The 72,089-nt window shown below is 41.2% G+C and overlaps 1 long non-coding RNA gene across 1 annotated transcript; it reads right to left on the reverse strand.

Moving 5' to 3' along the window:
- Positions 1-5,707: 5,707 nt before the first annotated feature.
- LOC138818863 (uncharacterized) lies at positions 5,708-29,590 on the reverse strand. Its single transcript, XR_011369243.1, has 3 exons — positions 29,344-29,590; positions 7,226-7,342; positions 5,708-5,732 (listed from the first exon to the last, which is right to left on the reverse strand). It is a non-coding gene; the product is annotated as an uncharacterized lncRNA (long non-coding RNA).
- Between the last annotated feature and the right edge of the window lie 42,499 nt (positions 29,591-72,089).

The following is a 72,089-nucleotide window of genomic DNA, read 5'->3' on the forward strand; positions in this document are numbered from 1 at the left end:
TGAGACCATAAAATATGAGAGAATGTACTGTAATTCAAACTTTCAAATTACAGATGACAAGCCCATTTGAGTGAACAAAATCACAAATGTCACAAGATTATTTTTAATACCCCTCTCCTAATGATTAATGAAAGATTTCAGCCCAGCAAAAGTAGGCCAAAAAATACTTCCTGGAATGGTAGATCCATAATTGGTCTAACAAAGCTAGGAAATCTTGACTTAGAGGTCAAATATAATTTAGAAAAACTTTAATTGAGAAGATCCTTAGTGCTTCAAAAACCTGTTACTTCAGTAAAACTTGGTTCTGTCGTATAAAAATATTGTTATTCTCAAACCAATGATAACCTACATTTAATCTTCTGAAGTATATTCCTTTTCAAATAAACTTTTAAAAATCGCATTCGCCAAAATAACACTGACAAGTAGATGATAGTGACATTACAAGTTTTTCAATGTAGGGGGCAAATTACAGTAGAATTGATTTATTTACCCAGCACTAATCCCAAACAAGTTCAACAATTCATTAAGGTGTAGAAATGTTACCTCCCCACACCATTGGCGTTGTTCAGTAGGTGCTTTCCCGAAATGTGTTAGACAGAACAGCATCCCATATTTCAAACCCAAATATTAGCTAATAAAGTAAACTTCATCACATAAGAAGGTACATTTTAAAATGTCACTAATAGTTGCCTTATCATGTGTTGTTTTATGTTTTCCTTGTCTAACATAGTAAGAAATACGACTTTAAGTCTTGAATATGGGTACTCATCAGAGATGTGACAAACATAAAATCTGTCTTCCATTTCTATCATATTCCTCTATAGTAGTAAATCTTAGTTTTCTTCTTTTTTCAAAACTTATACATAGTAGAAAATATTATCCCATGTAAAATAAAATAATCACACCATTTTACAAAGCCATTTATAAAAACTGGTAGGAATAAATTCTAAGCCATTTTTAAACTATCTTGTTGACTAAAGATTAATCTTCCAAATGGTTGAGAATAAAATCATGTCTAGGTGCTTCACATCTCCAGTCTTGCAAATGAATTATAGAAATATAAGCTTACATCAGTTCATGTATATGCGGCATTGAAACTGCATGGAATATATACAAACCTTTCAAAATATTAACAGAAAGTTTAACAGAATGACTATCAGGAAATTGAAACCTGAGAGGAATAATAGTAAAGACATAGAATGAATGAAAAATGGAACAACGGGCAAGTATATCTAGAATACTCAATATACACATGTAATAAATGAAGTGGTAAATCTGAAATAAATCTTGGAGAAGGGATTGGTTGAGAATGATATAAGGAGTGACTCTGATCCTGGAGCACTTGACAATTAGATGGACATATTTAATTGTAACATATTTGCACAACCTTTTGTAATTCAGTTAAAACACAAAACAAACAAAAATCACAACCAAACATCAATCTCTAGAGAGTATGAATATGACCTATCAAAATTTTAAGCAGTTAATGAAGGGCAGACTTGGGAAAAGCAAACAAAGCTGTTCAAAGAGGGCAGTTTGGGGTATGGGAGAATTTAGAACAGATTAAGTAGGTTGTCAAAGGTTATAAATGACCTACACCTACTGCAAATATTTTCATCTGCGAGTGCTCTTTGTTTATACTGGACACTCCAGTCATGAGGCACACTTAATAGCTTGTGAAGATAGAATGGAAGAAACAAGATCAAGAACGCATTACTCCACTGGAAAGAAAACATTTCTCTATGTTTTCTCTCATCTGTCTTCATTACTCTTTTTTCATACTTTTAATAAACTCAATTGATTTTGAATTATACCTTTCCTTCTTTGTTCTGGCAAAGTAATTGTTCAAAATATTTCACTAAATTTTATTTCACATTATTTTCTATCATACTGTTTACTTGTCCAAGTGAGTCCATTAAACTTCCCTTTTGCATTTGGTTGCCAAGAAAACTCAACATCTATGTTAATGAGGATAAACTGTAATGCAAAACTTTGTGTCCAAAAAACCAGTCCAAGAACCTGTAATCACAAATGTTTAGCTATATTTTTTTCTTTTTTCTTTTACCTTGAAAATCTTCTCTTGTCTAAGGGGCCCTCAAAAATAAATACTTTACCTTGAGAGCATTGGCACCCACTTAGGGGTGTCTAGACAGGGAACAGACCTAAGAAAGGAGACCTCCAGTTTCAAAGGTGAATCATCTGGGGTTGAGGAACACCAGAGAACTCTTCATTTGTTTGTTTAGCTTTACTTGATATTGTAACCCAGTTCTTGCACGGCAGTAGATTAGAATAAGTTTAGGGCATTAAATATTAAAAATAAAACAAAAATAAATACTCCACCACTTTTTGCTTCAATCACTTCTAACCTCAAAGATATATATATTTTCTAACAAGATGCTTAGAAGAAACTGAAGAATACTCCACTTCTATCTTCTCCCTTAAGACTCTCTTTAGATTCCATATCGAGAACAGTGAAGTTATTCTTTGCAGAATTATTTCAATAGATTATTTTTCTCATGGTCTTGCATTTGCTCAACAAGATGTATGAAGAAGAATAGAGTTAAATCACACATTCCTTGGATTACAGTGTCTGTTACAAAGTCAATACTTTTATGTCCTACTTCTCAGTTCCCCTCTTAGCTCTTGAGTGATTTCCAATTAATCATAGCTTCTTGGGTTCAGGTCTGGTAAAGCTGAAGGACTATAAGGCCTCCCGCACTGCTATATCTTCATGGTTTCTCTTTCAAAACTCTTTTATTTGGATGTGGAATTTATTTTCATGTCTTCAATTTGTTCTGCAATACACTGAACCAAATAGACTCTAAAATCACTTTAGGTAGCAACAACATTAAGACAATCTATATCAAAAAGTTTTGGCCTCCCACCACTGCAGAAGCCAATATGCTTAGCTAGGGCTTCTAAGAACGCGTTTGCTTACCTTTTCAATTTTCCCAATTCTTTTCTGATCTCAAAAGTTTTTGGCTTATGTAATTAGATAGGTCTTCACTATCTCATGTTAATAAGGATATTATATTTTTGAGCTACTTAGAAATGAGAAATAATTGGTTTGATGTATCCAATCAGATTTTTTTCTGTGTTCCACTGCTTCACGAGGAAAGACATTGTGGAAAGTATTACAAACAGAAAAGTGTAAACCCAATACCTTCTATCATTGTGGAGGACATTCTCTCCCTAAATAATTTGAACCAAATTATCTTTTTCAGGAAATTACTGTTTGGTAATTGAAGTCAATTCACAAATTTTAATTTCTTATTTTTTTTAAAAAACTTTGAGTGTAAATACCACTACAACCTTGTTTTTACACAGTAAGAGTATTTTTCCTGGTTAAGGACAATTCTCAAGGGAACCTACATGATTTACAGCAAGGTTTGTGAGGTTTGTGAAGAGCCATCTTCACTCACATTGCTCCTTCTCAGCTAAGTCTCTATAGATTTCTTTACATGAAACACTATTTTTCCAGGTAATTTAAAATTTTCTTAATAGGCTTAGTTGTGAAAAAGTTTGAACAATTAAAATTTACCTGTCATAAATTTTTAAACTTTTTTGAAATTCCTTTATCAGAATCGCGAATTCACCAATCCTAATTCCAAATTTACCATAAAAACAGTTAATATGTTTTTTCCTGATATGCTGTCCATGAATCTATCATTTTCCAGTGGATTCGTTATGCATGTATATGATCATATGAGCGGATGTTGAGCAAAATGAACTCCAAGCTATGGAAACAGAGTTATTTATTAGCAGTTGTGGTTTCTAATGTACAATGTGATTTCTATTTTCTTTGGGATTTTCCTCTATGGTTTATCCCTTGCTGTATTTGATTTTGGTACCCTGTCAATTGTGCATACATTTACCTTAATTAGGGAAGGGAACAGGAACAACAAAATGGCGAGACAGAGGACAAAGGGCAAACCAATGCAATAGCAATACTCACAAGACAATAAGTTGGAAATGTACATTACAACTTGTGAGGCGTATTGGGGTGAAGTAAAACTGAGAGAAAAATGAGAGAGGGGGTAACAAGTTTGAAAAGTTGTGTATTCACTAGCTTACAATTGCTGTAACCCCACTGAACATCACTTTGACATTAAAATTAAATTTAAAAAATAAGCTGCATGAAATAAAATTTCACTGTATTGGTATAGTAAATATTATTATTTATGTAGTAACTTTTAAAAAATCAGTACTATTTGACATCTAATTTGAATTAATTACCCATTTTTAATCACAGGGCCAGCCACTTGAATGTTGTCCAACTAGACAATATTTTCACAATATACTTGCCAATATTTGGAAAAAAAATAAATTTAGTACTTTCTCATACTAAAACAGAAAACACGTTAATTTTACAGAAACCCAGAAGTTTTAAAAGTAAATAAGTTGTTAAGAGGACAGAATATATGTGGTCTTCAACATTCCTCTGACTAATAACTACTCATTTTGAAATAATGAACATTCCATACCTGAGAGATTCAAAATAGTATTTTTTTGCATGTTATGAAATCCTGCTATAGGTACATTTTCCAATGGGGTGTTACAGATAGAGAAATCAACAGAAAAATTGCCACATTCTGGTATAGTATAAAACTTTGAAACATCAGTTATAATTAATTCTTCAAGAGTAAGCAATTGTTTATCAGAATTAAGCTATTACTTCTATGACCATCAATCCCAAGGTTTATGCAATAAAGTCATCCTAGACCAACGGTTTCCAACTTGTAGGGTGCACCTCGAAATTCCCTTAATTCACGTCATGAATAGCTTATCTCCATTGTGAAAAAATACTACACCTCTGCTAATGTGATGCCCTACGTGTTCTGGAAAAAGCACCACAAAAAACTGGGTTGCATCATTTTTCCTCCACTGGTATTCTTGCAAATATTATTTATATTTATACTTTTATAACTATCATAGATAAACAGGATTCTAATATCAGAAGATTACATTTCAAAGCCCACCTAGGCAGGAAGGTTCCCTAGATTCTTATCTCCAATAAACTTCTCAGCAAAAGCCAGACACAAGTGGTAGTGATGTTGAAGTGGTAGGGCACAAGCCTTGAGCATAAACAGCCTCAGAGACCGTGTCCAGGCCCAGATTTCAACTCCTAGGACAAACCAATAAAACAAAAACAAAAACAAACCCCAAACCTAGCATTTTTCTCATTGTATACAGAGACATGTAATTAAGGAAATTGCTTCCTGTATTACATACAGGTAGAAGAAAGAAATCACATAATTATTCTCTTCATACAATGTGATACCAAAGCCTCAAAAAATTGCTCTTTTTCTAAATTTATAAATTAATATCATCCATTGTTGGCAACTCTGTCTACATTATTCACATCATTTTATAAATAAACTGTTTGAAATATCTATTAACAGAGTTCTAAATATAGATCCCTTGAAAGTATATTCTAGGCAAATAGAATGCAGGAAACATTTGTAAATTTGTCAATTAAACCCTCTACTTAAAATGAATTTTGTAGTATCCTATAGAATATGAAATTACAAACAAAACCAAAATATATATTTTAAATCTAAACTTTAATTTAGCAAGATCTATAAAGTCCTACATTAGACGAAGTTTGCTATATCGCTAGGCTTAAGCTTTTGTAATCCTTCATCCTTTCCTTGGAATCTAACAGAATGAAGATTACTTACTTTTTCAAATTTTGGATGGAAATCATGAGCCATTTTGCATCTAGGAGTGTTCTGTAATGAAGAGAGCATTTAAAAGCACAACTGAGGATTATATATGAGTTGCATTTCAATAGGAAACGACTTCTCAACACATAATGACAAAATTAGCCCAAACTACCAATTGCGTATTTCTTTCTTGTTTCGTTTCTTTTATTGAGACAAAATTATACTGCCTGGTCCAGCGAAGGTATCACTATGTAATTCCAGTTTCTAATGTCCTGTCAGTCTGAGTGCTAGAATTCTAGGCTTGTATCACATTGACCCGCCATATTTTCTTGGTTTATTTAATCTAGATACAGACTAGCAATTCTGAACTTCTCCAGTCATATCATCCACTAGACTGCTCAGACTGCTCATGTACTATTTTAAAAGGTGTTCTAACATTTCACAGAGGATATGATCATTTTCAGATACACCTGTGGGGTCTCTGACTCATTCCTCCATGGATCCGATCCCTTTCATAATGATTACTTGACTCTCTTACTGTCTCCGGTCCCTATCTATGTAATTTTCTTAAACTTTTTTGAAGAAAATTCACTTGAGAACTTTCTAACATTAAAAATTATCACTTGATTCTAGTCTTACTGAGGACATATTATCTATTGTTTCCTAACTTTTCTACATATTCTGAGAATTGCTTCATTTTTATATTTGTGTGTGCACATATAAGTGCCTCTGTGTTTATGTGTATGTTTGTACGTATGTATGCAAAAGCCTCAAGCTCTTATTCAGCCATCTTGCTCATGACTGGTATTCCATCACTTGAGCCATTCTTCTAATACAGCTTTTGGCTCATTAAATATAAATAGTATCTCAAAGACTGTTCTGCCCAGGCTGGATACTAACCTGAGCTGAATAGCAGAGGGACAGAGCCCAGGACCAGAGTTCAAGTGCCAAGACAACTACCAACAAAAAATATATAAGTAAAGGAAAGAAAACAAATGTGATCTTATCCACCAGTTCATGGCTCGTATAATCCCTGCTCTCTCAAGATGGACTTTTTTTCCAGTTAAGTCCATGCTCTTATATCTGACTTGCATTGTAAACAGAATTATTCTTCCATTCTACTTTCTACAAATTTGCGTGATTAACAAGCGTGATTTAGAAAGAGAGTGGCCTCATACTTCGTGTTCCACGTAGGAGTAATGATTTCCCTATATCACTTTCATAAGTCTACATACTAGACTTGGCTTTATTGTTTCAATATTGTCTTATTTGTACAGTCTTCTATAGCGTAATGAACCCTTAAACTTAAACACAGAACTTCTCTTTTTCCTATTATTGCTATTGATTCCCCTACTGTTAACTCATGTACACTTGGGAAATAATGTGCAGCACATACACTCATTAAAAAAATGATCAGAGAACCTTCTCCCCATTTAAAATTCGCCTTAATTTACAGAGGACTTACAAAGTTTGAACTCAATATACTCATGGATAATGTATTTATAAGCAATATAAATGTTATTTTCTCTTTACCAAGTTGTCTCTGAAACACGTGTTACCTCAGGTCCAAAGGTGTCCTTGTGTTATTTCGGTGAAGCTAGAAAACATTCATTATACCTCAAGCATCACCATCGATTGTTCCTGGAAGTAACTGTTACTGGATGTGGAAACTGATCCTAGGAGGTGAATGGAATACAGAGGATTGACAAAGTTCAAGTTAACTTGTGATTTCCTTTTTACTGTATGAGAAAAGCACAAAGATGGCGACAAGGCAGTAGGGAAATACCAAAGCTCTCCCCAACCAAAAAGAGAGTTTGAGTTCCAATGCTTAATCTCCCTAAGAGACCGACAACAACAAAAAGACAAACACTCAGAGAAAAACAGGAGGTGGAAAATAATAAAAAGACAGAGAGGAAAATAAGAATTTCAGAACAGAGAAAAGCGAAGACCCCTCCCCCAACATTCACTGGCCACAAGGCAGCTTGCCAAGCCATGGCCAGCCGGCCCGGAGGGGGCTGCTGGAGTCACAGAGACACAGGGGGCTGCCTGCAGATCACCCGTGCAGAAGCTTCCTGAGGTACCAGTTCACAGACCCTCTGATCACCACAAATAGAGAAACCTACCAGCTGGGAGTCTCCACGATGATCCCACCCCCACCCCTCACTCTCCATCCAAGCAAAGAAGCTCCATCCCACCAAAGCTGCCTGGCACCAGCAGTGCAACAAAGGGAGCTGTCTGCAGATAGCACAGAAGCCACCTGAGGTACTGGTGTCAGACCCGCTGATTGCGATGACCCAGTGGGGGCCACCGGGGTCCCAGAGACACAGAGGGTTGCCTGCAGATCACTCATGCAGAAGATGCCTGAGGTACCGATGTCAGACCCGCCGATTGGGACAACCTGGCAGGGGCTGCCAGGGTCCCAGAGACACAGGGAGCTGCATGCACATAACTCGAGCAGAAGCCGCCTGAGTGTGGACACTGTGGATCCGACAGCTTCGAAAGAAGCAGAGACAAAAGAGCCACCACCGCCCAGCCTAGCCCGCAACCACCCCAACTGAACTCAGATTGTAACAACGACTGACAACCTACACCACACTGAAACAACTAGCTCCAGGGTGAATACCCCAAAGGGGACAGTGTATCCCTCAAGGAGACCAGAGCTGAAGGGAATCCCCAGGCCCTGACCCAGACTCCCTACCCCAACACCCTGACCACAGGACCCAATAAAATTGGGAACTGTTCGACAGCTCCACTGGCCCTTGGAGCACATTCTGCTGGCCAGGCTAGAGCAAGATCACCACTGGAAGGGAGCTTAAACACCCAAGCCAGGAACAGCACCCCTGGGTCAAGACAATCAACTGTAGAAGAAATGTAAACTGTGTACCCCAGGCTGCATAAACTAGGTGGTATACACAGCAGCACAGGCCTAACCAGCATGCACCAGGTGGGGGGCCAGAACCAGGCCTGGCAATCCGGTACCTGAACAACACAACCAATACCTCCCAACTGAGCATATGCCTCAGCAGAGGGATGAAAAACAGGGAACTGCACCCCTTGGGAAGCACACCTGTGACAACAAAAGACCTGGAGACTCAGCACAAGAGAAGCCAAAACCCCACCAAAACCCAACTCATATACTCTAGGCTGGGATTGGGCAACACAGGCCACCAGCACCTGATAGTAGGCAGGAGCTCAGGCTGGTAAGGTGGCTCAGCATTAGAGTGATAGTCTTGGGCGCATGAGACCCTGGATCCGATTCCTCAGCATCACATGAGCAGAAAAGGTCAGAAGTGGTGCTGTGGTACAAATGGTAGGGTGCCAGCCTTGAGATGAAGTGCTGAAGGACAGCAACCAAACCTATAGTTCAAGCCCACAACCGGCCCCCCAAAAAACCAACCAACCAAACAAACAAAAACATCAGGAGCCCATAGCCGAATCCAGCATCTGGGAGAGTGCATCCAGAGCATCCGATCTTGCCAAGAGCACACGTAGGAACAAACAGAAGCAGTCTAGGGTGCTCATCCCTTCCAAAGGTGGGAATTGCCAGCGATCTAAAGCAGAGAGCTGAGAATCCTATGTAGGTCAGACCCTATGGAGGTACCTATGGAGGTACGCCCCCAACAGAACCCAGACCAGGTACAGACTCTATCTACCAATGCAGAATCAGCAACCAAGCAAAGACAGACACACCAAAATAAAATTGCAGATTAGTCTCCAATAATCCTTGAACCCCATGAGAAAATCACCGAGAAAAATTACAAGGTTTATCACTACCCAGGATAGCAAGCTATCCTCAATAGCCAGCAGCCACGCAGGGAGAGCCCCAGTGGGAGCAAAACAGGAATTTAAGAAAAAAACTACATCCAAGGTATGCTGGAGGCTATGACTCAAGAAATAAAGCGAGAAATAGACCAGTAATTGAAAGAGCACAAGGATGAGCTATCAAAAGACATACAAGATCTCAAACAGGAGTTGCATGCAAAAATAGAGGCTGCACAAACCTCAGTAAGAAGTGAGATAAATGCCAAATTATAGGTAGTACATACCTCATTAAGAGGTGAGATCAATAGTTTGAGAACCAACATCGAATCCATAAAGGAATCCATTTCCTCCATACAAACCACAATAGAAGCCACGATCAGCAGAGTGAATGAAATGGAATGTAGAGTGTCAGATACAGAAAACAGAATACACCAACTGGAACAAAAAGTGACAGATATGGAAAAATCACTCAAATTAAGCAAAAGGGAAATTCAAGAGAAAGAAAATAATGCCAAGAAATTTAACCTTCATATAATTGGAGTGGACGAAGGTGAGGAATTTCAGAGCAAGGGAATGCAACACCTATTCAACAAGATTATTGGTGAAAAATGTCCCCACCTCAAAAAAGAACATCTTACCTACATAACAGAAGCATATAGAACACCCAACAAGCAAGATCCCAGGAGAAACATTTCTAGACACATTATAGTAAAAATGATAGATCTGAATAATAAGGAAACAATCTTTCATGCAGCAAAAATGAAGAAGGAGCTATACAACAATGGGGAAAAAATTAGAATCATTGCAGATCTCTCCACACAAACACTGAATGCAAGAAAGGCCTGGGAAAGTACCATACGAGCCCTGAATGCCAATAACTGCCAACCCATACTGATATACCTGGCAAAGCTAGCATTCAAATTCGCTGGAGAACTGAAAATTTTTAATAGCAAAGAAAAACTAAATGAAAACATAAACATTAAGCCAGGATTACAAAGAATACTAAGAGTGGAGACACAACCTGAAGAAAGAAACCAGGAACTGGGACCTGCACCCAGACAGGCATTAATCAGTCTAACTGAGCAAGCACAGGAGGAAAGAAAAGAAGAAAAACTCAGGAAAACAGGGAATGACAGGTACAACAATGCATCTCTTTATACTTTCTCTTAATATTAATGGGCTTAATTCACCACTCAAAAGAAAAAGAACTGCAGACTGGATCAGAAAACATGACCCATCGATCTGTTGCCTTCAGGAGACCCACTTCTCAGCCAAACATACAAACAAATTCAGAGTAAAGGGTTGGAAAAGGATCTACCTATTAAATGCCCCCAGGAAGAAAGCAGGTGTAGCTATCCTGATATATGACAAAATAGACTTTTCCTTAAAATCAGTTCAGAAAGATAAGGACGGACACTCCATATTAATACCGAGAACAATCCAAGAGGAGGTATTACCATCATCAACTTATATGCCCCAAATATTGGTGCACACAGATATGTTAAACAAATACTCTCAAACTTACAGAATAAAATAGATCCCAATACGATAATACTAGGAGACTTTAACACACCAATCTCACCAAAGGACAGGTCTACCAACCAGAGGATTTGCAAAGAAGCTACTGAATTAATTGAGGCCGTACTTCAAGCAGAATTAACTGACATCTACCGAGTATTTCACCCTAAAACAACACAGTACACATTCTTCTCAGCAGCTCATGGAACTTTCTCCAAAATAGACCATATCATAGTTCATGCAAGGAACTTAAGCAAATACAACGGGATCAAAATAATACCCTGTATCCTATCAGACCACATTGAAATCAAGCTAGTTCTCAATAACAAAGCATACTGCAGAAATTTCTCTAATACATGGAAATTGAACAGTACACTCCTTAGCAATGCCTGGGTAATGGAAGAGATCAGAGAAGAAATAAAACATTTCCTACAACTCAATGAAAACACTTCACAAAGAAACTTGTGGGACAGAGCAAAAGCAGCCCTGAGAGGCAAATTTATTGCCCTCAGTGCCCACATCAAGAGAATGGAGACAGACCAAGTAAATAATCTCATGTTGCAATTAAAACAGCTAGAAATACAAGAAAAAATAGAACCTAAAGTTAATATACGGAGCCAGATAACCAAATTAAGAGCAGAGCTTAACCAATTACAAAATCAGAAAATTATAGCCAAAATTAACCAAACAAAAAGCTGGTTCTTTGAAAAATAAACAAAATTGATGGACCGTTGGCAAGATTAATTAAAACAAGAAGAGAGCAAACCTATATTAACAGGATTAAGGATTCCACGGGAAAAATCACAATACGTAACCAAGATATCCAAACAATCCTAACAGACTACTTTCAAAAGTTATAATCCCTAAAGGAAGAAAACCTGGCAGAAATGGAAGCATTTTTAGAGAAATACAAGTTGCCCAAACTGAGCAAAGAAGAAATAAACCAGTTAAATAAGCCAATATCCTACAACAAATACAGGAAGCTATCAAAAGTCTTCCAACAAAAGAAGCCCAGGGCCAGATGGATTCACAGCAGAATTCTATAAGACCTTTAAAGAAGAACTAATACCCATACTCCTCAAGCTCTTCAGAGAAACAGAGAAGGAGGGAGCTGTCCCAAACTCATCCCCAAACCAGGCAAAGACCCAAACAAAAAGAGAATTACAGGCCAATTTCCTTGATGAACACAGATGCAAAGACCCTTAAGATTCTAGATAACAGAATCCAGAAACACATAAAAAAAACATACACTATGACCAGGTAGGCTTCATCCCAGACATGCATGGATGGTTTAACATATGTAAGTCAATAAATGTAATCCAACACATCAACAGAGCCAAGGTAAAGAATCACATGATTATCGCCACAGATGCAGAAAATGCCTTTCGTAAAATTCAACATTCATTCATGCTAAAAGCTCGGGAGAAAATAGGAATAGGAGAAACATTTCTTAAAACAATAAAAGCCATTTATGACGGACCAATACCCAATATTATACTTAATGTGGAAAAGCTACAACCAATTCTCCTAAAATCAGGAACAAGACAAGGATGCCCACTGTCTCCACTCCTATTCAATATAGTCCTGGAACCCTTAGCCAGGGCAATAAGGCAAGAAAAATACATTAAAGGGTTCAGCATAGGGAAAGAAGTTAAACTATCCCTTTTTGCAGACGACATGATACTATACCTTCAGGATCCCAAAAACTCCATCCCCAAAATCTTAGAAAACATAAATCACTTCTGCAAAGTAGCAGGATAAAAATCAAACCCACAAAAATCAGTTGCCTTCCTGTACACTGACAATGTACAAGAAGAGAGGGAAGTAAAGGGAGCAATCCCATTCACAATAACCGCCCAAAAAATAAAATATTTAGGAATTAATCTAACCAAAGATGTAAAAGAACTATTTAATGAAAACTATAAAAAGTTAAAGAACAAAATTGCAGAAGACACTAGGAAATAGAAAGACCTCCCATGCTCTTGGAAAGGCAGACAATATAGTGAAAATGGCAATACTGCTCAAATTAATATACAAATTCAATGCAATTCCTATTAAAATCCCAATGATGTACATCTCTGAAATACAGGAAACAGTCCAAAAATTCATATGGAACCACAAAATACCTAGAATAGCCAAAACAATTCTAGGGAATAAAGACAACAAGGGAGGGATGTCCATGCTTTACTTCAAACTCTACTATAGAGCCATAATAACAAAGACAGCATAGTACTGGCACAAAAACAGACCCAAAGATCAATAGAATAGAAGATCCAGAAATAAATCCACATGCCTATAGTCAGTTGACATTTGACAAAGGAACAAAAGACATACAATGGAAGAAACACAGCCTTTTGAACCATTGGAGCTGGGAAAACTGGGTGGCCACATGCAGAAAACTAAAAGTGGACCCCAGCCTATCACCATGCACCAACATCAACTCAAAATAGATTAAAGACCTTAACATTAATCCTGAATCTCTAAAACCACTGCAGGACACTGCAGAGACACTTGAACTAATAGGCACAGGAAGGACTTTCCTGAACAGAGTCCCAGGGACACAAAAAATTGGAGAGAGACTCGACAAATGGGACTACCTTAAAATAAAAAGCTTCTGCACAGCTAAATCTATCGCAACCAAGCTAGAAAGACAACCAACTAATTGGGAAAAAATATTTACCAGCAACATATCAGTCAAGGGGCTAACATCCATTATATACAGGGAAACTAATCCCTCCCAAGCCTAACAAACCAATTACTAAATGGGCAAGGGAACTACAGAGAGACTTCTCAGATGAAGAAATAAAAATGGCAAAGAAGCACATGAGGAAATGTTCATCATCCCTGGTGCTGAAGGAAATGCAAATAAAGACAATGCTGAGATACCACCTTACCCCAGTCAGAATGTCTCACATCCACAAATCAGCCAACAACAAATGCTGGAGGGGATGTGGAGGAAGAGGAACCCTATACACTGCTGGTGGGAATGTACACTTATATAACCACTTTGGAAAGCAGTCTGGAAGGTCCTTAGAAAACTAAAATTGAACCTCCCTTACGACGCAGTCATACCACTTCTAGGCATCTACCCTGAACAACAGGAACCAATATACAAGGACACGTGCACCTCCATGTTCATTGCAGCACTGATCTCAATAGCTAGGATATGGAAACCACCCAGATGACCCATCACAGATGAATGGATCCAAAAATTGTGGTATCTATAAACAAAGCAATATTATGCAGCCATTAGAAAATGAAAAATAATGACATTTGGAGGGAAATGGATGGAGCTAGAAGGAATCATGTTGAGCGAGGTAAGCCAAGAGCATAGAGACAAACGGTATATGGTCTCCCTGATAAGTTGATGCGAAATTCAAAATGTTAGTTGGTACAACAAAATTAACAGGACTTAAGAAACAAAGAACTCCCACTCATCTGGTCGAACCACTACTAAAAATCCCGATGCTGCTGATCATATGTATGGTGTATAGTGTACACTGTTATATATTATAGACTGTGATAGACAATTCGCTCCAGGAAAGTTAAAATGAAATTGTGATTTTAAATGAGCATCAATAGTCCACTATATGGTGAAATTATGTAATCACTTAACCACAATTTAAAAAAAAAAGAACTTCAGGGAACCTAGGGAGTGAAGGGATGGTAGGGGGAAAACAATGCAAAGGGTAACAATACTCAATATGAAGTGTACTCATTACCTTGCTCATCTAACTGTAACCTCTGTATAGTATCTTTACAATAAAAAATAAAAAAAGAAATGAATCCAAAGGCTTGAAGGAAACTCTTTCCCTGACTTTTTCTAGTGTGTTTGACTCATACATGACTTTTCTGTAAATTCTAGTTGAGAGTATTACAGAAAGTAATAATTTACCGGGAAGTTCCTGGAAGATGGTGGAGGAGAAGCGAGAAGCTGAAGGCTAAACAAGCTCTCACATAGAAAGCAGATTTAGAGTTCCAGTGAACAGTCCTAAGCCAGAGAATCACACCAAGTTTGCCATCAGAGGACAAAGAGTTAGGCCAGAGAGGGAAAATCCAGGCAAAAAGACAGATCAGAGCACTTGCCAGGAGATGCCACTGCTGCAGAAGCTGTGGCAGCGGCAGCCGTACCCACCATACCTGAAACAGAGAGGCTGGGACGAAGGAGCCAGACGCGGTGGGCAAGCAGATTCTACTCAACACCAGCAAGAACTGACAAAGAGCAGACATCGTCATCCTGTAGTTCGCATACCAGAGATGACCCAGGGACCAAGACACTGCATGAGTAGAGGCCTAATATCCTCACTCCTTCTCAGCAAGCAGAGGAGGGAAGGCCACCCCCCCCCCCCAGTACTGGAGATATCCATCTTGGATACTGACAAAGCTTGGTGGAGCTGCTAGCTTCAACTCAGGCATTGGAAGAAAACTAGAGACTTTTAGCAGGTCACAAGAACCTAAAGTGACCTGCCAGACTCAACTCCAACCAGAGAAAAGTCACCCAGCACAGGTGCCAGCCCAAGGAATGGCTTTCTTCACTGGATAATTGGAGCCAGAGGCTGCCCCTCCCTTTAGCAGCCTTGACAATCAATTGAAATTTAGTAAACATAAACCCTGAGAGTGGCTACCGGCTGGGCTCTGTGAGTTTCTCACAAACTAACCCCTGGGAAAAGCTACTATTTGCTGAAAGGCCTCAACCCTACACAGAACCTAGCCTCATCACAGCATCTCCAAACTTGAGGAAAAAGCCATCTCCCTCTTTTGTGACACTCAAGCAGATCTCCCTCCCATTGGACAAGCCTGGGAAGAAGATCACAAAATCCTGGGTTAAGCAGAGCATTTTTCTGCCTGTTAAAAAAACTGACTTAAGAAACCAACCAAGCCATAGGAAATTCAAACACCACAAGCAGACCAAAGAATGCAAAAAGAGGTTGGCTACGGAAACAAGGGAGATACAGGATTTTCCCCACCCCTCCCAAAGAAAATAAAAAAAAAAATTTCAATTTTTTTGCACCTTTTATAAAAATTTTTTTTCCTCCTTCATAGCAGAGCTCACAACAATTCTTCTCCAACTCTTCAATGAAATTGAAAGAGAAAGTTCACTACCAAACACATTTTATGAAGACATCATAACATTCATCCCAAAACCAGACAGGGACTCAACAAAGAAAGAGTACTAAAGACCCATTTCTTTGATGAATATTGATGCAAAACTTCTCAACAAAATTTTGGCCAATCAAATTCAACAATTCATCCAAAAAATCATACACCACGATCAAACAAGATTCATTTCAGGGATGCAAAGCTGGTTCAATACACGCAAATCAATTAATATTATTCATTACAACAGGAGCAAGGATAAGAACCACATGGTTATCTCAATAGATGCAGAAAAAGCATTCGAGAAGATGCAACACCAATTATGATGAAGATTTTGGAAAAATGAGGAATCCATGGAACATTCCTCAATACAATACAGGCTGTATATGACAAACCTAGAGCCAGCATTATACTTCATGGTGAAAAACTGAAGCCATTTCCTCTTAACTCAGGAACAAGACAAGGATGTCCACTCTATCCACTTCTCTTCAATCTAGTATATTAGAATGCCTAGCTACAGCAATAAGAAAAGATGTAAACATAAAGGGGATCCAAATGGGGAAAGAAGAAGGAAAACTCTCCCTCATTGCAGATGACATGATCATGTATTTAAAGAATCCCATAGACTCCACTCCCAAATTACTCAAGCTGATTCAAAACTTTGGCAAAGTAGCAAGGTATAAAATTCATGCCCAAAAATCAATGGCTTTTCTGTATGCCAACAATTAGAATGTGTGGCTGAAATTAGGAAAGCAACTCCATTTGTAATAGCTCCCCCCAAAAATGAAATACCTAGGAATTAACATAACCAAAGAAGTGAAGGACCACTATGATGAAAACTTTAAAATCTTGAAAAAGGAAATCAAAACAGAACTTAGAAAATGGCAAAACCTCCCATGCTCCTGGATGGAAAGATTAACATCGTGAAAATGGCAATACTTCCCAAGGCTATTTACAAATTCAATGCCATACCTATCAAAATTCCAAACGTCATTCTTCAAGGATATAGAAGAGGCAATCGAAAAATTCATATGGAAAAATAAAAGTCCCTGAATAGCAAAAACGCTCCTCAATGGTAAGAATGCTGCTGGAGGAATATCAATACCAAATTTCAAACTCTACTATAAAGCCATAGTAATCAAAACAGCTTGGTACTGGCACAAGAACAGACCTCAGGACCAATGGAATAGAACTGAAAACCCAGAAATGAACCTACAGACCTATAGCCATCTAATATTCGATAAGGGAGCTAAAACAATAGAATGGAACAAAGACAGCCTCTTCAATAAATGTTGCTGGCAAAATTAGTTAACTACTTGTAGAAAACTAAACCTAGATCCTTATAAAACACCTTGCAACAGAATCAAGTCCAAATGGATCAGAGACCTTGAAGTCAAAGCAGAATCTCTTAAAATATTACAGGATGGAATAGGAGAAACCCTAGGTCTCCTTGGCGCAGGCCGAAATTTTCTTAATAAAAACATGGAAAAACAAGAAATCAAAGAAAGGTTGGACAAATGGGATTGCATGAAGTTGCACAGCTTCTGCATGACAAAGGACATAGCTAGCAATATCAATAGAAAGCCCACGTATTCGGAGATCTTCACTACCCATAAAACGGACAAGGGTGTTATTCTAAAATATACTTGGAACCCAAAAAATTAAATCCCCCAACAACAAATCCTCAAAGAGGCAAATGCCCTATAAATAAGTGGGCCAAAGGTTTAAAGAGAAACTTCTCTGAAGAAGAAAGAAGGATGTCCAATAGACACATGAAGAAATGCTCAACCTCTCTAGCCATAAAAGAAATGCAAATCAAAACAACATTGAGATACCATCTCAACCCAGTTAGAATGGCAAAAATCAAGAACTGTAAAAACAACAGATGCTCAGGGGATGTGGACAGAAGGGAACCTTACTTCATTTTTGGTGGGAGTGTAAACTTGTTCAACCATTTTGGAAAGCAATATGGATGTTTCTCAAAAGAATTCACATAGAGCTCCCCTATGACCCATCAATCCTACTTTTGGGCATTTACCCAAATATTTACAAACACGACCACACTAAAGCTACCACACAACTTTGTTTATTGCAGCATTATTTATCATAGCCAAGTTATGGAACCAACCCAGATGCCGCTCAGTAGATGAATGGATCAAGAAAATGTGGTATATATACAAAATGGAATTCTATGCCTCCATCAGAAAGAATGACATTGCCCCATTTGTTAGGAAATGAAAAGTCTTGGAAAAATTTATATTAGGTGAAGTAAGCCAAGCCCAAATTAACATAGATCTCATGGTTTCCCTTATTTGCAATATCAAGTATATGTATGAGTCAAGCAGAAAAGGTCAGATAATTGATGTTAGGAAAATGAACCCTTAGATATGTATTTAAATGTTTTTTTCCTTTAATGCATTCGTTTCTAAGGCATTTATAAGATTATTAACCGTTGATTTGTATGTCCTTGCCACACAGTATAACCCCAACTTTCACTATATTTGATGTCGGTATAGTTTGTGGAGGAGAAAGTGAAAAACAAGTTGTTTAAGGATACAGGTGGTCTCATTTTAACAATGAGAAGTACAAGCTGTCATATCGAAAACGAACTTTACTATTTTGTTTGCGTGGGGAGGATTGGATGAAGGGGGCGAGGGGAGGCTGGGAAGGGATGTGAAGGGTAAAGAAAAGAAGAGAGTGCAATGGTTGATAAGAAATGTACTCATTGTCTTGCCCATGTAATTGTAACCCCTCTGTACAGTATGTTCCCGGACCCCATTTTTTCTAAATCTTTTTTAAATTTTTATTATTACCTTTTTTCAAAAAAAAAGTTTTCTAGTAAATTTTTTTCTGTTATAATTTTTATTTTAGCTGTATGTATGTGTGTGCGCGCGTTTTTCTTTCATTCTTTCTTTCTATTTTTTTAAATTACCTTTTGTTTTTGTTTAGCTCTACTGAACTTCTGATCTTTTTTCTTTCTTTCTTATCCTTTTCACATTTTCTTCTCCTTGGTTCTTCTTTATGTTACTTAATTGTTGTTCTGCACATCCTCAGACAAACCTGTAGTGGATTATTAGGCCTTATCACCCATTGTGTACACACTTAATCCACAAATTTATTACTCAATTCAAAACCTCTTAGACTTAAGTTCCTTAATAGCAATACTACTTCTTTATACCTATATAATATTTTAAGTAAGTTTATATTTAAATTTTTCACATCTCCTTTATTTCCCTCCCCTTCTCTCATATTCATGTTTTTCTCTTAATAGATTGTTTCTGTTTCTGCATAATATATTTAATTTTTACTGTTCTATTTTTTCTGTTCTCTTTTTTCCTTTCTCTTTCTTCTTTTTCTCTCTCTGTACTTTCATCCTATCCAGCCTATTTCCTGCTTTGAGATTAGGACTTAAGTTAACTCACCCTGTGCCTTCCCACATCACTCTATTCCTATTTTTTACCCACATCTCTCCCTAAACCTAATAATTTCTAGCTTACCAAATTCTTTTTGCGGTTTGTAGCCCATTAATATATAGTTGTTTGATGTTGAATAGATGTATCTGTTGAACTAGATTGTATCTGCAGACTATTGACTGTGCAAATAGGGACTTTGGTTGATGCTTGTCTTAAGTTAGTGTTCCAGCACAAAACTGGTGTTATTTTCATCCCAAATGGGCAGAATAGGCAGAAAACCACAAGAAAAATGGCAAGTCCGGGTATCTCCACTCCCACTCATGATAACCAGGGACAGAACAGATAATGAATAATCCAGAGGAGAGTTACCAAATAGCTCTACAAACACTGCTGGCAAACATAATTAATGAAAATATTGAAAACATACAAAGGACTCTGTATGAATGTGATAGGGAGAGACAGGAGGCAAACAAAAGGTAAATGGAGACAAACAAAAGGTCAATGCAAGAAAAGATTGAAAACACACAAAAGACTCTGTATAAGCGTGATAGGGAGAGAGAGGAGGCAATCCAAAGGTTTATACAGGAAAATCATGAGCATGAGGAAGCTACACAAAAACTGATACAAAATTTGCGTGAGCAGCTTGAGCATACTCAAAGAAAAAGGCAGGAATGGCGTGAACAGGATGAGAACACTCAAAGAAAACTACAGGAATGGCAAGAACGTGAGGAAACCAATCCAAGAGTAATACAGGAATTGAGAGGGCAGGATGAAAATACACAAAGATCATTGAAAGCGTTCATGGGATCCATTAACAAAGAGCTGAAGAAAGTCAGGAAGACCACAAAGGGAATGCTGAATGGAATACAACAGAATGAATGGGAGTCCTAGGAACCAATAACCAGTCAACTAAGTGATTTGAAAATAAACACAGAACACCAAACTAAGGAAGAAGTTCATACAAGATCTAAAAAAAAATTTCAACAAAGAATTTGAAGCCATCAAATCTGACCAATTAGAAGGAAAAGAAATACAAAACGAAGTAGAAATTCTTGACAGCAGTTTAGACCATGCAGAAGATCGAATCTCGGGATTGAAGACAGCCTAGATATTACAGAGAAAGAGCATACAACCATCCAAGACAAGTCCAAGAAATATGGTAGATCTATCCAACACTTGGAAGACACCATCAGAAGGCCTAATCTAAGGATAATGGGTGTAGAGGAGCACCTAGAAAGAGAAGTTAATGGTCTAGGAAATTTGTTTAACAGGATCCTAGCAGAGCACTTCCCAAACATGGAAAAAGATAGGGCTCTTCAGTTACAAGAAGCTTTTAGAACCCCAAATAGACAAGACCAGAATAGTACATCCCACTGTCACATTATAATCCACACAGGATCAACTCAGAACAAGGAAAAGATTCTTAAAGCTGTCAAGGAGAAATGATTAATCACCTATAAAGGGAAAGCAATTAGAATCATCTCAGATTTCTCAGCAGAGAAAATAAAAGCAAAAAGAGCGTGGAATGATGTATGCCATGCCCTAAAAACAAACAACTATCAACCAAGAATACTGTACCCAGCTAAAATCTCCTTCATAACTGAAGGCCAAATAAAAAACTTCCATAGCAAAGAAAAATTGAAAGAATAACTTTCCACCGAACCAGCCCTACAAAAAATTCTTAAAGATGTCCTACACATAGAAAACCAACAAGACCACAGTTAAGGCCAAGAAACTGCACCCAAAATGAGAATCCAAGAACCATAGAAAGAACCCAGTTTTCGCAGAACCCAAGAAGGTGGATAACATGGCAGGAACTTCCAAGTAACTCTCAGTCCTATCTCTCAACATTAACGGACTTCACTCTCCAATTAAGCGACATAGACTGTAAAATTGGATTTAAAAAATAAGATCCTTCTATCTGCTGCCTGCAGGAGTCATATCTTGCCATAAAAACAAACACATTTTTAATGTTAAAGGATGGAACAAAATCTACCAAGCAAACAGACCCCATAAACAGACAGAGTTGCAAACCTTAGAGCAGATAAAATAGACTTCAAATTAAAATTAGTGAGAAGAGATAAAGAAGGTGTCTACATACTAATTAAGGGATCTCTCCTTCAGGTGGATATTATAATTCTAAATATTTATTCGCCAAACAAAGCATCACACAAATTTATCCAAAGAAACATTACATTCCCTAAAATCCCACAGAGATCCAAAGACATTAATTGTTGGGGATTTTAAAACACCACATTCCCCACTAGATGAATCAACTCGGTAAAAACTCAACAAAGAAACCACAGATCTAAACAGCTGCATAGATCAACTAGATTTAACAGACATCTACCGAAGCATCAGAATACACGGTTTTCTCAGCAACACATTAAACATTTTCTAAAATAGACCACATTTTAGGCCACAAAGAAAACTGGTCCAAACTCAGAAACATTGAAGTTATTCCTTGCATTCTCTCTGACCACAAGGGAATAAAATTAGAACTCAACACCAAAAGCCACCAAAGAAATTCCTGTAACAAATGGCTGCTCAACAACACTCGGCTGAATCACGAGTGGGTCATAGAAGAGATAAGGAAGGAAATTCAAATGTTCATGCTATTCAAAAAAAATGAGCACACAAATTACCAGCTCCTCTAGGACAGAGCAAAGGCAGAACTCAGAGGCAAGTTTATAGCTCTGAGTTCCTACATAAACAAATTGAAGAGATCTGAAACTAACAATTCAATGAGACATCTGTACGTCCTTGAAAAAGAGCAGCCAGATAAATGCCAATCCAACAGACAGAAAGAATTAATTAAAATTAAATCAAAATTAAATGAATTAGAATCCAAAAAAACTATAGAATAAATCAACAAAACAAAGAGTTGGTTCTTAGAAAAAATTAACAAAATTGAGAGACCCTTAGCAAATCTTATCAGAAAAAGAAGAGAACACACCCAAATAAATAAACTCAGAGATTAGAATGGAAACATCACCACAGAAACCACCAAGATTTAGAATACTATAAGGGAAAACTTCTCAAAATTTTATGCTAATAAGTTTGAGAACTTGGCAGAAATGGCTCTTTTCCTAGCAATTATTGACATGCCAAATCTAAATCAAGATGAATCAAACCATCCTAACAGGCCCATATCAAGCACTGAAATTGAAACAGCAATAAGAGACTTCCAAGCTAAGGAAAGTCCAGGACCAGAGGGTTTTAGAGCAGAATTATACAAGGCCTTCAAAGCAGAGCTCACACTAATACTCCTCCAAACTTCAATGAAATTGAAAGAGAAAGTTCACTACTGAACACATTCTATGAAGCCATCATAACCCTCATCCCAAAACCAGGCAGGGACTCATCAAAGAAAGAGCACTAAAGACCCATTTCTTTGATGAACATTGATTCAAAACTTCTCAACAAAATTTTGGTCAATCGACTTCAAGAATTCATCCAAAAAATTATATAACTCCTTCAAGCAGGATTTATTTCAGGGATGCAAAAGTGGTTCAATATACGCAAATCAATTAATATTATTCATCACATCAACAGGAGGAAGGATAAGAACCACATGGTTATCTCAATAGATGCAGAAAAAGCATTCGAGAAGATCCAACACCCCTTTATAATGAAGATTTGGAACAATTAGGAATCATGGAACATTCCTCAATACAATAAAGGCTGTATATGACAAACCTACAGCCAGCATTATACTTCATGGTGAAAAACTGAAGCCATTTCCTCTCAACTCAGGAACAAGACAAGGATGTCCACTCTCTCCACTTCTCTTCAATCTAGTATATTAGAATGCATAGCTACAGCAATAAGACAAGATAGAGACATAAAGGGAATCTAAATAGGGAAAGAAGAAATAAAACTCTCCCTCTTTGCAGATTGCATGATCTTGTATTTAAAGAATCCCATAGACTCCACTCCCAAATTACTCAAGCTGATTCAAAACTTTGGCAATGTAGCAAGGTAAAAAATTAACCCCCCAAAATCAATGGCTTTCCTGTATGCCAACAATGAGAAAAGTGTGGCTGAAATTAAGAAAGCAACTCCATTTATAATAGCCCCACAAAAAATAAAATACCTATGAATTAACATAACCAAAGTAGTGTAGGACCGCTATGATGAAAACTTTAAAAACTTGAAAACAGAAATCAAACAGAACCTAGAAAATGGCATAAACTTTCATGCCCTTGGATTGGAAAGCTTAACATCATGAAAATGGCAAAACTTCCCAAGGCTCTCTACAAATTTAATGAGATACCTCTCAAAATTCCACCCTCATTCTTCAAGGATATAGAAGAGGCAATTCAAAAATTCATATGGAACAATAAAAGACCCCGAATAGCAAAAACGCCACTCAACGGTAAGAATGCTGCTGGAGGAATATCAATACCAAATTTCAAACTCTACTATAAAGCCATAGTAATCAAAACAGCTTGGTACTGGCATAAGAACAGACCTCAGCACTAATGGAATAGAACTGAAAACCCAGAAATGAACCTACAGACCTATAGCCATCTAATCTTTGATAAGGAGCTAAAAAAATAGAATGGAAGAAAGACAGCCTCTTCAGTAAATGGTGCTGGCAATATTGGTTAACTACTTGTAGAAAACTAAAGCTAGAACCTTATATATCACCCTGCACCAGAATCAACTTCCAATGGATTAAAGACCTCGGAGTCAAAGCAGACACTCTGAAAACATTACATGATGGAATAGGAGAAAACCTAGGTCTCCTTGGTCCAGGCAGAAATTTTCTTAATAGAGACCAAGAATCACAAGAAACCAAAGAAAGGTTGGACAAATGGGATTGCATGAAGTTTCAGAGCTTCTGCATGGCAAAGGACATAGTTAGCAATATCAATAGAAAGCCCACGTATTGGGAGAAGATCTTCACTAGCCATAAAACGGCCAAGGATCTCTTATCTAAAATATACTTGCAACTCAAAAAATTAAGTCTGCCAACAACCAATCCTCAAAGAAACATCTGCCATATGATTAAGTAGGCGAAAGACTTAAAGAGAAACTTTTCTGAAGAAGAAAAAAAGATGGTCAGTAACCTCATGAAGAAATGCTCAACCTCCCTAGCCATAAAAGAAATGCAAATCAAAACAACATTGAGATACCACCTCACCCCTGTTAGAATGGCTATAATCAAGAACTCTAATAACAAGAGATGCTGGAGGGGATGTGGACAGATGGGAACCTTACTTTATTTTTTCTGGGAGTGAAAACTTGTTCAACCACTTTGGAAAGCAGTATGGAAGTTCCTTAATAAACTCCACATAAAGCTCCCCTATGACCCAACAATCCCACTTTTGGGCATTTACCCAAATATTTACAAACAAGACCACACTAAAGCCACCAGCACAACTTTGTTTATTGCAGCTTTATTTACTATAGCTAAGATATGGAACCAACCCAGTTGCCCTTAAATAGATGAAAGGATCAAGAACATGTTGAATATATACAAAATGGAATTCTATGCCTCTATCAGAAAGAATGACATTGCCCCATTTGGTAGGAAATGGAAAGTCTTGAAAACAATTATGTTAAGTGAAGTAAGCCAACCCCAAAGAAACCTAAGTCCCATGGTTTCCATTATTTGCAATATCTAGTATATGTACGAGTCAAGCAGAAAAGGTTAGATAATGTGAAGTTAGGAAAATGAAACATCAGATATGTATTTAAATGTTTTTTTTCTTTCATGCATTTGTTTCTAACGCATTTATAAGATTATTTCTTTGTTGCTTTGTATGTCCCTCCCCCACAGTATAAATCCTGCTTTCACTGTATTTGATGTCGGTATAATTTGTGGAGGTGAAAGGGAAAAAAGTCGTTTAAATAAGGATACAGGTGGACCCAATTCAACAATGAGAAATACAATTTGTCATGTCGAAAACGAACTTTACAACTTTGATTCGGGAGCGGGGAGGATTAGGTGGGGGTTGGGGGGAGACTGGGAAGTGATAGGAAGGGGAACAAAGGAGGAGGCTACAATGCTTGATAAGAAATGTAGTCATTATCTTGCCCAAGTAATTTTAACCCCTCTGTACAATATTTTCACCACAAAAAATAAATTAAAAAAAGAAATAATGTGCCATTTGAAGGCCAGCATAGAACAAAAGGAAATAACGTTGTTTTAAACATGTTCTACTCCAGGGACTGGCAAGGCGGCTCAGTGGTCGAGAGCTTGCCTTGCATGCACGAGGCCCGGGTTCGATTCCTCAGCACCACGTAAGCAAAAATAAGCCAGAAGTGGTGCTGTGGCTCAATTGTTAGAGGGCTAGCCTTGAGTTGAAGAGCTGAGGGACAGTGCCCAGGCCCAGAATTCAGGCCCATGACTCAAACCCCCCCCCAAAAAAAAAAGTTCTACTGCAAAGAAACAAAGACATGGAGGTTTCAAAGTCTTATCGATGTATATTTCACCCCTGAGATGTTTATCTTCTTGCAGGAGTCATTTATCAATTCCTTTAATTAAGTTCTGAGTTCTCCAGAGCAAGAAGGATTTCAAAGAAGCATCCAGTGAGTATAATCGGGAAAAAGAGCCTCTTCTCAGATCAGTACTTCTTTAAGAGGGTTCCAATGAAATATGGGGTTTTTTTATTTGCTTGTTTGCTAAGTGTGTGTTGGTTCTCTGGCTTGAACCCAGAGGCTGGACCCTGTCCGTGAACAGTTTTCTTTCCTGCCCACCAGCCCCCAAATCTAGTATTCTACTGCTTGAACCAAAACTCCACTTCTGGCTTTTTGCTGTGTAATTACAGATAAGAGTTTGACAGACTCTCTTGCCTGGGTTGGCTTTGAAGTAAGATAATAAGAAAGCCAAGTGACATCAACTGTATAGACTTCTCTTTCCAACGTGAAATATTAGATGAAGTTTATTTTAAAGCTAATATTTGACAATTTTTTTCTTTTTTTATTGTGAGCATACCGTTCAGAGGAGTTACAATTACATTGGCAAGATAACAAGTACATCTCTAATCAAGCATTGTTTCCTCCTCTTTTTTTCCCCATCCCATCCCTTCCCATACTACCCCCTCCCCCCTCCTGGTCCTCCCTCCCCCCCACCAAAGTTGTAAAGTTCTTTTTTCGACGTTAGAACTTGTACATCTCATTGTTTCAATGGGTCCACCTGTATCCCTAGTTAAATGATTTGTTTTTAGAGAATATGTCCAGCAAATAATCCATAACATTACTCAGCAAAATTAGGTGCACTGAATAATTTTGGAATTATTTGTATTGCTTGGGAAGATTATTGATCTTTTCGTTCCTTTTGCGGAAAGTTAAAAGTCATATTTCACCTTTTTTATTGGTTGTGGCGCTTAAACTCTGATCCTGGGCGCTGTCTCTCAGCTCTTTAGTTCAACTTGAGTGCACTACCACTTTAGTTACAGCACCACTTCTGGGTTTCTGGTGGTAAACTGAAGATTAGTATCTCATGGACTTTACTGATCAGGCTTATTTGAACCACAATCCTCTGGTTTCAACGTCCTGAGTGTCTAGGATTACAGGTGAAAACAAGAAGCACCTGGCAGATATTTGCATTTATGTGCACTGAATAAAACTATGTTGACAATGAATGGAAATTTTAACCAAATGATGACATTGCAGCTTTTCAGAAAAATTGACATAGCAATAAATATGTCCTCTATTTCCATTTTGTTACATTAATGACTCATGAGCTATGGGACCCTTACATTAGCATCCTCTGACATCTGTATAGGTCAATTTAGTATCAGATAATGTTCATAGAGAAATATAGAAAGACTGTGATTTTTAGAAAGCAAAGGAGATCACCTATGAAACAACAGCATAGAAGGAGATACATTTTATCACACAGAGATTAAGAACTAGCCTAAGAGATTTAGAATGCTATAGACAATGAGGTAAAGCCTAGTTGACAACAAGTTCTTCAATAACCAAAAATGGTTCTCTAGAACAGTTTCTGGTATACCTTAGTTACTATCATTTATTCCTTACATCTGCAGTTATTCTTTATCTTCTGTCACAACACTTAATTACCCTCTGCCTTTTTGGTGCCATAACTGACCAAAAGGTTTCAAAATCACACTTAGACTACCCTTCTCTTTGTGATTAGCAGTGACGATACCAAATGCTGGAATCGTTGAATTTCCAGAATTAATCTTCACCTGACATCTAAGCACATTCGTGGCTTTAATAGCTATGACTTAATGAACAAAACTTTTTTTCAACACAGTTTCCTAATATAAGTACATGAATTAGGGACTATTGCCAAGTGTCAATATGGAAGGAGCAATTATATATTACAAGTATGGGTTCTTTATTTTGCATTTACTAACTAAATGTTTTTGTTTTTGTTTTTGTTTTGCCAGTCCAGGGGCTTAAACTCAGGGATAGGGAATTATTCCTGAGGTTTTTTCTTCTTTTTTTTTTGCTCAAAGCTAGCACTCTACCACTTGAGGCACAGCACCACTTCCAGAATTTTTCTTTTTATGTGTTACTGAGGAATTGAACCCAGGGTTTCATGCATGATAGGCAATCACTGTACCATGAAGCCCCATTTCCAGAGCCCTAAATGACTTTCTTAAGATGGCATTACATTTTTATTCAGTAACTATGTATCATAATTTTGGCCAGGTGCTAGAAATGATGTGGAAAGCAACACAATACAATAAATCCAGTAAGGCTGGATGGATAATGAAGAACTGTCATGGTCTAGCCAGGGCACAGAGGGGCTTATCTCATGGAGCTGTTTCAACAGGCTGAGCAAGACAGCACCTGAACTACAGCCCACCTCCAGAATGAGAGGGCAACCTTGGGTTCTAGCCACATGTGGATGCCGAACCCCCTCTTCCAGCACCCATTCAACCATTTCTTGTGAAAGAGGGAGAGAAAAAAGTCACAATTACAATTAAGAAGGTTGCTGGTGGCTTAGAACTCTAATCCTAACTACACAGGAAGCTGAGATACAAGAATCATGGTTCATAGCCAGCCCCGGCAGGAACGTCTGTGAGACTCTTATATCCAAAAAAACACCAGAAAACCAGAAATGGTGCTGTGGGATTAAGTGGGAGAGTGCTAGCCTTTTGCTGAGGAGCTCGGGAACAGTGCCCAGACCCAGAGTTCAAGCCCCACGACTGACAAGAAGTGGACTTCCTACCACCAGAAGTCTACTGAATAACAACCATTGTCTTAGGGAGCATCGTAGCAAAGTTAGGCTGAGCTTCCTGTGAAGTTGAAGTCCTAAGTAGGTCACCAGGCTTCTGTGTGCCTCGGTTTCCCCAGCTGCAAAACTCCACAGAATGAAGGATCCCCTTCCATATGGGGATAGGTTAATGATGAAAGAGAGCCATGTTTTGTTTCATAATCCCACATCTGTTGCATGATTAATAAAAGACCTCATCTGAGCCCTTTCCAGGTATCTTCTTGTCATTTGCTCACAGAACTGCAGAGAACCTTATCTGTAGGCTGCTCCCTCTGTGCCTAGCCATGTTCCACAGATCCCTCTGTATAAATCCCTTGTTTCCTAACAACTGTCCTGTGAGGAAAATGAGGTCTGGTGGTTGCGGCCCTACCCAGAGCTTTACCTATGGTCAAGAATCGGCTGCTGTGGAATAAAAGTTGGGGATAAGCCATCTAAATTGATGACTGCGCATGTTGCGACCTGTCTACCAACCCAACTACAGAGGACCAGGCCTGGAAGAGCATACCTGTCACAGATAGGAGAACCTCGATCCAGCCCAGCCAGACCATATATTGAGTCTCTGTTTTAGAAATGCCCAAGACAGAAAGTTGGTTCCTCAGAGCCAGGGAGAGGAAACAAGCAGGGGTCATGGTGCCTCCAAGGGTGTTCTGACCTCAGCAGGGGTGGTTTGGGGGCGGCCACTCACCTGTGCTGCTGGGAGAAGCTGCTGGAGGCTGCTCCAGGTGGGGCCAGCAGTGATGGCAGTGGTTTTGTGGACAAATGGGCCCAAAGTAGAGAACCAGGTCCAGGGATCAGGTTGGGGCTTTAATCGGGCTGGCAGTGAGACATTGCCTGATATTTGAAATCTCAAAACTTGGGAAAGGGGGAAAGCAGCTGGGGCACCGGCAGGCTTCTCAATTTCCTACTATACTCCGAAGTCGCCTTGAGTCTCTTCCTCACCACTCAAACACCTCACCTTCCTCAACTGCTCGTAGTGGTGTAAACTAACATTGGGAATCCCGGTGCTACCAGGCAGCATGGAATGTGGGCGTGGCCACCATTCTTATATCCCATTGGTCAGAAAGAACCATGAAAGAATGGGGGTGTGGCCGGAATCCAGTGATGCAAGCACATTGGCAGAGTCAAGAAGTTAGCATCTCCCCAGCCCGTTTTCAGGGAAGAATGTCAGTTCAGTTGGAGACAAGAGGGTGACCAGCTTTAACTGGATGGTTGCACAAATTATTGTGTATTTCTGTTTGTTGCCAGTCCTGGACCTTGAACTCAGGATCTGGGCACAGTCTGTGAGCTACTTTTGCTCAAGGCTGGCCCTCCAAACTGGAGCCACAGTGCTTCTGGCTTTGTTGTCACTGAAGTTGGAAAGGGGTCTCAAGGACTTTCCTGCATAGGATGACTTCAACCATGATCCTCCAATCACAGCCTTGTAAGTATCAAGGAGAACTGCTGAGAGCCAATGGTGCCTACTTAATCATTGGTCTTGCTGATGTTCTTGGACAAACAGGTGAGTTCCCTATCCTTGGGTTTAAGTGGTGGGAGCTGTAGCCCACAGTTTGTATCCTGGTCCTGCCACCTCCAAATGGCAGGAGATCCAAAAAACTTACTCCTATCCATAAGATTACACGGAATGTGATGTGTGTCATGATTGAATGAGCAGTTCTTGAATGATTCCAGTATAAAATTATACACAATTATATTATAGGACACTGATCGATGTTAGTTAATATTTTATTGAGAATTTAAACAATCACATTAATAAAATGGAGGCATAATGAAATAACTAAGAATTGGGTCACACATACTATAAAGGTGCCATTTTTATGCCAGGACTGGTTTTGGAACTCATGGTCTTGTTAACTCTGATGCACTATTTGGGAAGGAAAAGCTGGTTTCCTTGAAGTCAAGAAATTCAAGTCTGTTCCTTAGGCCTGAAATAAATCCCCACCACTAGAAAACATCCTGTTCATGTACAGTTTACATATATGATTTATATTTATAAATATATTTGACTATATTTCATTCAGTGCAGTTATTTAATTTTTTGTTTTATTCATGCATTGAACATTTATTTTATTGAATATTATGTCACATAAAACATTGATTACATGGGCCTGGGAAGGTAGCTCAGTGGTAGAATGCTTAGCTTGCAGGCATGAGGCCCTGAGTTCGATTCCTCATAAGCAAAAGAAAAAAGTCAGAAGTGGCCCTCTGGCTCAAGTGGTAGAGTGCTGGCCTTGAGTTGAAGAGCTGAGGGACAGCGCCCATGCCCAGAATTCCGGTCCCATGACCAAAGCCCCCCCAAAAAAGCATTTATTACATTAATTACATAGGATATATGTCTGCATATGTATTCCACTTCATACCTGACACCCAGGACTTTCACAGAAAAGGAAAACATGTGGCACCATCAGCTTCTTACTCCACAATTCATTTTTTGGCAGTGTTGGCATCTGAACTCATGGCCTACAAGCCTACAAGGCCCAATTCATGAATGGGTGAGTGTCAACACTCCATCCTGGGGCAAATTGAGCTGACAGGCTGTTCCCAGGACGTGATATCAAGCCACAGATGTTAACAAAATAATAACATTGATATGCAGATGGCAGTACGTTAATAGATATGTATCTTTTCGAGTGTAAGAGATATCTGTACATTATTCAGTTATATAGATTACATTCCTACCAATTCCTGGGTTTTAATTATGCATCCATGTAATTAATATTATTGTTTTCATCCTTAATGAAATCAGTTTCCTGAAATTATTGTGTTTCTGTAAGTAATAATATTCTTTTCATGCTTCATAAATATTAAATAAAGTCTATCAGCCTCCTGAAATGATGCGGTCTAATTTTATAGGAACATCATTCACAATCAACTCATTCAACCATGACATTGAAAACATTCCATTGTTAGTCCTATGGATGGGGGACCATTTTCTTAGTATCTCCTGCCATTGGTTGGAGTCAGGACGGGGACTCGAAATCAGGGAGTATGTTGCCACGTGGGCCTAAGGCCTCCCCAATAGTCTGGCAGCCTTCAGCAATGCAAGATGAAGTACCCTTTGCAACAGTGTCATTCAGACCCATGAGGGTCACCGTGCAAACGAAGAAAACATAAAAAGGCCACAATTTTTCTGTGCATTGCTTTCCCTGCAAGGCCTGGGGGTCTAGGATCCCAGGAGCAGGTATAGGTCTAGTGGCTGCACCCCAGCTTAGGGTGATCGAAGCTGAGGCAGACTTGTTACAACCTGAGTTCAAGCCCCATATTAAGAAAAGTAATTTTTTTAAAAAAGCTTCCTGGCTTGCAATTCATGCCATTTACTCTTCTAGGCTTTGGATTTGATCTCAGGATGTGGGTAAATCGGCAGCAATGTGGATGAAGGGGAAGATCACCGTACTTGAAGATAAGAAAGTCAGGCCTGTTCACTAGTCCTGAATTCAAGCCCAAGCCCTGGAAAACATACTAATTATATGCATTGTAAAGATAGGATTTATACTTACCTGTTGATATTCAGTCCATACATGTTTGGTGTGGTATTTTTTGTTTTATTCATTTATTTACCATTGATTGTACTATGATGAAACCCATTCTGTTTATTTCATTGATGAAATCCTATCACAGAGCATCTAGATTTGTAGAAATGTTCTCCACCCTGCCAGGATTCTCAGGATCACCCAGGATATTCAGAGAAAAGAAAAACAAGTTTCAAACTTGGCTTCTTACTCCACGATCCACTTGTTGGTAGTGCTGGGATCTGAACTCAGGGCCTAGTAGGACCAACTGGCCAATAAGTCAAGGTGAACACACCAACCTGTGAGCAACTGAGGATCTAAGCCAGTCCCAGGATCTGACATTGATCCCCAAGGTGTTCCACTATATCATAAATTCATAATTTAAACATACAATCTATATTGACATACATGTGTCAACAGCATATTGTGTTTAGTGAACTTCTCCTTATTTTGTATCTAAATCATGGAGGTATTGTGTATTTTACTAAGTATGGTGACAGGTATAACTGTGCTGACATGGATGACAAAAGGTTCCCATGGTTATAGGGTTGTCTATGAATTCCCCTTCCTAGTTGATACCCAGGACTTTCACAGGAGAAGAAAACGCATGCAACAACTGGCTTCTGACATCAGGATGAATATTTTGTCAGTGCTAGGATTTGAACTCAGGTGTGGGTAGCTCTGTTGCACTGTGGGGGAAGGGGAAGCTCATCATCCTTGAAGACTAGAATGTCAGACCTGGTCCAGGGCCTGATTTGAAGCCCAGCACTGGACAAAAGAGCAAGACCACGTTTTCTAAACATAGGACCTCTCTTTACCTACAGGTGTGGTATGCATCTTGCATTCAGTGTAGTTATTCTTTTTATTTTGTGTCTTATTCATTGATGTATTGGGCATTTTATTGAGTATGGTGATAGATATAACTGTGCTGACATGGATGACAACCTATTCTCATGGCTCTAGAGTTGCCTATATAGCATTCTCCATCCTCAATGACACCCAGGACATGCACAGAACACGAAAACATTTGCAACCCTAGGTTTTTCACATCAGAATGAATCTTTTGGCAGTGATGGAATTTGAACTCAAGGCCTAGCAGGCCCAATTGGTGAATGGGTCATGGTAAGCACGCCAGCCTGTGAGCCTCTAAGGAGCTAGGCCATTCCAGGGTCCTGAGATTGATCTCTGGTGGGGGCCAATATAGTCATGAATTCATAATTAAACAGAGGATCTATATTTCCAAACATGGGTGGGCGGCATCTTGCATTCGGTGTAGTCATTCTCTTTATTTTGTGTCTTATTCATTGATGTGTATGTTTTTAAGTATAGGTTGACAGATATAACTGTTGTGAACTGGATGACAACCTATTCCCATGAGTATAGAGTTGCCTATACCTTCTCCATCTAGCAGAGACCCAGAATTTGTTCAGCACAGGAAAGCAGGTGCAACAACTATCTTCTCACATCAGGGTGAATTTTTGGCAGTGCTGGGACTCGAACTCGGGGCTTAAGAGGCCCAACTGCACAGTGGGTCCACGTGATCACAACAGACTGTGAACCAGTAAGGTGCTGGGTTGTTCCTAGGAACTGAGATCGAGCCCTAGGGAGGCCAATATAGTCCTCAATGCATCATTGAAACATGGGATGTATATTCACAACCGTGTGTGGACTGCATCATGCATTGAGTGTACTTATTGTCTTCATTTTGTATGCTATTCATGAATGTATTGTGTATTTTCTTGAGTATATGATGACAGGTATAACTGGGCTGACATGGATAACAACTTATTCCCATGACCACAGGGTGGCCCATGCATTCGCCATCCTAGCTGGGACCCAGTACTTGCACAGGAAATGAAAAAGGTGCAACGATTGGCTTCTGGCATCAAGAAGAATCTTTTGGCAGGGCTGGGATCTGAAGTCAGGCCTAGCAGGCACCATTGGTGAATGATTCCATATGAGCACACCAGCCTGTTAGCAACGAAGGAGCTAGGCCTCCCCAGTACATAAGTTTGAGCCCCCCTGGGGGAGAGTGGCAAGCACAATAGTCACCCATCCATAAGCTGAAGGTAGTATGCAAATAAGTATATATTTGTATAGAGTAGGATTGATGGTGACCTCTGATGGAATCCCATCTGTGTGAATACTGATTCTTGGATCTTTCCTGATGCCTCCATTTCATGACTGTTATTATTATTGTCACGCTTCATCAACTCACCTTTACAAATAATCTATACCCCATGAGTCTTGCCTATCATTTCCTACTTGCATCATGCACGAAGTACTCATTCAAGGATGAGATCGATTGCATTCCATGACTCTTCCTAGGTCCAGAAATAAGTATCTCAGGATCTCCCGCCATTCCCTCTTCATAGGGGGGCTGAATTCAAGCCTCATGCCTGGAAAAGATACTCCTTATATACATTTCAACGATGGGATTTATACTTCCATACAGATGTTCAGTCCATATTGTATTTGGTGTGGTTATTCATTTTATTTCTTGTTTTATTCATTTATTTACCATTTATTTTATTGACTCTGATGACACCTATACCATTTATTACATTGTTTACATCCTATCGCATAAAATCTAGATTTTAGATGTGTTCTCCATCATGTCTGGCAGTGTGAGGATCTGAACTCGGTGTCTAACAGGCCCAATTCATGAATGGGTGAGTTTCAGCATGGCAGCCTCTAGACAATGAAGCTGTCAGGTGTTTGCCCAGCACTGAGATCAACTCCCAGGTTTGGCCAAAACAGCAATACATGGATAGGCAGACGGTGGTATACAAATAAATATATATTGTTAAAGAGTGCCAGAGCCGTCTATCTATGATTGAATGACAACTACTACACTCCTACCAATTCTTAGGTATTTATTATCCCACCATTGAAGGAATATTGCCCTTTTCATGCTTAATAATATCAAGACCAATCAGCATTCTAGGATTATTGACTCCAATTTTAGACAAGACTGATGCATGAACTACTCTTTTAATCAGTATTCCTATGCATAGGAATGAATCTCTTGTGATCTCCTGCCATTGGTATTCGGACTGGGATTTGAACCCAGGGCATATGTTGACAGGTTGGCCTATGACTTCACCGATAGCCCAACAGCCATCAGCAAAGGTAGGTCAGTTCCACCTTGCAGCCATGTCATTCAGACTCAGGATGGTTACTGTCCAAAGAAAAAATCATAAAACCCCAGCCCTCTACAGCTTGCCACTTTTTGTGCTTTCCAGGTTTTTTTTCCTACCTGCAAGAACTCTGAGCCTAGGATCTCAGGGTCGGCAATGAGAGATCAAAGCTGAGGCAGAGTTTAAACCAACTGAGTTCAAGCCCCATGGTTGTAAAAAAAAAAAAAGAAGAAGAAGAAAAACATTATTTAAGTAAATTAAGAAAAAATAAAGCTCCCTGGTTTGGAATTTCTGCCAGTTTTCTTTCCTAGCCTGGGATTTGAACTCAGGGTCTTGGTAAACTTGTAACAATGTGAGGGAAGAGTTGCCACAGCTTGAGTTCAAACCCAGTGCCAACCAAAAATGAAAAACTAAGTCACTGACCTCTGCAGGGTGAGGTAGTGGAGATGTAAGGCAAGGGATGGTAGGGGGAAAACAAAGGAGGAGTCAACAATGCTCAATTGGAAACGTACCCATTACCTTGCTCCTGTAACTGTAACCCCTCTGTAAAACATTTTTGCAATAAAAAAGTACAAAAAAGAGAAACAATATAGTTCTCAGAGAAGCACTTTAGAGGTAAGGAAAGTATGTCTGAATACCTGTACAAAATTCTACATTGCTTTTTTTTTTGGTCGGCTGTGGGGCTTGAAATCTGGGCGCTCTACCACGTGAGCTACAGCACCACTTCCGGTTTTCTGGTGGTTTATTGGAGATAGGAGTCTCAAGGTCTCTCCTGCCCAGGCTGGCTTTGAACCACGATCCTCAGATCTCAGCCTCCTGAGTAGCTAGGATTACAGGCATGAGACACCAGCGCCCAGCTACACTGCTTTTTTTAAAAATGTTCAGTATGGAACTGAGTAAACATGATTGCTTTCATTTTTAAAAAAAGTATGTAAATAAAGGCTCCTGAGAGCATCAGTGTATCATATAAGGACACAGGCCTGGAACACTGGAAGAGAAAAGCCATGGGCCTGAAATGAAGAGAATGATGCAGTATATGGAAAGGAGCATATCTGAAATGTAAATCAGTAAATAAAAGGAGAAGCACTGCATAAGGTCTGTTTGCATTCAGGGAGGTAATATACAGACATAAGTAGGTAGGGTACTGATACATAAAATTGGCCTTCTCTCTTTGAAAATTTTTTGTGGACATCCCAGGGCTTAACCTTAGGGCCCAATGCATTCCTCAGATGTTTTTCCCAAAGCTGAGGCTTTACCACCGCCAAGCTCCACTTTCAGCCATCTGGTCATTAATTGGATATAAGCACCTCCCAGGCTTTCCTGCCTAGTGTGGCCTGTGTCTCCTTCTCGGCTTTCTCTCTCAAAGCTGGAACTCTGCCCTCTGGACCACTGTTCCACTTCTGGTTTTCTGGAGGTTTATTGGAGATAAGAGTTTCACAGAATTCTTGCTCAGGCTGAATTTGAACCGTGATCTCCCAAACAGGATTCAAGCGGCTTTCCTCAGGGATGCACCAAGGAGTCCCTCCACACAAACCCTTAGTCTAAATCTCGAGAAGCACTAGAGAAAAAGAGATACATGAAGATGCTTCTAGTGGGTTCTAGATTCTTAAGCTTGTAGACACACAACTCTCATAATTACTAGATCATTTTATAGACAAAAGGAGTAATGAAGACAGTATGAGGATCGCTCCAGCTTTTGATACTCTCATCTTGAGACAGGAAATTTACTGCAGCTCAATGCTAAGTGACAGAATTGACATGTCCTGTGGACATTTGCTCCCAAATCCTGTGACACTCATTTCTCACTTTTGGCTTCAAACACATGACCCAGAGGAGAAGATGAGGAGAGAAAATCCTTCTCAGGTAAAGCAGTTCTAAAGAACATTGGGTAGTTAATTTATAAATTCAAACCATTGGAATGACCCTGCTAAGAAGTCAGATTGTCCAGATTAAAAATGAAGAAGAAAAGAAAAAAGGTGCCAGTGGCTTCTCACTGTAATCCCAGCTCCTCAGAGCATGAGATGTAGAGAATCTGAATTTGATTCTAGCCAGATTAGGAAAGTCCATGACACTTATTTCTAAGAGATCACAGAAAAACCAAGAAGTGGGGATGTGACTCCAGCTTAATTCACTACCCTTGAGCAAAATGAGCTCAGGGACAAGTTCTAGGCTCATAGTTCCACCCCAAGACCTGCCCCCTCAAAAAGAGCCTGTACTTCCACGTCTTTGGGTATGTATGGATGTATTCCTATAGGTGAAGCTCCAGAGTAGCTATGATGAATGGCACCAAACTAGGTAATGTGTATTCAATAAAATGATTTCACAACAGAGACTTTTCATGATAGTGCATGTTCCGGGGCTCCTCTCACTGTTCCCAGTGTAACCTGAGGGTTTCTCTGCATCCCAGGCCTGCTAGAAGAAGTCTCTCTCATTGTCTGGACAGGCAGACAAAAGGCCTCAGTCCTGTACAACTGTGTAGCAAACAACTCCGTCCGGGTCAGATAGTGAGGATGAGTGTGGGTGGGCTCTGAAGTTAAGGAGAAAAAGGTCTCTTTGTACCCCAAATTATCTATTTCCACAGTGCTCTGGTTTGACACGAAGCCTTCATATGTGCCACCTTCTGTGACAGGCCACGTCCTGTGCACTTTTCCTGGTTTTGTGAGACTATAGTCCAGTGTTCAGATACAGTGCTCAATATAATTCAAGAGTCCTTCTGGCGGACAAGTAGGGCATTGAACCTAATGAAATGTTTCATTTCCTGTGATGATGGGCCTATGATGCCTCTCCTAGGTTTCAGGAAGCTTGGGAAATCCAAGCACATATCTGGTATCACAAAGCTTCCTGTCATCTAGGGCTGATGAATCTCTTTAGGTTTTGAAACATTTGACCTCTCCTAGTTGGGCCCTGTGTGGCTAGGTTTTGGGGTTGAACACAGGGCCTGGGTGCTGACCATGAGCTCAGTGCAAAAGCCTGGTGTTTTACCATTTTGTGTAACAGCATCACTTCTTGTCTGTGTATGTGTGAGTGTGTGTGTGTGCACGCACACGTGGGAGAGGGTGCATAGGCACATACACGATTCTTGGAGGTTGAACTCAGGACCTGAGCACTGTACCTAGTTTCTCTTGTATAAGTATAGCCCTCTCCTACTTGAGCCACAGAGCCACTTCAGGCTTTTTTTTAGGGTTATGGTCCTGAGAAATCAAACCCAGGGTTTCATATTTGCAAAGCACTCTACCCCTAAGGCACATTCCCAGCCCTCTACTTCAGGTTTGTTTGTTTGTTTCTGTCTTTTTTTATTGTTGTAGAAGATGATGTCTGGGCCTGTGTGCTGTCCTTGAGCTCCTCAGCTCAAGTCTTGTGCTCTACCACTTGAGCCAAACGCCACTTCAGCTTTTTTGGTGGTCCATTGGAGCTAAGTGTCTCAAGGACTTTCCTGCTCATGCTGGCTTTGACCCATGATCCTCAGATCTCATCCTCCTGAATTGCTTGGATGACAGACATGAGTGACAAGCACCTAGCTTCCACTTCAGGTTTCTTAGTGGTGAATTGGAGATAATAGGCTCATGAGACCTTTTGTGTCTGGGATAGTTTGGAACCCAGTTCCTCAGATCTCAGCTTCCTGAGAAAGCAGGATGAGAGACCTCAGCTATAGACCCCTAGGGCTGTTGCCTCTCCATGTAATTAATATTATTTTTTCATCCTTAATGAATTATTAATTAAATCAACCACTGTTCCAAAACTATTGTGTCCATGTAATTAATACTATTCTTTGAATATGTCAAAATATTAATTAAAATCCATTAGCCTCCTAAAATCACTCTATTTATATAGTTGTATTCAGAAACAACTTATTCAACCTTGCCATTCATAATCTTCTGTCGGTATTCCTATGAATAGGAAGGAGATTCTTAGGATCTCCCGCTTTGGTAGGGGTCCCAACCGGGCTTCAAACACAGGACCTATGTTGCCATGTTGGCCTATGGCTTCCTTGGTAGCCCGCCAGCCTTCAGCAATGGCAGGTTACCAACATTTTTCAACAGTGTCTTCAGACAGGATGGTCACCTTGCAAAGAAAACAAATGTAAAACCGGCAGCCATCTGCAAGTTGCCAGTTTTTTTTTTTTTTTTCCTGTGTTGCATTAATTATTTTTTTTTCTTGTCAGACTTTGGGGCCCAGGAACCCAGGTTTGGCTGTGGGTCCAGTGGCTACACCCCAGCCTAGAGTGATCAAAGCTGAGGCAGAATTGCCACAACATGAGTTCAAGTCCTTTGCTTGACAAAATAAAAATACATAAATACATAAATACATACATACATACATACATACATACATACATACATACATACATACATACATACATACATTTAAAATATTTTAAAAATTATGAGGCTCCTTGGCTTGGAATTCACACCATTTTTTCTGCCAGGTCTGGGAATTGAACTCAGGGTCTGGGTAAATCTGCAGCACTGTGGGGGATGGGGAAGATCCCCCTTCTGGAAGACAAGAAATTCAGGCCTGTTCCTAGGGCCTGAATTCAAGTCCTAGCTCTCGAAAAATTAATATTCGTATATATTTTAAATACATGATTTATATTTACCTCCTGAGTAGCTAGGATTAGAAGCGTGAGCCACCAGCGCCAAGCCCAGTGCTCTGTTTTGACAGGAAGCCTTCATTTGTGCAACCACAATGGCAGGCCAAGTTCATGCACTCATCCTGTCATTGTAACATTGTGTTTCAGTGTTGAACCAAACTGCTAACATTAATTCAAGAGTACTCCTGCCTCCGTGTGTGTGTGTGTGTGTATGTGTGTGTGTGTGGGGGGGGGGCTTGTGTGTTTGCTTGAACTCAGGACCTAAACACTGTACCTGAGTTTCTCCTGTCCAAGGACAGCACTCTACCACTTGAGTAACACAGCCTCTTCAGCTTTTTTTTTTTTTTTAAGGATGCGGATCAAACCCAGGGCTTCACACATGTAAAGCAGTCTACCCCTAAGAAACAATCCCAGCTCTCCACTTCAGGTTTCTTTCTTTTCTTGTAAGTTGGAGGAGTTCAAGTCTGGACCTCGGTGTTGTCTCTGAGCTCTTCAGCTCAAGTCTAGTGCACTGCAACTTGAGCTTCAGCACCCCTTTAGGCTTTCTGATGGTTTATTGGATATAATCATCTCAAGGAATTTCCTGCCCAGGCTGGCTTTTGTCCATGATCTGGGATAATTTTTTTTTAACTCCATAATTTAGTGACTTTAATTTCGAGAGCAAAATTAACAAACTTTTTGAAAATTTCATTAGAATATTTTAAAATCACTTTCAAAAGTATTTTTAAAAGTTACTTTAAAAGTACTTGGATAGAGATGTGCTATTTCCAGATACAAACATCTCTCTGGCATCATTACATCAAGACTAAAGGAGCATCAGAGCCACTCAACCACCAAGGGTAAAAGGTACCAAGATCCTCAGCTTCCTGAGCAGGCAGGATGATAGATCTCAGCTAAAGAGACCTAAGCCATGACACTTTGCTGCAAGGGGGTGCTTAGCTCCACAAAGTAGAACATTAGCCATGAACCCAAGAAGAAAGTCAATACTTAGGCTCTGAGTTCAAGGTTCATGATATAGAAAACTAAACCAAACCAATTGTCTACAGGAGACAAGTCACTAGAGCTCAGTATATACATAAATTTGGCCCTGCTTTGGGGACATATCTGAGCCTCAACTTTCTCATCTGCACAATCATCTTACTTGTGTAGATCTTATAATGACCAGATGAAAGAATAAAACTCGTGAAGGACTCACCACATAGTACCCTGTGAATGACTCAGCACACAATATCCCATGAACAACCCAGTACCCCGTTAAGGACTCAACACCCACCACCCCAGGAAGGACTCATAACATAGCCGTATCCCACAAACTGTCATTAGAATTAGGGTGCTTAATACCATTCTTTCAGATACAGTTCACAAACTGCACAAGTTCACATCTAACAGTTTAGAGGGGTGTTTTGTTTTGTGGGGAGGCCCATCAGCCTAGGAGATTTCCCTCACAGGTTGCAGGTACTGTCCTAAGACCTTTTCCTCAAGGCTAGAGCTCTACGACTTTGAGGCCCAGCTCAGAGCCCAGCCCAGCAGATTACTTGGCAGGGTGAGCTTTCAACCTACCAGTGTCTGATCTCACCCTCTGAGCAGCTAGGGGTGAGCCAGCAGTGTCTGGTTCCATGATGCTGGGTTGCAGCTGTTGACCTCTGGCGAAGTCAATTTAGATGGCAGCCATCAGCATCAGGCTTAATCTGTGAGGAAGTATTTGAAATCCTGGCCTTCTATTCTTGCAGTTAGAACATTCTAACTTGTTTCTAGTGCCAGTCTTAGGACTTGAGTAAGGGCCTAGACACAGTCCCTAAGCTTTCATGCTCAAAGCCCGTGCCCAACTGGTTGAGTAACAGCACTACTTCTGGCTTTTTCTGTGCATGTGATAGTGTGGAATCGAACCCAGGGCTTCATACATACTAGGCAAGCACTCTACTACTGAGCCCCAGGAATGACAAGTGTAGAAATATATATGTAGATTGTTACATATATATATATGTATATATGTAGTGTATGTATATATGTATGTATGTATGTATGTATGTATAAAACAAGACAGAGATGTCTGTATATTATTTAATTATATATACGATATTACTACCAATTATTGATAAATTATCCCTTACTTTAATTATTATGGTTGAATACATAACAAAATATTAATTGTAAATTAGTCAATGTACTATAATTATTGTGTATAATTTTATAATGTAATCATATACTACTAATGTAATTGTTACTTTACAACATTCCATTCATATGGATGTATGTCGGAATGAGTTTCTTAGGATCTCCCGCCGTTGATAGGTGGCAGTCCTGGGATTAGCACGCGGGGCCTAGGTTGCTGGTTTTGGCTATGGCTTCCCTGATAGCCCAACAAAGTTCAACAGTGCAAGGTCATGTACACTTTATGGCCCCTGATATTTAGACCCAGGATGGTTGTAAAGGTAAAAACAATGTAAAACCACCTTCTGGAACTTCCCAGTTTTATCCTTCTCCTTTTTTCCCGGCACTATTTTTTTCTTTCTTTTTTCTTGGTTTGGGGCCAGAACTCTGGGTCTGGGTGCTGTCCCCCAACTGTTCAGCTCAAGGCTATCTCTCTATCACTTGAGCCATAACACTTCTTCCTGCTTTTTTCTGCTTATGTGGTGCTGAGGAATCGAACCCAGGGTCTTATGCATGCAAGGCAAGCACTCTTTACCTGAGCTACCTTCCCAGCACTTCTCCGTTTTTTTTTTTTTTTATTGGCAGTCCCAAGATTTGAACTCGGGTCTTAGAATCTCAGGATGGGCTGTGGGTCCAGATGCTGCACCCCAGTCTAAGATGATTGAAGCTGAGGCAGAGTTGCCATGAGCTGAGTTCAAGCCCTAATCCTGGCCAAAAGAAATTAAGGCCCTTGCTTGGAATTTTCATCATTTTTCTGGCAGGCCTGGGATTTGAATTCAGGGTCTAGGTAACTCTGTGGCACTGTGGGGCAGAGGAAGCTGACTCTCATTGAAGACAAGAATTTCAGCCCAGTTTCCTGGGCCCACATTCAAGCTCCAGCACTGATAAAAATAATATTCATATATGAGATCTATTTACATACATGGAATTACTCCATATGACATTTATTACCCTTATGTTTTTTTTAGTTTATTACATATATACCATTTATTATATTTATTACATATTATCACATGGATATATTTTCATGTGAATTATACATCATACTAAGACCCACGACTTTCACAGAGAAGGAAAAAGTATGTGTCAAAATTGGCTTCTGACTTGACATATAAAATTTTGGCCATGCTGGGATTTGAACTCACAGCCCACAATGCCGAACTTATGATCGGGACAGTTGTAGAACAAAAGCCTTTGGCAAACTGAGCTACCAGCCAGTTCTGACAACCTGGGAACAAGCCATAATTGTGACTGATATATATAGATATAGATGTAGATGTAGGTATAGATATAGATGGTTAGATAAATAGATAGGTAGATATGTAGTTTGCAAAATATATAAGAGAGAGACAATGTGAGGATATTAAATTATATTTATATATAGTGAATTATTATTAAATTATGCCTCCATTTAATGAAGTATCATGTTTGAATATTTATTAAAGCATTAATGTAAAAGTAGTCAGTATTCTTTAATTGGGATAATCATACCATGGTGCTAGAATGGAAGACATAATCCACTACATTTTCATATATCCATATGAATGGAATGTTGTAAAGTAACAATTCCATTAGTAGTGTATGATTACATTATAAAATTAAACTCAATAATTATAGTACATTGACTAGTTTGCAATTAATACTTTGCTATGTATTCAACCATAATACTTAAATAAAGTAAGGGATAATTTATCAATAATTGGTAGTAATAGCGTATATATAATTAAATAATATACATGAACTAACTGCAAATTTAATTGTTATTTTTATAACATTCCGTGAAGCATTCACATGAATAAGAAAGCTTTTCTCAAGATCTCCCTCCATGTGTAGGTGGGAGTCCTAGCATTTGAACTCCAGGCCTGGGTAGTTTACTTCGAAATGCAAACCATTAGAATGACACTGTGAAGATTTCATTTTGTCACAATGAAAAAAAAAGAACAAGAAGAAAAGAAAGGTGTCAGAGGTTCCTGCCTGTAATCCTAGTTCTTCAGGATTCTGAGAGGTAGAGAATTCCAGTTTGAATTCAGCCCGTACAGGAAAGTCTACAGCACTCTTCTGCGGTTTCACAGGAATAAAAGATCGCCATGAATGGGGTTGTGGCTAAAGGGCAGAGGGCTACCCTTGAGCAAAATGAGCTCAGAGACAGTGCTTAGGCTCATAATACAATCCCCGGAACTGCCAAAATAAACAACAAAAGTAACTCCATGTCTCCCCTTGTATGTATGCATGAATTTCTATCTGTGAATGTCCAGAGTCCCTAGGATGAAAGGCACCCAGCTAGGAAATTTTCTTTAAATAGAATGATTTCATAGCACAGAGAGTGTTTACAAGACAGTGTATGTTCCTGGGCTCTCCTCACTGTTCCCAGAGTAGCCTGAGGTTTTCTCCACACCCCAGGCTGCTGGAGACAATCTGCTTCGTTGTTGGAACAGGCAGACAAAAGGCTTCACTCCTTTACAGCTGTGTAACCAAGAACTCCATCCAGGACAATTAGTGAGGAGGAGTGTGGGCAGGCTCTGAAGGCTAGGAGAAAAATTCCTCTTTGTACCCCAAGCTATCACTCTCCCCAGTGCTTTGTTTTGACAGGAAGCCTTCATTTGTGCCACCTCCCATGGCAGGCCAACTTCCTTGTACTTATCTTGTCTTTGTTATACTATGTTCCAGTGTGGAAATAACCTACTACAATTAATTCAAGGGTCCTTCTGGCAGACAATAAGGGAGCTGAACCTAACACAATGATTGATTATTGGCAACAGTGCCTTCCTAGAATTCTGGAAGCTTGCTAAATCCAAGCATATGTCTAATATCACAATGCTTCTTGTTATTTAGGGCTGTTGAAGCTCATCAGGGTTTGAAACCTTTGATCTCTCCTAAATATGCCCTGGGTGACTAGGTTTTGGAGTTGAACATGGGGCCTGGGTGCTGACCATGAGAATTTTACCATTTGGTATCACAGCTTCAATTCTGGTATCTGTGTGTGTGTGTGTGTGTGTGTGTGTGTGTGTGTGTGTGTGTGTGTGTGTGTGTGTGTGTATGTGTGTGTGTGTATACACTTGTCTTGGAGCTTGACCTCAGGACCTGAACACTGTACCTGAGTTTCTCCTGTGCAAGGATAGCACTCTACCGCTTGAGCCACACAGCTACTTCAGGCTTTTTTCTAGTGATGTTTTACTAAGGAATCAAACCCAGGGATTTATACCTGCAAAGCACTCTACCCCTAAGACACAGCCCCAGCACTGCACTTCAAGTTTCTTTCTTTCTTTTCTTGAAAGTTGGAGGAATTGAAGTCTAGGCCTGGGAGTTGTCCTTGAGCTCTTCAGTTAAAGCCAAGCACCCAACACTTGAGCTACAGCACCCCTGCAGGATTTTGGTAGTTCACTGGAGAGAAGCCTCTCAAGGAATTTCCTCCCAGCCTGGCTTTGGACTGTAATCCTCAGTTCTCAGGCTCTTGAGTGGCTAGGATGACAGGTGCAAGTCACCAGCGCCCAGCTTCCACTTCAAATTTCTAAGTGGTGAATAGGAGACAATAGACTTATGGGATCTTTTGTGTCTGGGATAGTTTGGAACGGAGATCATCATATCTAAGCTTCCTGAGTAGGAAGGATGACAGAACTCAGCCACAGATACTTAGACTGTAACACTCTGTTGCAAGGCAGTTCTTGGCTCCACGTGGTAAGGTGCTAGCCATGAGCCCAAAAGGGAATGGTCAGTGGCTAGGCCCTGAGTTTTAGGTTAATGACTGAGAAAAATAAAACAAAACAATTATCTGCAGGAGACAACTCACTAGAATTAGGTACATACATAATTTTGGCCCTGACATGGGGACATATCTGAGCCTCAAGTTTCTCATCTACACAATCATCTTACTTGTGGAGCTCTTATGAGAAAGAGATGAAAAAATGCACCTTGTGAAGGACTCAGCACACAACACCTCCTGAAGGACTCATCACATATCTGTATCCCACACACTGTCATTAGAATTAGGGTGTTTTCATCAGTATTGTCATTCTTTCAGAAACACATCCCAAGCCACACAAAGTTCACATCTAATGATTTAGAGGGGTGGCTTTTTGGTGGGGAGGTGGAGTCAGACACGGGGATTGCACTGAAAGTTTGGGGGTACTGTGCTATGATAGTTTGCTCAAGGTTAGAGCTCTACCACTTTGAGCCACAGCTCAGAGTTTCGCAGACTTCCTGCCAGGGCGGGTTTTAAACCCACCAGTGTCAGATCTTAGCCTCCAAGTATATTGGATGACAGGGGTGAGCAAGCCAGCAGCATCTGGTTCTGTGGAGCTAGGTTGCAGCAGTTTACTTCTGGCTAAATCAGGTTAGATGGCAGCTGTCAGCACCAGACTCAAGGCTTGCTCTGTGATGAGGTATTTGCACTGCTATCCTTATATAGTTGCAGTCAGAACATTCCATCTTTTTTGGTACCATTCCTGGGTCTTGAGTAAGAGACTAGACACAGTCCCTAAGCTTTCATGCTCAAAGCTAGTGCTCGGCTGCTTGAGCGACAGCACAACTTCTGGATTTCTGTGTGCACATGGTAGTGAGGAATCCAGGGCTTTGTACATACTAGGCGAGCACTCTACATCTGAGCCTCAGGAGGGACAAGTGTATAAACAGATAAATGTGTAGATTCGTAGATAAACAGACAGAAAGACAGACACAGACAGACAGACAGACAGACAGACAGACAGACAGATAGATAGACAGACAGACAGACAGACAGACAGATAGATAGATAGATACATAGATACATAGATACATAGATACATAGATACATAGATACATAGATACATAGATACATAGATACATAGATACATAGATACATAGATACATAGATACATAGATAGATAGATGTAGATGTATAAAACAAGAGAGATATGTCTGTATACTATGAAATTGCAGATACCATATTACTCACCATTATTGGCAATTAAATTATTCCTTCCTTTTCAAAGTATCATGATTGAATACATAATAAAGTACTAATTGAAAATTAGTCAATGTAGTAAATTGTTGTGTATAATTTTATAATATAATCTTGCACTACTAATTTAATTGTTACATTTATAACATTCCATTTGTATGGATTTATTTGGGAATGCGTTTCTAGAATCTCACCATTCATTAGAAGCAATCCTGGGATTTGACCTCCATACCTAAGTTGCCAGTTTTGGCTATGGCTTCCTTAATAGCCTGCCAAACATCAGCAATGCTAGGTTATATTCACTTTCTTGGCCTTGTCATTTGCACTCAGGAAGGTCAAAATACAACGGAAAATAAAAGTAAAACCACCTTCTTGAACTTCTCAATTTCATGCTTCTACTTTTTATTTTTTTCCCAGGCCCAAGATTTGAACTCGGGTCCTGGGATATAAGGATCGGCTGTGGCAAAGATGCCAAGAACTGAGTGCAAGCCCTGTGCTTGGCTAATCATCATCATCATCATCATCATCATCATCATCATCATCATCATCATCATCATCATCATCATAATTAGGCCCTGGTTTGGAATTTGCACCATTTTTCAGGAAGCCTTGTATTTGAACTCAGGGTCTGGATAACTCTGTGGAACTGTGGGTGAAGGGGAAAGGATCACCGTCCTTGAATACAAGAAATTCAGATCGGTTCCCAGGGCTTGAATTGAAGCCCCAGCTCTGGAAATAGTAATATTGATATAAGATCTATTTACATACATAGGTATACTGCATATGTTGTTTATTACCCTTATATATTTAGTATTATTACATGTATATGTTTCTTTTATTACATCATATCACATAGGATATATTTGCATATGGATTATACATCATATTGAGCCCCAGGACTTTAACAGAGAAGGAAAAAAAATGTGTCAAGATTGGCTTCTGACTCCAGGAATAAATTTTTGGGATTTCAACTCATGTCCTACAATTGCCAATCTAAAAATGGGGTCACAAGCTTAGCACACCAGCCTCCGGCAAACTGAGCTGCCAGGAAGTTCTGAGTACCTGTGATCAATCCACAGGTGTTCCTAATAGTATATACATGCATAGAGAAACAGGGAATGTGAGGATATTAAACTGAATATATATATATATATAAAATATCAATTATTAGTTATTAAATTATGCCTCCATGTAATACTTAGAAACGCATTAATTAAAAATTAGTCGATATCCTTCCATTAGGGGAATCATACCATGAAGCTAGAATGGAAGATATAAATCCAATAATTTTTGTGTGGCATTCTAAAATAGAATCATGAATTAACTGAAAATTTATTTATTACTTGTATAACATTCCATTAGCATTCACATGAATAGGAATGAGTTTGTCAAAATCTCCTTCCATTTGTGGGTGGCAGTCCTGGCATTTGAACTCCAGACCTGGGTAGTTTACTTCAGATGCAAACCATTGGAATGACACCGAGAAGATTTCAGATTGTTACAATTACAAAAAAGAACAAGAAGAAACGAAACCCAGGAGCCAGGGGCTCTTGCCTGTAATCCTAGCTCCTCAGGAGGCTGAGATGTAGAGAATGCCAATTTGAATTCAGCCAGGGCAGGAAAGTCCACGACACTCTTATTTCTAAGATATCACAGGAAAGTAAAACATAAATGGGGCTGTGGCTCAAGGGCAGAGCACTACATTTGAGCAAAAGGAGCTCAGGTACAGGGCCTAAGCTCATAGTAAAAACCCAGAACTGCCCCCTTCCCCCCAAAAGGAGGCAATAACTCCATGTTTCTTTGTATGGATGATGATGGATGGATGATGGATATTCAGCAGTTTGCCCATGCCCAGCCCCCCAACCTGGGCAAGCAGGGAAAAGCCCTCAGAAAGTACTAAGTCTGAGCCAGCAGCTTGAACAAAGCATCCTTCTTTGCCATTTAATAACTGAAGTCTTATGTCTGGCTGAGGTATCCCATCGGGACACATAGCAGACAGTCACTGCCTCCAAGGAGACCACAGTTCCTAAATTGTAGGAGTTGTCGTAGGTTCTGGCTCCATATTCTCTATTTCTCTGTAGGATGTGAGCCTAGACCTCTGGAGCCTGGTGGCTATCACTAATTAATCATTCCGCATTGCTAAGTCATAGGCTGGTCCCAAAACTTGGCAAAGATAAGAAATAGTAAGCTATTTCTATGCCAAAAGAGGTATGCCAATAAATCCCACTCTCATAGAAGTGGGATTTGGGCTGCGAATGTGGCTTAGTGGTGGAGTGCTTACCTAGTATGCACTAAGTCCTGGGTTTGATTCCTCAGTACCACAGAAATAGAAAGCCAAAAGTGGCACTGTGGCTTAATTGATAGAGTGCTAGCCTTGAGCAAATAAGCTCAGGAACATGCACAGAACCTGAGTTCAAGCCCCAAGACTGTTAAAAAAATGAGCCTGGTGAGACATATTTTTCTGGGACTCAGAGGAGGGCTGAGGATATAGGTAAGCAGTAGGGTAGAGGGCAGGTGCTGGTGGCTCAGCCCTGTAAGCTACTCAGGAGACTGAGATCTGAGGATCCCCATTGCAAGCAGGAAAGTGTATATGAGACACTATTCTCCAAGTAAAAACCCAGGAAGCCAGAAAGTAGAGCTGTGGTTCAAGTAGTAGAAGGCTAGACTTGAGCATAAAAGCTCAGAGATAGGATAGCATCCAGGCCATGAATTCAAACCCCAGGACTGGCACTCACACACACACACACACAAACACACACACACACATACACTCACACACACACACACACACACACACACACACACACACACACACACACCATGATACACCATGATACACACCATTTCTAGCAACTCAGTATTTTAAAAGAGGGAGAAGGGAAGGAAAGACTTGCTCCAGGAGGTGATATAACCAAGGACAAAATTCCACACGACTTCTAAGATGTGGATACAGGACAGAGAGCCTCAGGCAGAAGTTACAGCATGGGCAAAGGTCCTGAGGTATGCTGTAGAGCAGGTGGTATGGGTGGAATGAAGATTTTGTGGCTACAGAAAAGTCTGGCAGGACGTTCAATGCGGGATCAACGTTTCTACTTGAGTATGAAAGCAGAGGGTGTATGTTTTCGTTTCTTTCATGCATGTGTTTCTAACACATTTATAAGATTATTTCTTTGTTGCTTTGTATGTCCCTCCCCCACAGTGTAACCCCCGCTTTCAATATATTTGATGTCAGTATAACATGTGGAGGAGATGGGGACAAACAAGTCGTTTAAGGATTCAGGTGGACCTGTTGCAACAATGAGAAGTACAAAATGTCATGTCAAAACCAGCTTTACAATGTCGGTGTGTGTGGGGGAAGGGGGGTATGATTGGTTGGGGGGGAGGGGGGAGTCTGGGAAGGGAGGTGAAGGGTAAACAAAAGAGGAGGCTGCAATGCTTGGTAAGAAATGTATGCATTATCCTGCCCATGTAATTGTAACCCCTCTGTACAGTATGTTCTCAAATAAAATAATATAAAATTAAAAAAAAAAAAAAAGCAGAGGGTGTTGTCCCAGAATTAGGCCCAGCGGGAAGATCAACTTGACTTTTCACCATGGACCCCAGCCATTTCCTGTGGCTGGAAGCCTATTTTTTACAGCTCCTGACCCTTAGACCTCCTTTGCATGGAGGAGTAAGGGCAAACGCAGGGAAGGACCCTTGCTTAAGAAAAGGTTCTAGCCCAATGCCAGCAGTGGCTCAACCCCTGTAAACCCTAGCTACTCAGGAAACTGAAATCTGAGATCATGGGTCAAGCCAGATCAGGGGAGGAAAGTTAGTGAAACTCTTCTTGCTGATTAACTACCAAAAGCCAGAAGTGGAACTGTGGGTCAAGTGGTAGAGTGCAAACTTTGAGGGACAAGTTAAGGGACGAGAGCCCAGACTCTGAGTTCAAACCCCAGTACTAGCATGAAAAAATAAAGAAAAGCTTTCAGGAGCAGCTAGTACACTGTGTTGAAAGGCCAGATCTGCCGGGCACTGGTGACTTATGCTTGTCTTCCTAGCTCCTCAGGAGGCTGAGATGTGAGTATTGCGGTTCCAAGCCAGCCTGGGGAGGAAAGACTTGGTGAGTCTGACCTCCAAGGAACATCCAGAAAACCAGAAGGGCCCTGTAGCTCAAGTGGTAAGCTGAAGAGCTGGAGGACAGCATCCAGGTCCAGAGTTCAAGCCCCATGACCAACCCTTGGCCTGCTTGGACCTCACTCTGTGGCTCTAGGCAGAGTACTTTCCAGTGGGCCCCTGAGGGTCTCCCAATGTCTAGGTGTTGTACAAGTCTTGAGAGCAGTCTGTTTGGAGGCCATTGCCTACAGAGAGGGCCACAGTACCAGAGAAGGGTCGAGTCTTGGGGCATGGAGAACATCAAAATGGCATGTCATGGGTGCAATGTGGATCTGAGCAATAGTAAATTGACGTCTCAGACCATGGTTCTGGGCCAGGAGGGGCAAGAGCTGCAACATGTCACACCAGGTAATGCCTGCTCTTGGCCTAGGGTGGAAAAGATCTGCTCTGGCATCAGCACTCAGGGTGAGCAAGAGTCAGCTTAGCCATGGTCACTTCCCACAATTGAACTCTAGAGGATTATGGTAAGGGCCCGCATGTCCCCAATCTGACCACAAGGGAGCAGGAGTCTCCCTCCATGGGGATTGTCCCCGTGAGTTGTGTTTACTCTTGCTTTCCTGGGGCCACCATCATGCATCAAAGCCACCCTGGACAGGAAAGACCTTGAGACTCTTACTTACAATTAACCATCAAAAAGCAAGTGGGGCTGTGGCTCAATTGGCAGAGCACTAGCTTGAGCAAGAAAACTCAGGGATAGGGCCTAGGCCCTGAGTTCACACACACACACACACACACACACACACACACACACACACACACACACACACACACACACACACACACACACACACACACACACACACACACACACACGCACGCACCACATGCATGCAAAATCAGAGATTTTGACACTGCTATCTTTGGATATTCTCTACCTTTTCCCCACTAAGCCTGATGGCTGTTGGCCTAGGTGTTTGATGCATCCAACACCATCTGGCATCTTTAATTTTGGGGAACAGGATGGCTAGAATGTCAGTCTTTCCCCATCCCAGCTCCTTGATTGGGTCATGGTCTATCCAAGCCCTTTTTGGCTCCTTTTACAGACTTGCCAAGATGCCTTCAAAAGGCATCACATGCTGGGCACTGGTGGCTCATAACTGTCATCTGAGATACTCAGGAAGCTGAGATCTTCAGGATTATGGTGCCAAGACATCTTGGACAGGAAAGTGTGTGAGACTTTTATCCTCGATGAATCATCAGAAAACAAGAAGAGTCCCTGTGGCTCAAGTGATAGGGTGCCAGCATTGAGAAAAAAGCTCAGGGACAGCGCTCAGGGACAACAACAACAAGGAGAGTCACTGCATGTTGGCTTTGGGATTGGCATGGGCCAAATATAATTGGAATTTTCAAGTGCTCTAATACAAAGCAGTACCTCCTTTAGTACCATGCTCCTCCATCTTGTCTCACACTCTGGCCTTGGCCCTGCTTTGTGTCAGCATGGCTTTGGCTTGATAGGAGGTCTCCAAGGAGGAAGATCCCAGAGCAATTGCCCCAGCTCCTTCCCCCTGCTCACGCTGCTGCTTTTGCCCTTTGCCATAGACCTTCTTCCTAGAATCTATGCATGAGGTCATCACCGCCACCATTGTGGTGAGTGGTGGGTCCAGCCTAACTCGGGGCAGTCAGAGGTGGAAGTCGGTCTGGGACTAGGAGCTTCTACCCTGTGTGTGGGCTAAGGACAAAGCTGACCTTTATTTCATCCTGAGCATTGAAGTAATAGGGAGACAGGGTAGATTCCACTTTGAATCAGGTAATATTGGAGTCTAGAGGACCACTTGTGTGGGGTAGACTGTGGGGCTCAGGGGACTATTCTTCTTGTTACTCCTCTCTCGGGACTCCCTCTCCCTCTCTCATCCCTAAATCGTAGAAGAGAATCTTCAACTAAGGGGGTCAAAGAGGGGGCAGGGGAGTATTTCTCTGTGAACCATACTTGTGCTTCATATTCATCCTAGGCTCTACTTGCTATTTATCTGAGGAATGGCCATATGGTTTTGGGATGGCGGAGAATCGTCCTAGCTGAGAATGTGGCTCAGTGGTAGAGTGGTCACCTAGCATGCCTGACACCCTGGGTTCAATTTCATACAGAATAAGCTGGAAGGGGAGGCTGGGCTCAATGTGTAGAGTGCCAGCTTTGATCAAAAAGAGCTCAGGCTGAGTAGCCAGGCCCTCAGTTCAAGCTCCAGGACTGGAAGAACGAATCTTTGTTGTAGGCTTTTCTTCCCCTTGAAAACAATTTATTGTTTGGGATAAGCATAACATGGGTCTCTTCCCTGGCCACCAATGGGCCATTAGATGTCCCTTGAATTTGGGCTGCATCCCAGCAGCCTCTGCCCTACCAGACCCGAAGTTTACCCTTCCTATCTCACAGCAGATGGAGGCCTGAGAGAAGGCCACCTGGCCACCCACTTCTGGTGGCTGCCCTGGCTTTTGAGAGTAAGTACTTCATATACAGCGTCATCATCCACATCAGTCTACAGAAGAATGGGTGGGAGTGCTCCTTGCCCGAGTCCACGAGCTCTATGCTGATCTGGGTGTGGGTCATCTGCTGTAGAACGTGCTCCATGGGGGAGTCATCTACGAGGTCGTGAACCCCGACCACTACTCTGGCAGTGTCCAAGTTGTCTTAAAGTTGCAATTCTTCAAAACCTTTGTGCTCCTCACTTATTTCACCCACCCTGGAGCTTGAGGCATCTGGAGCAGTGTGTGGGGGGGGGGGGGCTCAGCCTGTGCTGGCATCTGGAGCCTCCTGTCCACTCATTCCCCTGAGAGAAGTAACAGCAGCTCCTGCAGCTCTCTCTTCTTCTACATCTTCTTCTGGGTGAGCCAGCACACACGCTTCGCTTTCTCTTGACACAGCTCATCCAGGATGAACATTTGCTCCTTATATACCACAAGGGACTCCTTGACATTTGTGGATGTGTGCCAACAGCTGGCTGCATCGATTGTGGAGCTCATCCGCTGGACTATGGATGTCCACTTCATCATACAAGTCATGGACGAAGCAGATTTTCTTCTTGGACACCCACGTGTCCCAATTCCCATCCCCAAGCCTGCTGTGGTGGTAGCTCTCAGGGCGGGGGTGCCTGTGCCTCCAGCTCTGTCTGACACTGAGCTGCAAGGTTGGCCATGCAACTGCACTGGGGTCACTGCTACTGCAGCAGGAGATTCCCCCTGTGGATCTCAGCCTCTGAGAGTGCTTGCAGAGCCACATCCTTCTAGGTCTGGGGCATGTCTCCATCCTCTGCGGTGCTCACTTTGTGGAGGAGTCACCTCCTCAACTTTTGCTTCCCCAGGGCTCACAACTTCCCCTGCCCAGTGAAAGCCAGGCTCAGCTGGGCCTGCAGGCGCTCCTCCTGTGGTCTGGTCACTTCTGGGCACTTGGGAGTATCCTGCCACTTTGGGGGCACCACCTGCTCCCCCAAATTGGTAGGCGCTGCACTTGCTTCAGCTGCTCTAGCAGCTGGGTCTGCCTCTGCAAGGTGCTGCTGCAGGGCCTCCTTGGAGTTCAGCTGCTCATTGGAGGCAATGTGTTGCTCACAGGTGGCTCTGAGCTTCAGAATGCTGGTGAGCTCCTCCTTCTCATAGCTCACCTTGTGGAGAGCATCCCACAGCAGGGCCAGCTCTATCTATGGGTCACACACACATGCGCATCGTGGGGTCTCGGGGATCTACTGCCAATACTTGGCCTTCTCATCCAGTCTCCATAGTTGCTCCTGCTGCTCCACATTCTGGTGTCTGAGCCTCTGTTTTTCCTGGACCTGGATGTGAAGTTGTTCCTCCAGGTTTTTCAACTCCATCTGCATGCAGTAGGCCTTGGCCTGCAACTGCCACTCGGCCTGAGATGGCTCTGCGGAGGGCCGAGGCTCTGCCAGCATCCTTCTCAGTTCCTCCAGCTCATTCTGTAGGGCCAGCACCTGCCTCGCCCTTTGCTCCTTCTCCTCTGTCAGTTGGTTCACCTGCTTGGTCAGCCACTGAACCTCCTCCTTCCACGTGGACCTCTCAATGCTCAGGCTCCCCATCAAGGTGTTTCTTTCCAGAATTGCTGAGGTCACCATCCAGCTCAGGTTTTCCAGTAGTCTCTTTACCTCATGCCCTACCAGCACTTGTTGAAACTTGCAGATTCTGTTTTTCCTGTTGCTCTTCTTTGTCCAGATCGCTTGCAACTTCTCCTGCAACTCTGTGTTCACTTAATCCAGGTCATTGAAGCTTCTAGTCTTTTCCTCGAGCTGAAGTGTCACATCATTCAGCTGTTCGAAGAAGATTTCGGTCTCCTTCTGTGCAGCAGCGACTGCCATCTCCAGCTCCAACACGTTACACCCTGTGGCCTGCAGGTAGCTGGTGAGAGCTTTTTGCTCCATTTTTCTGTCATTGGCCTCCTGCTTCACTAGCCCAGTGCAAATTGTAAATTGCTTTCTGCTGAAACCAAGCTCTGTATGGGTGGCTTGTGGATGTCTAGCTCTGTTTTTGGTGCTTCGTGCATCTGGGCTACCTTCTCCCTCTCTTTGTCCTGTCCATCCTGCAGGTCTGTCTTTTCCAGCTTCAGTGGTAGGATCTTAGCACAGCGTACCTGGTTTCTTCTTTTGCTGTGGTCGAGGGCAGGCACCATGTTTAGGTGGTATAGGGACCCTTGACACTCTGGACCCTGGTGACTGTGACTGTGTCCAAAGGCAAGGGAGGCCCACGGTCAGCACCACCTTTGTCTGTACCCTCTGGTGAATCACCTTCCCCACTGGTGTTTCTTGAGGACCCCCCCCTTTTTTTGTGTTCTTTGTTTTCTTGAATGTTGCAGGTCTAATGGGAAAATTCTTCTGCCGGTGTTCTAGCAGTAGTTTCTTGCCCACAGCTCTCACAGATACTTGTTGTTTCAGACATCTGAGCTTTGCGATAGGAAAGATGGGCTGGCCATGTTCCCAGGCTCTGGGAAATCCTCTATTCTCCCACTCACCGACTAGGACGTCAATTTCGACTCTACTCCAACGTGGACTTGAGCTCTTGCTCACCACTCAGTCACTTCTACCTTCCTCAACTGCTGGTGGAATCCTGGTGCTGGACATTATGGAATGTGGGCGTGGCCACAATTGTTGTATCCCCTTGCTCAGAAAGAACCATGAAAGCATGGGGGTGTGGTCGGAATCTTGTGATGCAGGCAAAATGGATGGAGTCAAGATGACAGCAGCTCCCCCAGCCCTTTTCCTAGGGAACTCTCTCCAATTCAGTTGAGGACAAGAGGGTGATCTGGGGACAAGAGGATGGCTGCACAGATAGTTGTGTATGTCTGTTTGTTGCCAGTCCCAGATCTTGAACTCAGGATCTGCGCAGTCTGTGAACTGCTTTTGATCAAGACTAGCCCTCTACTACTGGAGCCACATGGCTCTAGTTCTGGCTTTGTTGGCACTGAAGTTAGACAGGGGTCTCAAGGACTTTCCTGCCTAAAGTGACTTTGACCATGATCCTCCTATCACAGCCTTGTAAGTATCAATGAGGACTGTTGAGATCCACTGGTGCCTGCCTAATCATTGGTCTTTCTGTTCTTGGACAGACCAATGAGTTCCCTATCCTTGGGATTAAGTGGGAGCTGGAGCCCACAGTTGGATTCTTGGTCCTGCCACCTGCAAATGGAAGGACATCCTTAGAAACTATTTCCTATCTATATGAATACCAGTAGAATGTGATGCATGTTATGATTGAATGGACAGTTCTTAAATAATTCTAGGATAAATTTATATACAATTATATTAGAGAACACTGATCGATTTTAATCAATACTTTATGAAGCATTTAAACAATCACATTCATTAACTGGAGGCATAATGAAATACCTAAGAATTGGGTGTCACATTGTATAAAGGTGCCATTTTTTCTGCCAGGACAGGGATCGCAACTCATGGTCTGGGTAACTCTGTTGCACTGTGTAGAAAGGGGAAGCTAGCCTTCTTGAAGTCAAGAAGTTCATGTCTGTTCCTTAGGTCTGAAATCGATCCCCAGCACTAGAATACATCCTATTTGTGAACATTTTAAATATATAATTTATATTTACATTCATAGGTTGACTCCATATTGCATTCAGTGTAGTTATTCATTTTATTTTTTGTTTGATTCATGTATTTGTGGTGCACATAGGCAGAAAAGATGGTGGTGAGAGGAAGTTGAGTGGTCAGAGCCCGAGTTGTTTACCTTAAAATCTGATTGCATAAAGCTTAGGCGCATGATAGGGTGTGACCTTTACAGTGATTGGTTGGTTCCTTTCCCTACCCTTCCATGCCACGCACTTTTTCCCTTTAAAAGATGCTTTCTTTGTGGTAATAAACGAGTTCTTGCGTGACTTGACTCCCTGCTTTGTCTGAATGTCTCCCGGGCTAAGGGTGGGGGGAACCGGCGAGCAAGTGCACTTATATTTGCTTGGACCTCATCCATCTTTCTTAGGGCGGACGAAGATCCAACATGTATTGACTATTTAATTGACTAATATGTCACATAGAACATTGATTACATTGATTAAATAGGATATAGGTCTGCATATGTATTCCACTTATACCTGACACTCCAGACTTTCTCAGAAAAGGAAAACGTGTCACCATCAGTTTCTTACTCCATGATTCATTGTTTGGGCATGCTGGCATCTGAACTCACGGCCTACAGGGACAAATTCATGAAAGGGTGTGTGTCAGCATGCCATCCTGGGGCAAATTGAGCTGATAGGCAGTTCCCAAGGTCTGAGATAGAGAACAAGGGTTTGACAAAACAAGTACAGATTGACATGCAGATTGTAGTATGCTAATAAATATATATCTTTATGGATAGAGATGTCTATCCATTGTTCATTTATATAGACTACATTCCTACAAATACTTGGGTATTTATTATGCCTCCAGATAATTTATGTTATTATTTTCATCTTTAATTAACTATTAAGTAAATCAGTGTCCTGAAATTATTGTGTCTTTGTGAGAAATAATATTCTTTTAATGCTTCATAAGATATTAAATAAAATCAATCAACCGACTGAAATCATGACGTCTAATTGTATACAAGTATCATTCATGAGCATCTCATTCAACTGTGACATTGAGAACATTCCATCTTTATTCCTGTGGATAGGAATGAGCCTCTTAGGATCTCCCACCATCCAGAAGTGGCATGACTGGCATTCGAAATGTAGGCCTATGTTGCTGGGCAGGATTATGGCTTCTCCAATGGCCTGCAATTAAAAAAACATATTTAGCTCCCTAATTTGCAATTCATGCCATTTTTTCTGCCTCGCCTGGGATTTGAACTCAAGGTCTGGGTAAATATGCAACACCGGGAGGGAAGGGAATCTCATGATGTTTGAAGACAAGAAAGGCATTCGTGTTCCCTAGGCCTGAATTCAAGCCTCAGGCCTGGAAAACATACTCCTTATATCCATTTTAAAGATAGGATTTATACTTCCATACAGATATTCCATATTTTGTTGGGTGTGGTTATTCATTTTATTTATTGTTTTATTCATTTATTTACCATTTATTTTATTGACTCTGATGACCCCTCTAACATTTATTACAGTGTTTACATCATATATCACAGCATCCAGATTTGTCTATACGTTCTGCATCATGCTTGACACCGAGGACTCTCCCAGAAAAGGAAAACATGTGTCATACTTGGCTTCTTACTCCAAGATTAAATTTTTGGCAGTGCGTGGATATGATCTCAGGGATTAGCAAGCCCAATTCATGAATGGATGAGTGTGAGCACGGCAGCCTCTAATCAATGAAGCTGTCAGGTGGTTCCCAGGTGCTGAGAACCAGTCCCAGGTTTGGCCAAAACAGTGATACATGGATAGGCAGAGGGTGGTATACAAATAAATATGTATTGGTAAAGAGCACCAAAGCCATATATCTATGATTGAAGGAAACTTACTATGTTCCTACCAACTCTTAGGCATTTATTATACCACCATTGAAGGAATATTATTCTTTTCATGAATAATAATCTATTAATTAAGATGAATCAGCATCCTAGGTTTATTGCTTCCAATTTTAGACTAGACCAAAGCATGAACTACTCTCAATTGGTATTCCTATGAATAGGAATGAGTTTTTTGTGGTCTCCTGCCATTGGTAGGTGTCAGGACCGGGATTTGAACCCAGGGCCTATGTTGACAGGTTGGCCTATGGGTTCCCTGATAGCACGCCAGCATTCAGATATGGCAGGTCAGGTTCACTTTGCAGCCATGTCATTCAGACCCAGGATGGTCACCTTGCAAATAAAAAAACTTAAATCACCCAGCCCTCTGCAGCTCACCACTTTTTATGCTATGTTATTGATTTTTCTTCCTGTAAGCCCTCTGGACCTAGGATCCCTGGATTGTCTATGGGTCCGAGGGTGCACCCCACCCTAGGGCAATTGAAGCTGAGGCAGAGTTGCCTCTATCTGAGCTCAAGCCGCATGTCGACAAAATAAAGAATAAATTAAAAAATATTTAAATTAAAAAAGAAACATAGCTCCCTGGTTTGGAATTTCTACCAGTTTTGTTTCCTAGCCTGGGATTTGAACTCAGGGTCTTGGTAAATATGTAGCAATGTGAGGGAAAGTGCAGAGTTGCCACTACTTGAGTTCAAACCCCATACAAATCCAAAAATAAAAATTAAGTCACTGATCTCGGCAGGGAGAGTAGTTGTCGAGCAGGCAGGGAAGTGATAGTAGGGGGAAAACAAAGAAGGAGGCAACAATGCTCAATAGGAAATGTACTCATTACCATGCTCATTTAACTGTAACCTGTCTGTACAACATTTTTACAACAAAAAATGAAGAAAAGTAGTGCTCAAAAGAAGCATTTTGGGGGTAAGAGAAAGATGTCTGAATAGATGTACAAAATTCTCCACTGCTTTTTTAAAAATGTTCAGTATGTCACTGAATAAACATAACTGCTTCCATTAAAAAATTGTCACTATCTTGGAACTTGGGCCAGTATTTCCATCATTGCTGGGATTTGATCTCACCATCGAGGTAACTCTTTTGCACCATGGGTGAAGACAAAGCTTACTGTCCTTGAGGAAAAGAAATTCAGGCTAGAGTTACAAGGGTCTGAATGAAAGCCCTGCAATGGAAAAAAAGTATTCCTATATATGGGTAATATACAATATATATTTACATGTGGATGTGTATTACATATTATGATTTTTATTATTGATTTTTGTATTTATTTTATTTTTTACTTGATTCATTTATTTATTGTATATATTGTATTTACTATTATTATACACATAATATTTAGTACATGTTGTACATCTATTATAAATGTATACACAATAATTTAGGACATTGACTCGTTTTTCATTAATATTTTATTAAGTGTTGAAACATGATACATAATTAAATGGAAGCATGTGTCACAGTATTCACATGTTTAGAGTCTCTCCCAAGTATGAGCTTTGTGTGCTTTATCTTTGGAACCTTCCTATAGGAATTTCTTTAGATGATTTTTACTCAGAAGCCTTTTCTTGGGGATAGGCAAGTTGAGGGATAAAATTGTAAGGGTGGGGCTAGAAATGTGGCTTAGTAGTAGAGAGCTGGCTCAGGATGCATGAATGCTAGGGTTTGAATCCTCAGTGCCACATAATCACAGTGGCTCAAGTAGCACAGCCTTAGACTTGAGAAAAAGGAGCTCAGAAACAGTACCCAGGGCCTAAGATCAAGCACCTGGACTGTGAAAAACAATAGGCCAGATGCCTGTGGCTCACAACTGGAACCATAACTTCTCAGGAGGCTGAGATCTGAAGACCACAGTTCAAAGACAGCCGAGGCAAGGAAAACCTGTTAGGCTATTAACTCCAATGAACCACAAAAAGACCACATTTGGTGCTGTGGGGCAAGTGGTAAAGAGTTCGCCTTGAGCTGAAGGGCTCAGGGACAGTGCCCAGGCTTGTGTTTGAGACACAAAAGTGGAAAAAAGTGAGGGTTCAGCGAAGTATTTTGCTATTTGCTAATTAGGATAACATTCTCAGGAAAATGAATGCTCATGTACACCAGAATTGGAGTCAGAGCTCAAGGTTCAAGTGTAGCCCATCCATACACACAACCTCTCAGACGCTAGGATTATAACCTTGTGTCCTACAGGCTTCTGAAAGGTCCATTGTTGAAAGGCTTAATATGTTGCCCAAGCCCTTTGTGATAAGCAGTTGACTTGTAATATCAATGTAATTACAGTTCTGAACCTAGCAGAGCACCAGTAGCAAACGCCTGTCACCCTAGCTCCGGAGGCTGAGGTCTGAGGATCATAGGGTGAAGCCAGCCAGGGTAGGAAAGTCTGAAACTCTGAATTCCACTTCTGAAAGGTCAGATATTCAAGAACTTCCTGTGTTTCCCTTGGTGATGAGACGTTACTTGTACGCTAATGGTTGTTAGAGTTCTTGAGCGATAGAAGCAGGAAAGAAACATTATTCACCCATCCTGGGTTCAAATGAAGTTCTCAGCATCCAAGCAATAGCCCTGTTTGCAGGAAGAACTCCAATGTAACAATATTTGAATGCAAAAAACAGTTACAAATGCCAGGCTAGGTGAAGAGAAAAAGACATGCAGGGTTAGGAGGCAGAATGTACACACTCAACATTCCAGGCATGGCCAGTAATGAGGGGAAACATGACACATTTGTCAGAGTTACACAAGGGTCAGGCTTTTCTCAGCCTCTTCAAACAATGGCTAACCTTCCTCCCTCAGGTGAAGGGAGCCTCAGGCTATCTTTAAGTTAACAATAGAGAGCCATTTTATTGGGAGAGAGGGCAGGAACAGAGTAGAAAACCTTGCTCTTTGGTCTTAGGGAGTAGGTCTTTGACGTTCCATCTGTCAGATTTGAAGGCCCTTCTACCTCTGCCAGTCCATTCTCCTTCCTTCATTCTCCACATAATTAATGCAAATCCCCCGCCTAAGGAGAGGCAAGGCCTTTTCTCTACTGTCTCCAAGCACCTCACTTAGAACCTGGCTCTGACCTCTTGACTCTGGGGCCCTTGGCTACCTGAGAAGTGGAAAGAGACAGTCTTCCTGTTCTCTGGTTGTGTGAAGGCCATGTTGGTGTCCTGGCACACTGCAGAAGGCCTAATGACTGGGAAGTCTTCCTTACTATCCTCCTGACATCCAAGTCCAGATTCATCTATCATATTTCTATCTATCTATCTATCTATCTATCTATCTATCTATCTATCTATCTATCTATCTATCTATCTATCTATCTATCTATCTATCTATCTATCTATCTATCTATCTATCTATCTATCTATCTATCTATCTATCTATCTATCTATCTATCTATCTATCTTTCTATCTATCTATCTATCTATCTATCTATCTATCTATCTATCTATCTATCTATCTATCTATCTTTCTATCTATCTATCTATCTATCTATCTATCTATCTATCTATCTATCTATCTATCTATCTATCTATCATCTACCTACCTACCTACCTAAGTAGCTATTTCTTTGCCAGATCTTGGGTTGAAAGCAAAGCCTGGCACTGTCTCTAGCATGCTACCACTTGAGCCACAACACCAATTCTATTTTTTTCTTGAATGTGCTACTGAGGAATTGAACCCAGGGCTTCTTGCATGCTAGGCAAGCATTCTACCACTAATCCACATTCCCAGGCCCTTCATCCTTTTCTTAATGTTAGTTTTTATATAAGTAGGCTACCATTTTATGTCCCTAAGTTTAATTTTCTGAATACCGGTTACTTCTAAGAAACCTGATCTTCTCTTCCCCTGCCTTGTTTGTGATTCTTCCTGTGTTGGCCTCAAAATAAAATGTAAATAAAGGCTGTTGAGGGTGACCTGCTTTAAGTGGATGGCTGCACAGATTGTTGTGTATGTCTGTTTGTTGCCAATCCTGGACCTTGAACTCAGAATCTGGGCACAGTCCATGAGCTGCTTTTACTTAAGGATAGCCCTCTAACACTGGAACCATACGGCTATACTTCTGGTTTCGTTGGCCCTGAAGTTGGACATGGTTCTCAAGGACTTTCTTCCCTAGGGTGACTTCAACCATGATCCTCCTATCACAGCCTTTTCAGTATCAAGGAGGACTGCTGAGTGCCACTGCTGCCTGCCTAATCATTGGTCTTGCTGATGTTCTTGGACAGACAGGTGAGTTCCTAATCCTCGGTTTAAAGTGGTGGGAGCTGAAGCCCACAGTTCGAATCATGGTCCTGGCACCTCCAAATGGCAGGAGTTCCTAAGAAACTCATTCATATCCGTATGAATACCAAATGAATTTGATGTATGTCTTGATTGAATGGGCAGTTCATGAATGATTCTAGGATAAAATTATCCACAATTATATTATAGTACACTGATGGATTTTTTTAATATTTTATTTTATTTTATTTGAGAACATACTGTACAGAGGGGTTACACTGATGGATTTTAATTAAAACTTTATGAAGCATTTAAACAATCACATTCATTAACTGGAGACATAATACCTAAGAATTGGGCATTCCATAATAACGAGATGCCATTTTTTTCTGCCAGGACTTTTTTTTAGTTAATTGATGTATTGCATTTTCTGAATGTAGTTTGGTACATGAAAGTAGGATATATTAAATCTGACCAGAAAATCAATTATTAAGTTTTTATCAGAAATGTTTATAGTGAAATTTAGAGATAAATCCAAATTATATATATTTGAAGACAATGCTTGGTTAGTCCTCTTCTCAAATTCCCCATTCCCTTCATGAGAATAATACACATCGTAAGGAAATGCTTAGAATGTTTTGGTGAAATACGTTGACTTTAAACCAGTGAGTTACCCTATGCTGCATTTTGTTTACTTTATATCCAGAAAAGTTAAACTCTTACTTTATCATTTTCCTTAGGCTTTATACTCAGATTTAATCTCAGATGGGTGACAATGAAAGATATAAACATTTTTTAACAGTGGCTAAATTTAGGCTGAGGTGTCACGGTACAATGATACTCATGCAGATAGGCCTTATAAGTCATGGCACCCTGATATCAAAATGATAACCAATGCTTACTGGTGTCATGCTTATGAGATTTTGTGTATTATATACAGTGGTTATTAGAATGTTTTGGAATCAACATAATTTCATGGGTTAGAAACTGAAGTGAGACATTTTACTCAGAACAAAATTTAAGGAGGCACCCAAAATTAGTTACCAAGATATACATCATGTAACACAATGTTTTGAAAATGCAAACTAAAGGAAATACTTTACGAAAAACATCAACATATACAATAAATACAGAATCACTATGAAGGATTTTTCTTTTACCCCAGTTGCAATACAGCTTACATGATGACTTTTCTGATGATATGTTTAGTTAGGTCTTGATATTTAGTTAGAGAAATTATGTTCTTTCATATATTCATTTGTCAGATCAAAGAGGAAATGAATTCCATGCCAGAGTCAACATCCATAATAATGTTACAGATGTATCCTGCTACTTTGCCAAAGTTTCAAATCAGCTCGAAAAACTTGGTTCCTTTTTTGGATCTAAACAAATAGGCATGCAATTTTGTCAGTACTAGAAATATTTTGACCACCATTTGTTAAACTATTATTTTCCAGAGACTCCTTCTCTCTTTTCATGAGATTTTTAATTTCATTTATGTCATGTGTTGATGTTTTCCCTTAGATAAGCCACATTCAGTCTTTTACAAAGTGTAATTGGGAGTAGTTTAAAATTATGGACACTCATGTACACTGCTCAGATTCTATTCTTTGCATATTTTTTTCTTCTTATACCAGTAGGCATTAGTTCTTGTAGGGAGCCAGGGTAAACGCCATTACAAGATGGCGCCCACTCCCTTGCAGCTTTGAGGTAACCACTCCCTTTCAGGTGGTGCTTGGCGGGACGGTGGGTCCTGGGCTTTGCGCATGCACGAGCCACGTAGAGTCCCCAGCCAATCCCGTGGCACCTGGTGACGGTGCAAGGCAGACGATCAATGACAGAAAGACCCGTGTTTCTATTCCCTATATAAGTGGCCATGTTTCGGGTGCACGCTCTCTCGTGCTCAAGCTCTCCCATCAACTAAAAGGCTCTCCAATAAAGCGTGATCTGAGAAGACTCCTGGTGTGGTGGTCGTTCTTCCTCGCTGGTCGAGAAGGCGCGCGCCACAAAGTGGTGCCGAAACCCGGGACCCGCGCGAGAGGCCGAACCGGAGCCAGAACTCAACACACGGAGAGGGGACGTCGGTAAGTATCCCCCGGTATGCTGTTCACTGTAGATTTAGATATTTATTGGTTGCTTGCATTGCTTCTTCCTTTGTGGCTTGTCTTTTTGATGGTGCGCACTTGCCTCGAGGAGGGAGGGTTTGATTTAATCCAGGAAGGATGCAAAGTACTAACACGGCATCAGGATAGTCTATCAGAGTCAGCATCCAGTAATGGGGAGGAAAATAGGCCTAAAAGAAAAAGGGAAAAAAGACAAAAGGATCCTAAAGAATTAAAGCAGGAGGGACTGCAGCCCTCACAAAAGGAGAAGGGTCTTAGGGAGGAGGGGGTCTCATGGAGACCCCTATGCCCTTCTTTAAAAGCAAACCGGTTCTCAGCCCTACATGTGGAAGGGCGGGACCAAGAATGCAGTGATCTTGTGAGTGACTCAGAGGAAGAAATGTTAGAGGAGGAGGGAGAACAGCTCGATCCAGCTGATAGTGAAGAGTTAGAAGAGGCTGCGGCGGAGTATGAGGCAGAGAGATATGGGGGGTGGCGCCCCCTAGGGGTGGGAGTACCGCAGCAGCCAGGAAGAGGAAACGGAGCTGGCCCTCACCGGTTGGCCCCCGGGGCGTGCCCGCCGGCGGGGCGGAGTCACTTTATAAAAGGAAGTACCTGGTCGCGGCTGGCAGCCGCTTTTCCAGTTTTTGAAAATCCAGTTACTAATGAAAGAAATTTTGAGCCGGTTTCCTACTTCCAGCTTAAGGATTTAGTTGAGGCAGTCCGGACTTATGGAGTGACGGCTAATTATACCACTGCCCTGCTCTGAAGACTGACTGTCAATGTTATGACGCCCACGGACTGGTTTGAGGTAGCCCGTACCTGTCTCAATCCTGGGCAGTTCCTCGATTTCCGGTCTATTGTTCAAGACAAGGCTCAAGCCCAATACAGACAAAATGTCCGTGACGGGCACCCGGACTGGACCGTAGATATGCTTCTCGGGCAGGGGCCCTACACGGTAGACCAGACAGGATATCCCTTTGAAGTATACCGCCAGGTAAACGAGATCTTTTACAAGTCCTGGCGGGCCCTCCCAAACAAGGGAGAGATGGCTGGCAATCTAACAAAAATCATGCAGGCCCCTAATGAGCCATTTTCTGATTTTGTTGCCCGTATGCTAGAGACAGCCGAGCGGGTGTTAGGAAATCTGGAAACAGCCATGCCATTTGTACAGCAAATCATTTTTCAACAAAGCACCAAGGAATGTCAGAGGGCAATTACCCCAGTAAGAACTCAAAGCCTAGAAGCTTGGTTAAAAGCCTGCAGAGAAGTAGGTGGCCCCCTGACCAATGCGGGGCTGGCAGCTGCTGTCTTGTCGGCTGCCGGGGCCGCAAAAGATAGTAAAGGAAAAGGGTGTTTCCGGTGTGGTCAGTCGGGACATTTTAGACAACAGTGCCCAAAAAATGGTGGTCCTGCGCAAAACATACCCAGGCCGCCAAGGACTCCAGGAGTGTGTCCTCGTTGTAAAAAGGGAAAGGATTGGGTCAACGAGTGCAGGTCAGTTAGAGACATCAATGGACATTTTATCCCCCAAATTACTCCAAACGCTGATTCGGAACCAGAGCCAAAAAACAGGAATGAGGGCCCTCATCCCCAGGGCCCGAAAATTTACGGGGCATATCAGACTCTGGCTCCCGGACAGCACCCGCAACAACCCCCAGCCAAAGAGAGCAACCTCAGGCTCCGCAGGGTTGGACCTCTGTGCCACCTCTGGACGGGTATTAACACAGCAGATGGGTGTCCAGATTGTGGAGACAGACATGACAGGACCCTTAGATGAAGGCACTGTAGGAATAGTTTTAGGACGCTCCTCCTCCACAATGAGAGGATTAATAATTTTCCCGGGAGTGATTGACCCTGACTATACGGGGACTATCAAGGTCCTTTGCCATGTCCCCCATGGAGTGGTGTCCATTTCTCCCGGGGATAGAATTGCACAGCTCCTGCTTTTGCCTTCTCTTCATGGCAACTTCCCCGCTAAGGAGATAGAGAGAGGAGATAAAGGGCTAGGCTCCACTGGAGTCGACCTTACATGCCTGTCCATAACTTTAGACCAAAGACCCATGCTAATTCTCCAAGTGGAAGGGAAAAGATTTGAGGGACTGGTGGATACAGGGGCAGATCGAAGCATCATCCAAAGAGGGGAGTGGCCAAAGCAATGGCCAACTCAGAAATCCTCCCAGACCTTACAAGGGCTGGGCTATGCCGATGCCCCACAGTTAAGTGCAAAAGAATTGACTTGGAAAACAGACGAAGGCCAAGTTGGAAAAATGCAGCCATTTGTGGTAGAGTCCCTGTCAATCTTTGGGGAAGAGATGTGCAGCAACAGCTAAAGCTAACTTTAACTAATGATTATTCTGAGGCCAGTCAGAATATGATGAAACAGCAAGGATTTGTGCCAGCCTTGGGGCTTGGTCGGTGTCTCCAAGGACGCAAGGAGCCGATAGAGCCACTTCCTAAACAGGACAGGAAGGGTTTGGGTTTTTCTTAGGGGCCTCTGAAAACAAAGCTTCCACTGAAGGTGCGGTACCCATACCTTGGTTAACACAAAAGGCGGTGTGGGTTCCTCAGTGGCCCCTCTCTCAAGAAAAATTGGAAGCGGCTCAAACTCTTGTCCAGGAACAGCTGCAGCTGGGGCATGTTGAGCTTTCAGTGTCACCTTGGAAGACCCCAATTTTTGTGATTAAAAAGGCCTCCGGAAAATGGAGATTATTACATGACCTTAGAGCAGTAAATGCCCAGATGCAAATTATGGGACCCATCCAAAGGGGACTTCCATGTCTCTCTGCGCTACCTCAAGAGTGGCCTATTTTAGCTTTAGATATTAAGGATTGCTTTTTTTCCATACCTCTTTATGAAAAGGATAGGGAGCGCTTTGCCTTTAATTTGCCCTCTGTTAATCATGAAACCCCGGATGCTCGCTATCAGTGGAAAGTTCTCCCCCAAGGGATGGCTAATAGCCCAACCATTTGTCAATTGTTCGTAGGGGCTGCATTAACCCCTGTCAGGAAAAAAATTTCCAAAAGTACGGATTGTCCATTATATGGATGATATCTTGTTGGCTGCTCCCTCGGTAGAGATTCTTCATTAAGTGTTTGGGCAGGTAACGGAGACCTTAGCTGATAAAGGACTGATTATTGCCCCTGAGAAGGTGCAACAGACTAGTGTTGTTCAATTTCTGGGAACCATAGTTTCTCCTACTGAGATTAAACCACAAAAACTGGTCATCTCAAAACACTTAATGATTTTCAGCAATTGGCAGGAGATATTAATTGGATAAGGGGGTTTCTTAATCTCCCTCAGTCAGAGTTGTTACCTTTATTTGCCATTTTGGAGGGCAACCCTGAAGTCACCTCCTCAAGATCCCTGACACCTTTAGCACTAAATTCCCTACAAAAGGTTGAGGCAGCTTTGTCTAGGGCTCAACTTTCACGGGTTGATTTAAAATTACCTATCGATTTATGTATATTAAAAACAAAAAATTATCCCACGGGGGTTCTTTGGCAAAATGGCCCCTTATGGTGGCTCCACGGCAATTCTGTGGGAGCAAAAACTGTTCAATATTTTCCTGAATTAGTGGCTAAGCAGGCAATTTTGGGTATAAAGTATTGTTTGATGCACTTTGCAAAAATTCCAAATAAATTTATTATTCCATACACCCGTGAGCAAGTTGAAATTTTAGCAGCCATAGTGGATATGTGGGCAATTCTTGTTTGCTCATTTCCAAATGTAATTGATAACCATTATCCTAAGCATCCTCTGCTTGCCATAGTTAACAAAAATTTAATGTATTTTATTGTTGTCACTTCAAAGGAGCCCTTGGTTGATGCTCTGACCATCTTTACGGATGGATCAAAATCTGGACAAGGTGCCTTTTTTGTTCAAGGACACAAACAGCCGGTAGTCTTTAATTTTCGGCCGAATGCCCCACAGGCTGTTGAATGTTTAATTGTGTTTGAAGTTTTTAAAAGATTTGATCAACCTTTTAATTTATTTTCTGATTCATTATATGTTGTAAATGCCGTCGCTTCTCTTGAAGTTGCTGCTTCAATTAAGCAGGCCAGTACAATTTCTAATGTTTTGTTACAGATTCAGTCCCTTATCTTAAACAGAAAACACTCTTTCTATATTGGACATATTCGTGCCCACTCTATGTTGCCGGGCCCGATGGCAAGGTGTAATGATTTGGTGGACCAGGCGACTCGGGCTGTGGCTCTGGTCGCTGCTGATCCGGTAGAATTGGCAAAAGACTCTCATAGATTGTATCATGTACCTGCTAATACCCTTAGGAAAAGATATAATTTGTCCAGGCATGTGGCAAGAGATATTGTTAAAGCCTGTAAATTTTGTGTTACCTTTCTTCATCCTCCCCATGTGGGGTAAACCCCAGGGGGTTGAGACCAAACGCCCTATGGGAAATGGATGTTACTCATCTGACAGAATTTGGTAAGTTGAAATATTTACATGTGTCTGTGGACACCTTTTCTGGTGTCATTCATGCCACACCTTTGGCAGGAGAAAAGGTGTCTCACGTCAAAATACACTGCTTAGAAGCTTGGGCAGCTTGGGGAAAGCCCCTTAGACTCAAGACGGATAATGGCCCAGCTTATACTTCCCATGGTTTTCGCACCTTTTGCGCACAAATGCAGGTTGCCCACACCACCGGACTGCCCTACAATCCTCAAGGACAAGGTATAGTGGAAAGAGCTAATAGAAGCATAAAAGAAATGCTTCAAAAACAAAAAGGGGGAATTGCCGAGTCAGCGTCCCCCAGGGAAAGACTTTCTCTTGCGCTCTTTACCCTTAATTTTTAAATTTTAAATGACAACGATCAGTCTGCCGCAGATCAGCATATGACAAGAGACCCCATGGATACTAAAGACATGGTTATGTGGAAGGATGTTATTAATAATAAATGGTATGGACCGGATCGGTAATAATGAGATCCAGGGGAGCTGTTGGTGTTTTTCCACAGAGTCAAGAAGTACCTCACTGCATGCCAACGAGACTGACCAGGCTGGTGGAGACTGCAGCAGAACCCCCTCTTGAAGATGCCATCCACTCGTCTCCTGATGCAGCTGATCTTCCTGCTGTTAGCAACAGTGCTAATAGCAACCCCTGTGATAGCTAAACCAATGGCTGTGGGCTGTCACCAGGGCCTGGCCAGTTCCTATGCCCCTGCATGCAGACTCCCTTTTTCTCCCCACCTTATTTTCCGCAGATTGTAGGATGGAAGACTGGATTGCCTCTGCGGTGTCCTTTTTCAAAGAGTGGGTGGGAGTCGGAATGTTTTTAGCCTGCTGCCTGGGAGGATGCGTGGTCTGCCTATGGTTGGTCTGTCACCTTCAAGCCCAAACCAGAAGGGACAAGGTTGTTATCTCGCAAGCATTAGCCGCTTTGGAGAGTGGATCCTCACCCCAGATCTGGCTGTCGGCCCTGAGAGGCAATTAAGCCTTACCATCCTGCATAGACTTAGCACCACGAGGGATTAGGGGATCCCACTGCACCGGGACAGGTATGCAATTTGCAATTTGGGACAGGGTGCTAGGCAAGTGCACTGCACTTGAGGAGGACCATCTCCTCAAGAAGAGCATGCTGGGTTGCAAGTGGGTTGATGCCCAAGATCCCACCTCTGCAAAAAAGGCATCAGACGGGCCTGGTCATCACTGTGGAAGGCGCCCCTCAGGCGAAGGCCAGTGCAAGGTCCTAATGTTTTAGACAGAGGCCCAACCTCTACTCTTACCTGTTGCCAAAAAACAAAAAAAGGGGGAACTGTAGGGAGCCAGGGTAAATGCCATTACAAGATGGCGCCCACTCCCTTGCAGCTTTGAGGTAACCACTCCCTTTCAGGCGGTGCTTGGCGGGACGGTGGGTCCTGGGCTTTGCGCATGCGCGAGCCACGTAGAGTCCCCAGCCAATCCCGTGGCACCTGGTGACGGTGCAAGGCAGACGACCAATGATAGAAAGACCCGTGTTCCTATTCCCTATATAAGTGGCCATGTTTCGGGTGCACGCTCTCTCGAGCTCAAGCTCTCCCATCAACTAAAAGGCTCTCCAATAAAGCATGATCTGAGAAGACTCCTGGTCTGGTGTTCGTTCTTCCTCGCTGGTCGAGAAGGCGCGCGCCACAAGTTGTCAGTATGAATGCTATTGGACTTATTCATTACATTTCTGAATTTTTTTACGTACGTTATGATTCTGTTATTTTATTCTTTTAAATATGTGCAGATCTCACTCCGCATACAGTCACATTTGTTTTAAATAATTTGATCCATTCAAGGGATTTTCTGTATTAGGTTCATCTAGAAGAATTTAATTACAAATTAACACAACTGTATTTATGAGATACAGTTATCTTTATGGCTCTACTCCAAGTTAATATGTATTTGAGGTTTTTGTGCTTAAAAAAATGGGCAAAACATGTTTTTCTTCCTGGGGGAGTTCTACTTTGTTGGTTGTTTTTCCAGTTGTAGTGCCTTCAACATATGTGCGCATTTTATTTCAATTGTTTTGTGTCAATGATTTGTTTCATATAACAGAAATTCCAAAAAGAATCAGTGATTTAGAACTTTTCCAAATAGAATTCTAAGAGACACATCTGAAACTTTGTGACATCGGGGAATGGACAGGTCATCATAATGGAGGTGGTAGCAGAATAACAGACATTGTTTGACGTCATTTTAATTCTTCCTCCTCATGCCTCACTAATTCCAATGGTATTACATCAAAGTCTATAGTGGAAAGA

The sequence above is a fragment of the Dipodomys merriami genome, unplaced genomic scaffold, assembly GCF_024711535.1.
Source record: "Dipodomys merriami isolate MVZ:Mamm:240054 unplaced genomic scaffold, mDipMer1.0.p SCAF_784, whole genome shotgun sequence".
In the NCBI taxonomy this organism is placed as follows: domain Eukaryota; kingdom Metazoa; phylum Chordata; class Mammalia; order Rodentia; family Heteromyidae; genus Dipodomys; species Dipodomys merriami.